We start from the raw sequence: 60,948 nt of genomic DNA on the forward strand, positions 1-60,948 counted from the left end.
TCCATCTTCTGCATCCTGGGCCTCGTGGGGAACAGCATGGTCATTGTCACCTACGCCTTCTACAAGAGGATCAACTGCATGACTGACATCTACCTGATCAACGTGGCCATCGCCGACCTGCTGTTTGTGCTGGCGCTACCATTCATTGTCTACAACGAGCTGTGGTCGTGGCCGATGGGGCAGGTGGCCTGCAAGCTGCTGCGCGGCTCCTACAGCGTGAACCTGTACAGCGGCATGCTGCTGTTCGCCTGCATCAGCACCGACCGCTACATCGCCATCGCCCAGGCTCGGCGCAGGCGCTGGCTGTCATACAGGTCCATCATCTGCGCCATCATCTGGATCTTCACTATACTCGTGTCCATCCCCACCTTCTACTTCTATCAGTGGTACGAGCCGTCACACATGAATCACATCGTATTCGACGATGATAACCAAACTGGTTTCCAGAAGACTCCTGCGTACGTCTGTGAGCTCAAGTTTGAAGGCCCAGCCATGGCGGTGAGGGTGGACGTCCCCATCACTCAGATCAGCGTGGGTTTCTTCCTGCCACTCTTCATCACGATCTTCTGCTTCAGTGGCATCATCATCACCCTGCTTAAGACCAAGAATCTCCAGCACCACAGAGAGGTGTGGGAGATGCTGGTGGTTGTGGCCGTGTTCATCATCTGCCACCTGCCCTACAACATAGTGCTGCTGTACAACACGGTCACCGTGTTTCAGGAGTACTCGTGTGATGAGGCGGACATGCTGGAGATGGCCCTGACAGCGTCGCAGACCATTGCTTACTTGCACTGCTGCCTGAACCCGATGCTGTACGCCTTGGTGGGGCTGAACTTCAGGAACCAGTTCAGGAGGATCTTCAGGGACCTTTGGTGTCTCGGAAAGGCCCCACGCCGCTTCTCCAGAGTCACCTCCGACTTCTACATGTCCTCCACTCTGCGCTCGATGGATGGGTCCAGCAACAGTGGCGCTTCTTTCACTATGTGAAGACATCCGTGGGTTGATCTCTGAAGATCCAGGTCTCTAACACCGAACGCGATTCACGTCTGTCGCACCGACGAGATTCCTCAAGATAAAGAGATCTAACGCCGAGCTGCACCTCTTATTCTGATTCATTATTTTGATCGTGAAATATCCAAACTCCTGCATTTTCTTTCTTTTGTCATTATTTTGTGAGTGATGACTGTCAGTGTTTTGTCACCTGAAACGGCGGCTGAACGTGCAGAACCGCGAAAACACGTCTGATTTGAACTCGTCTGATCTCTCCTTCATGGCGGCCTCCTCGTGTACCTTCGACCTTTTTCAGCACTGCTGCTGTTTTAAGGGACGCCCTGGCGCCGTGCGCAGCTCTGCTGACGGTGTGACTCTGGGCGGTGAATCACTGTGTTTCATGCATGTTTTAGCTGACCTGGAGGTCAGAGTGCGTCTCTTCACCAATGTTCACATTCTTATAATAAAAATGCACTAAAATGTTGGTCAAACAAGAAAAATATTCAATACTCAATTACCCAGTTTATTTTTCCAAGGACAGTTTTTGCTGCTCTTAACTGATTCAAGCAGTCGTTTTGTTTTTGCACAGCCCAGCAGAAGTCTGTGCAAAAATATATGCAGAAAAGAGTCTCACATGTGTGTGACAGTAACGCACTCGAAATACTTTGGTATTGTTGCCTCTGTGTGTGTGTGTGTGTGTGTGTGTGTGTGTGTGGGGCAAGGTGTTTCTGCGCAGTGTACCAGGGGCACGGAGAAAAGTTGTCGTACCATAGGCACGAGCAGTGTGTGTGTGTGTGTGTGTGTGTGTGTGTGTGTGTGTGTGTGTATTAAACAAATAAATAAATTCCCCACTCGCCCCTGTGGGCGGTTTATCCTTCAAGCTCGGGTCCTCTACCAGAGGCCTGGGAGCTTGAGGGTCCTGCAGTATCTCAGCTGTTCCCAGGACTGCGCTCTTCTGGACAGAGATCTCCGATGTTGTTCCGGGGATCTGCTGGAGCCACTCGCCTAGCTTGGGAGTCACCGCACCTAGTGCTCCGATTACCACGGGGACCACCGTTACCTTCACCCTCCACGTCTTCTCCAGCTCTTGGTATTTCTCGAGCTTTCCTTTCAGTCCAGCTTTGTCCAGCCACTGGTAGGATTTCTGGATATCAGCCTCCTCTATCTGCCGGTGGTACATACCGTGCAGGGGCCTGTCCTTCCATGATGGTTCCTCGTCTCCCTCCTCTTTCTTGGGTTTCTGCTGCCTGAGGTATTCACTGAGCACTCGGTCGGTTGGGGCCATCTTTGTGATGTATTCGTGGATGTTTGTTGTCTCATCCTGGACTGTGGTGCTGACACTCACCAGTCCCCGGCCCCCTTCCTTCCGCTTAGCGTACAGCCTCATGTAAGCTTACATATATGTATATACAGGGAGTGCAGAATTATTAGGCAAGTTGTATTTTTGAGGAATAATGTTATTATTGAACAACAACCATGTTCTCAATGAACCCAAAAAACTCATTAATATCAAAGCTGAATGTTTTTGGAAGTAGTTTTTAGTTTGTTTTTAGTTTGAGCTATTTTAGGGGGATATCTGTGTGTGCAGGTGACTATTACTGTGCATAATTATTAGGCAACTTAACAAAAAACAAATATATACCCATTTCAATTATTTATTTTTACCAGTGAAACCAATATAACATCTCCACATTCACAAATATACATTTCTGACATTCAAAAACAAAACAAAAACAAATCAGCGACCAATATAGCCACCTTTCTTTGCAAGGACACTCAAAAGCCTGCCATCCATGGATTCTGTCAGTGTTTTGATCTGTTCCATCAACATTGCGTGCAGCAGCAACCACAGCCTCCCAGACACTGTTCAGAGAGGTGTACTGTTTTCCCTCCTTGTAAATCTCACATTTGATGATGGACCACAGGTTCTCAATGGGGTTCAGATCAGGTGAACAAGGAGGCCATGTCATTAGTTTTTCTTCTTTTATACCCTTTCTTGCAGCCACGCTGTGGAGTACTTGGACGTGTGTGATGGAGCATTGTCCTGCATGAAAATCATGTTTTTCTTGAAGGATGCAGACTTCTTCCTGTACCACTGCTTGAAGAAGGTGTCTTCCAGGAACTGGCAGTAGGACTGGGAGTTGAGCTTGACTCCATCCTCAACCCGAAAAGGCCCCACAAGCTCATCTTTGATGATACCAGCCCAAACCAGTACTCCACCTCCACCTTGCTGGCGTCTGAGTCGGACTGGAGCTCTCTGCCCTTTACCAATCCAGCCACGGGCCCATCCATCTGGCCCATCAAGACTCACTCTCATTTCACCAGTCCATAAAACCTTAGAAAAACCAGTCTTGAGATATTTCTTGGCCCAGTCTTGACGTTTCAGCTTGTGTGTCTTGTTCAGTGGTGGTCGTCTTTCAGCCTTTCTTACCTTGGCCATGTCTCTGAGTATTGCACACCTTGTGCTTTTGGGCACTCCAGTGATGTTGCAGCTCTGAAATATGGCCAAACTGGTGGCAAGTGGCATCTTGGCAGCTGCACGCTTGACTTTTCTCAGTTCATGGGCAGTTATTTTGCGCCTTGGTTTTTCCACACGCTTCTTGCGACCCTGTTGACTATTTTGAATGAAACGCTTGATTGTTCGATGATCACGCTTCAGAAGCTTTGCAATTTTGAGACTGCTGCATCCCTCTGCAAGATATCTCACTATTTTTGACTTTTCTGAGCCTGTCAAGTCCTTCTTTTGACCCATTTTGCCAAAGGAAAGGAAGTTGCCTAATAATTATGCACACCTGATATAGGGTGTTGATGTCATTAGACCACACCCCTTCTCATTACAGAGATGCACATCACCTAATATGCTTAATTGGTAGTAGGCTTTCGAGCCTATACAGCTTGGAGTAAGACAACATGCATGAAGAGGATGATGTGGACAAAATACTCATTTGCCTAATAATTCTGCACTCCCTGTATATACACACATATACATACATGTCTACCAGTCTGTGGTGCAGAGGGGGGGTTGGCAGCATCAGTGCCAAAGATGTCAGCATGTAACAGGATCAGCAAACTGGTTCATGAGACTGGAACCATCACTGGCCAGAATCTGGAGGTATTTGAGTGATGAGGGACATTAGAGTCACTGATCCCATCATGGACCGCCCATCTTACTCACTCCACTCCACAGTACCGAGGCAGCAGAGCTCCTTCTCCCTCAGACTGATTCAAACCGTGTGTACATGGACACATACAAACCAAACCAGGCCATAAAGAATGCTTGAGTCCCTTGAGACCTTCTCCATCAAACTGCGGTCCTTATTGCGACAGGTGCTGCTGTTTCTCAGAGGCGATTTGAACTATTTGCTAGATTTATGCTTTCCCAGTCTTTTCCCATCCGGGGTCATATTACCCAGGGTCGGGTTGCGGGGGCAACAACCTAAGCAGAGACCTCCCTCTCCTAGCCACCTCCTCTAGCTTTTCCGGGGGAACACTGAGGTGTTCCCAGGCCAGCCGAGAGACATAGACTCTGGAGCGTGTCCCGGGTCCCCTCCCGGTGGGACATGCCACCTCAGCTGGCTCCGTCTGATGCAGAGATGTAGCGCTCTACGCCCCATCTCCCCGTTATCAGTTCAATCAAAAAATCCTCACAGATGTTGAGCTGCATACAGATACAGACAGAAGAACTCGATCATGTGTTTCTCAGTGAGTTTGATGTTTTCAGGCCAAACTAGTTTCTCTGCTGGAAAACAAACTGATGTTGAACAGCCCCACTGAAGCTCTGCTGTGTTAGTGGGAATGCAGCAGCTCAGCGAAGCTGCTCTCACAGACACAGCAGCAGAATCATCTTAGACATCAGTTTACAGCACAAACAGGCTCTTACTCTTTGCCTGAGGGTCCAGGATCAGTACTGAAGCCTGGAGGAGGATTTTTGGACCGATCGCTCTTCATAGACAGACGGCTGGATCCTGGAGACTCTGCTGTGTCCTCGTCTTCCTCCAAACCGCTCATGTTCAGTCAGTCTGACAGAGAAACCAACAACACTGACTGTGAGTGCAGAACAAGAATCAGACAAACAAGTCTGTACAAGACTCGCGCCCAAGACTGGGAGACAAAGAAGTGTGAAGGTCAGAGGATAATGAATCCAGAGACAGTCCAGCATTGAGCTGATCCTTCCATATTTCCCCTCCAGCTCACAGAGGGACAGCTGACTCAGAGACTTTGACCACAGAAGAAAAAGAAAATGGGACTAACGCTGTGTTTCTACTTCCTGCTCTGTCGACTGTGGAAATACTTTCAGTTCATGACTCTGGCAGAGGAATCCACGTGGTCACATGACAGGATGTGCACATTGATAACGTACTTCAGAGAGGTGGGCCTAAGTTTGTGTCTGGGCATATCTTTGTAATCAAATACAGACAGTGCTGTTCATGCAATGTTATTCATGTGAGACCAACGTTGAGTTTGTGCTGCAGGAGGACATGGATGCACAGTGAAGTGAAGGAACCTGCACACGAGCGCCCCATTCTGTCATCAACAACATTTTTCCCATACACTGTCATTTGGATCAATAGTTCGTCCCATAGAAACTTTCACAGGGTGACAGATAATCATCTCACCTGATGGCAACAAGTTAAGATCTGACCCGATCCCTCAGAACACTCCCTCATCGTATGATGTGTCCACTGAGCTCAGCTGATAAATGTCTTCATCGATAGTTCTGCATTTGGACTTTAGATACCGAGCACAGACACCAGGGGGCGTCCAATCAAAACGCTCGAGCCCTGCAAAGCCTGAGCCATGAAATAACTGCCAGGAAATTAAATGAAATCTTAAAAATGTCATTTGTAAATAAAGAAGTATTAGTTTTAATGTGAGAATGTCCCTCCCACTTTGCTTCATGTCTGTGTTCAGTTACCTGTCCCCAGGTGAGGGGCGCACCCTACTATCAGCAACAGGGGGCGGAGTCCACTACAAGCCTCCCTGCAGGTGTTAATGATGTAGTTCCAGGTAAACATGTGGTAAAACACAGGATGTGTGTAACACAGACCTAAGGGTGCTATCTTTATCTTTAAATTGCTTACTGATGGAGTTTTCTAATAGCTTTGATGAAGCCGGGGGTCCCTGAGCCCAAATAATGATTTAATAATCATCAACCCCAATCTGTTTGACACTGAAAGGTTTTATTAGTTTATGATTTTATGAAACCTCCATCCTCTGAACAGGCTCTCATGTGTAAAAACTGATATAATTTCATCTTCTTGTTTTCAGTAGTCACTGTGTGAACAGCATTTCCCATAAGCCCACAGACATCCAGGGTTACAGCTGTCAGTGTAATGTGAAGAGAGGAAGCGAGGATAGTTTTCTTTAAACAAGTGGAGAGGAGCCAATCAGAGGGACAGAAACCACGGCGACGGAGACAAATATAAAAGTACTCACATTTAAAAACAAATAGATTAAAGATTTAATACAAAGAGGGAAGCATGGTGGTGGCGGTTTGTCACTGCTGCCTCACAGCAGTGAGGTCCTGGGTTTGAGTCCAGCCGGAGCTTTTCTGTGTGGGTTCTCTGTGACTTCCTCCCACAGTCCAAAGATATGGATTTTGGGAGGCAGCTTCTCTCCTCCTGCTACCCCCCAAAAACCCATCTCCATAGAGACTGTGTCAGCTTCCAAAAAGACAAAAAACAAACTAAAAACCAGCAACAAACAACAACAATCACAAAGAAAGAACAATACAGTATCCACATCTGAACCAAAGAGTAAAACAGTGAAATGTGGATTATTAAATATTAGGTCTCTCTCCTCCAAGTCTCTGTTAGTACATGACTTAATAATTGATCAACAAATCGATTTACTCTGCCTTACAGAAACCTGGTTGCAGCAGGATGATTATGTTAGTTTAAATGAATCAACACCCCCGAGTCATTCTAACTACCAGAAATCTCGAAGCACAGGCCGAGGGGGAGGTGTGGCAGCAATTTTTCACACCAGCCTATTAATCAACCAAAGACTCAGACAGACTTAATTCATTTGAAAGCCTGATGCTTCGCCTCGTCCACCCCAGCTGTGAAACTCAGAAACCAGTCTTACTTGTTATCATCTATGGTCCACCTGGGCCTTACACAGAGTTTCTGTCTGATTTCTCAGACTTTTTATCTAATTTAGTTCTGAGCTCAGATAAAATAATTATTGTGGGTGATTTTAACATCCATGTAGATGCTAAAAATGACAGCCTCAACATGGCATTTAATCTGTTATTAGACTCAATTGGTTTCTCTCAAACTCTAAAAGAACCCACCCACCACACTCTAGATCTTGTTTTAACATATGGCATAGAAACTGAACATTTAACAGTGTTTCCTGAAAACCCTCTGCTGTCTGATCATTTCCTGATAACATTTACTTTTACAATAATTGATTACACAGCGGTGGAGAGTAGACTTTATCACAGTAGATGTCTTTCTGAAAGCGCTGTAACTAAGTTTAAGAATATAATCCACCCACTGTTATCATCTCCAATGCCCTGTACCAACACAGAGCAGAGCAGCTATCTGAACGCTGCTCCAACAGAGGTCGATCATCTTGTTAATAATTTTACCTCCTCACTATGTACGACTCTGGATACTGTAGCTCCAGTGAAAACTAAGGTCTCTAATCAGAAGTACCTGACTCCGTGGTATAATTCTCAAACACGTAGCCTAAAGCAGATGACTCGTAATCTGGAGAGGAAATGGCGTGTCACAAATTTAGAGGATCATCATTTAGCCTGGAGAAATAGTTTGCTGCTTTATAAGAAAGCCCTCCGCAAAGCCAGAACATCTTACTATTCGTCAATGATTGAAGAAAATAAGAACAACCCCAGGTTTCTCTTCAGCTCTGTAGCCAGGCTGACAAAAAGTCAGAGCTCTTTTGAGCCAACCATCCCTTTAACGTTAACTAGTAATGACTTCATGAACTTCTTCACAAATAAAATTTTTATCATTAGAGAAAGAATTACCAATAATCATCCCACAGATGTAATATTATCTACAGCTACTCTTAGTACCATTGATGTTAAGTTAGACTCTTTGTTGTGGATAGGCGTAGCTTTGGGTCACGTGGTGTCAGTAATAGTGATTGCTATATCACGTGTTCACGGCCCGAGGGAAATTTTGTGAATGAGTGGGTGATGGGGGAAGTAGACTTTTGCTGACCGCTCAAGCTTGGAATGTTTTGATCACTGTTGAGTGGATCACAGGCTGCATCTGTTGTTGGAAAAACTGAAAAGGATAAAAGAATAATTTCTCTCACTGAGAAAGCTCTTGCAAACAAAATTGAAACCATCCAAACAGATCGGAAAAGGCATGTAAACAAAATGAAAAGTGTTATTATATCTCTTAAAGAGCTAATGAAAGATGATAAAAATCATTCACAAGTCAAAAAACAGTTTGATGAGTTAACACACCTGTTTAAGGATGCCAGTGCATTGCATGAATCTTTACTTTCTCTAATCTCATTTGATGAGAAAGATAAACAAAATACATGGTTCTCAAGCATCTCTAAATACAATAAAGGGTTTATGGAGGATGTTAACATATGGCTTTCTGAAACTGATAAACGTTCGGGGAGGCCATCATCTGACAAAGCACAGTCACAGGAAACTTCCCTGGGAGGAGAAGTGGAGGTGCGAGAGCACACTGGAAAAGAACCTCAATCATCTCTTAATCCTCAGAATGATGTTAATGATGACATGTTGCCATCCGACAGTGTGTCAAATCAAGGCAGTAGGTCAAGCTCAAGAGTATCATCTACTTCATCTGCACGTCTCAGGGCAGAAGCTGAAATGGCCGCCTTGCTCGCACGTCAACATATGCTGAAAGAAAAACACTGTCTTGAAGAACAAGAGGAACAATTGAGGAGAAAGAAAGAACAACTTCAGCTTGAAGCAGATATAGCTGCAACTGTTGCAAAGGTGAACGTGCTGAGAACTGGATCCACTATGCGGAGCGTCGCTTCACGGAAATCTAATGGAATGGAATCATATTTTAAAACAAAGGGAAACAGCCTTGAAATTCTTAATGCGGATGCAGAGACTTTTGTTCCTCAGACGCTTACAAAAGGAAATGCAATCACTGGGAATGCAGAGCTTCAAGTAAAAACAGTGCAACAGAATATCAAAAGGGAAAGGCCTGCACCAGCTCTTATGGGGCCTTCTGATGCTTTTGGATCAATTCCACCTTTGCCTAAGCCACAAGCTGCTCTTCCAGTAGCCAATGAAAATCTGTTGTCCATTATGGAAAAACAAAATGAATTAACTTGTATGTTGGTCCATCAGCAAAGTCTTTCTTCACTGCCCAAAAGGGAGATTCAAACCTTTGATGGTGACCCTTTACATTTTCAGGCCTTTATGCGCTCGTTTGAACAGGTCATAGAAGCAAAGACTGGCGATGCTGGTGACTGCCTGCATTATCTTGCACAGTACACCAAGGGGCAGCCCAATGAACTTGTTAAAAGCTGCCAACATATGTCTGGAAGTGCTGGATATGTAAAGGCAAAGACTCTGCTGTATGAGCACTTTGGGAATGGACATGTGATTGCATCTGCCTATTTGAACAAAGTTCACTCATGGCCACTGATTAGATCAGAAGATGGAAAAGCTCATCAGGCATATTGTTTGTTCTTACGTGGATGCTGCAATGCAATGGAAGAGATTGATGATCTCTCTGAATTAAATACACCTGCCAATATGCTTGCTGTGATTAGAAGACTGCCATATAAGTTAAAAGACAAATGGCGAACAGTAGCATGTGACATTCAGGAGAGGCAACATCGCAGAGCCGCATTCATTGACATTGTTTCCTTCCTTGAGCGTCAAGTTAAAATTGCAACAGATCCCATCTTTGGAAATCTATGTGACGTTCCAGCAACACATCTAGCAGCCAAGGGCAGCAATGGAGGGAAACGTTCTCCACATCTAAGAGCTAAAGGAAGTAGCTTCGCCACAACAGTCTCTGATGTCGAGAGACAGAATCAGACAGGGACTCAAGATCGTCACAGCACTGTGAAGGCTTGTTTTTTCTGCAAAGGCGGACACACACTGGAGTCATGTACTCTGCTTGATAAGAAACCTCATAATGAGAAGATTTCTTTTCTTAAAAAGAACCGCATTTGTTTTGGCTGTTTGTGTACTGGGCACATAAGCAAAGAATGCAGAAAACGCCTTTCATGTAAAATCTGTGGCCTCCGACATGCAAGTATACTCCATATCCACCACAAAGAGAAGAATGAAGTCAAACCTAATAATGAGGCAGATAACATTCCTGTTACGATCCAGACTAGTGGTCTTACTGGGGCCGGTGAACAGGACTGTAAGCTTGCCATTGTGCCAGTTAAAGTAAAATCAAAGAGAGGTCAAAGAATAGTGGAAACGTATGCCTTTCTGGACCAAGGGAGTTCAGCATCCTTTTGTACAGTGGGTCTTATGGACAAGCTGAATATTGCTGGGAGGAGGACAAAGATTCTCCTGCGCACCATGGGACAGGAGAAAGTGGTGGACAGTTTCATTGTACCTGAACTTGAAGTTGCTGGATTGGACAGTGACATGTACTGTGATATGCCTAACCTCTTCACTCAGCATAAAATGCCTGTAGATATTGGTAACATCCCAAATCAACATGACCTGGATGACTGGCCACATTTGAAGCACGTTCATTTGCCAGAAATTAAGGCCAATGTTGAGCTTTTGATTGGCATGAATATGCCCAGAGCTCTAGAACCTTTGGAGGTCATCCGGAGTGTAGGTGATGGACCCTTTGCCATTAGGACTGTGCTCGGCTGGACTGTGAATGGGCCACTTAATCAAGAATGCTGTGGAAGGCCAGGATGTTTGGCAACAGTTACTGCCAACAGAGTTTCTGCTGTCACACTGGACAAGCTATGGAAACAGCAGTTCAAGATGGACTTTCTCTTAAACTCTGTCTTTTGGACGGACGGCACCGCAGTGTTGAAATATATAAACAATGAGACTTCCAGGTTCCGTGCTTTTGTGGCGAACAGAGTGTCAGAAATCCTCAAGGCTTCTAGTGCCTCCCAATGGAGGTATGTGAACACCACACATAACCCTGCGGACCTTGCCTCCAGAGGTATGAAGGCAGAGACCTTTTTACGTGACACTGAATGGATATCTGGTCCTGCATTTCTTACACAGCCAGAGAACAATTGGCCTGTGAACCCAGAAAACTTGCAGGAACTTACACATGAAGATCCTGAAGTTAAGGTGTCTGCTGCCATCGAGGTCTTACAAGCACACGATGATGATCATCCTCTGACCCTTTTAATCCATCGTGCCTCATCCTGGACTCGTCTCGTCAGGGTGATGGGTTGGATTTTGAGGTTCAAGACATTGCTACTGCATCGCAAGAAGATACATTTCCAGTCTGCATCTGATACAATTCAGTCTGAAGATGCTCAACATAAGGTTGATTTCCGGCATGGCTTTCTTTCATTGGGAGAGATTGAGGATGCTGAGATGCAAATAATCAAGTTCTGTCAGAGGAAAAGATATGCCGAAGAAATTTCTCGTCTCCAAAGGGGAGAGTCTGTGAAACGAAGCAGCTACATATACTGTATAAGTTGAATCCTGTTTTGGAGGATGATGTGCTGCGGGTTGGCGGACGTCTCAGTAGGTCTGTCATGTCAGAAGATTCCAAGCATCCTGTCATAATCGCTAAAGAGCTTCACATTTCTAATCTCATTCTACAGCATATTCATAAAGAGGTGGGTCATGGTGGAAGGAACCACATACTCTCAAAGCTGCATCAAAAATACTGGATTCCTGGTGCTGGTACTTTGATTCGAAGCATCATGTCGAGGTGTGTGACCTGCAGAAGGTTTCATGGAGCTGCAGGCCAGCAGCAGATGGCTGAGTTGCCTGAAAGTAGAGTGACCCCTGAGAAACCCCCATTTAGCTTTGTTGGAGTGGACTATTTTGGTCCATTTGAAGTGAAGCGTGGGAGAAGTCTTGTGAAGCGGTATGGTGTTATTTTTACTTGTTTGGCAATTAGAGCAGTACATAATGAGGTTGCCTCATCCCTTGACACTGACTCTTTCATTAACGCCTTACGACGTTTCATCGCAAGACGAGGTCAGGTACAAGAACTGTGCTCAGACAACGGGATTAACTTTGTGGGCGCAGAGCGCGAGCTGAGACGAGCTATGGAACAGTGGAATCAGGAAAAGATCTCTGATGCTGTGTCTTTGAAGGGAGTGAAATGGATCTTTAATCCTCCAACTGGATCACATCATGGCGGAGCATGGGAGCGGTTGATTCGTTCTGTCAGAAAGGTCCTTAATTCCACTCTCCAAACACAGCATTTGGACGAGGAAGGGCTCCAAACTGCTCTTTGTGAAGTGGAGTCAATCCTCAACAGTAGAACCATTACGCTGGAATCCACCGATCCAAATGATTTGGAAGCCTTAACACCAAACTATCTCCTTCTTCTCAAGTCCAACCCGTCTTTACCACCTGGCCTGTTCCGGAGGGACGATCTCTACGCACGTAAACGATGGAGGCAAGTTCAATACATATCTGACCTGTTTTGGAAAAGATAACTAAAGAGTACTTGCCACAACTTCGGCAGCGCCAGAAATGGGGAAGGATTAAACGCAACGTTGTTCCTGGAGATGTGGTCCTTATAGTGGATGATTCTGCACCTCGTGGTTCCTGGATCATTGGGAGAGTCACCGGAGCTGCACCAGATGAAAAGGGGCTTGTGCGTCAGGTCTGGATTAAGACCCCAACCAGCCATGTGTGCAGACCCGTCACAAAGATATGCCTTCTTCAGGAGGCCTCTGACCCATGACTATGACATTTTTGACACAGCGTGACATAACTAACTTTGAATTGACTTTAATGTTATGAGATGTACATCACAGACTGACTATATTTAGGCTAAGTGCTGGTAACCTCTGGCCTATGACTGACTGACCATGTGCAGACAGAAGAAAAGAAGAGAAGACGTGAGAAAATAACTTTGGTGGACTTTTGAGTATGTTATGTTGTCTCACTGGGTGTCTGTGATATGATGAAGTGTGTGTTGTGAGTTATGGTGTTGGATGTGTAATTATTACTGTAAAAATGTAATAATTAGGGGCCGGAATGTTGTGGATAGGCGTAGCTTTGGGTCACGTGGTGTCAGTAATAGTGATTGCTATATCACCTGTTCACGCCCGAGGGAAATTTTGTGAATGAGTGGGTGATGGGGGAAGTCGACTTTTGCTGACCGCTCAAGCTTGGAATGTTTTGATCACTGTTTTTCTACGGATTTTAAGGATTTGATAACAAATAAAGGAGTTTTAACTTGGAACTTTGACTAACGTTTTAAACAGCGGGCGCGTCAACATTATTCCCCTATTCAGCTGCTCGGCGACTCAAAGGCTTGACAGTCGCCAATGCTCTTTTTCTCCAATTGATCTTTCTGAGTTTACTTCAATAATTACTTCCTCCAAACCATCAACGTGTCTTTTAGACCCCATTCCTACAAAACTGCTCAAAGTCCTGCCATTAATTAATTCTTCGATCTTAAATATGATCAACCTATCTCTAATGATCGGCTATGTACCACAGGCCTTCAAGCTGGCTGTAGTTAAACCTTTACTCAAAAAGCATCTCTAGACCCAGCAGTCTTAGCTAATTATAGGCCAATCTCCAACCTTCCTTTATATCAAACATCCTTGAAAGAGTAGTTGTCAAACAGCTAACAGATCATCTGCAGAGGTTTATTTGAAGAGTTTCAGTCAGGTTTCAGAGCTCATCACAGCACAGAAACAGCTTTAGTGAAGGTTACAAATGATCTTCTTATGGCCTCTGACAGTGGACTCATCTCTGTGCTTGTCCTGCTAGACCTCAGTGCAGCGTTCGATACTGTCGACCATAATATCCTATTAGAGCGATTAGAACATGCTGTAGGTATTACAGGTACTGCACTGCAGTGGTTTGTATCATATCTATCAAATAGACTCCAGTTTGTGCATGTAAATGGAGAGTCCTCTTCACACACTGAGGTTAATTATGGAGTTCCACAGGGTTCAGTGCTAGGACCAATTCTGTTTACATTATATATGCTTCCCTTAGGCAGCATCATTAGAAGACATAGCATACATTTACACTGCTATGCAGATGACACCCAGCTCTATCTGTCCATGAAGCCAGATAACACACACCAATTAGTTAAACTGCAGGAATGTCTTAAAGACATAAAGACCTGGATGGCCGCTAACTTTCTGCTTCTTAATTCAGATCAAACTGAGGTTATTGTATACTTGGCCCTGAAAATCTTAGAAATATGGTATCTAACCAGATTCTTACCCTGGATGGCATTACCTTGGCCTCCAGTAACGCTGTGAGGAACCTTGGAGTCATGTTTGACCAGGACATGTCCTTCGACACACAGACGGAGTGAGTCCCCTCGTCCTCAAGACCTGTGCCCCCCAGCTGTGTGGAGTCTTTCATAAACTGTTTATGCTGAGTCTGAGTCTGCAGAGGGTCCCGGTGATGTGGAAGACATCATGCCTCGTCCCTGTACCAAAGACGCCACGTCCCAGTGGCCCCCAGGATTACAGGCCCGTGGCACTGACCTCCCACATCATGAAGACCCTGGAAAGGCTCATCCTGGACCAGCTGCGACCCATAGTAAGACCACATCTGGATCCCCTTCAGTTCGCTTATCAGCCTCGTCTCGGAACTGAGGACGCCATCATCTACCTGCTCAATCGTGTCTACACCCATCTGGACCAGCCGGCGAGCACTGTGAGGGTCATGTTTTTTGACTTTTCCAGTGCTTTCAACACCATCAGGCCGACCCTCCTGGGTGATAAGTTAGCAGCGATGCAGGTGGATGCTTCTCTGGTGTCCTGGATTGTTGATTACCTGACAGGAAGACCACAATATGTACGTCTCCCACAGTGTGTGTCTGACAAGGTGATTAGCAACACAGGGGCACCACAGGGGACTGTCCTCTCCCCCTTCCTCTTCACCCTCTACACCACAGACTTCAGCCACTGCACAGAGACCTCCATCTTCAGAAGTTTTCTGATGACTCTGCGGTGGTTGGATGCATCAGCAGGGATGATGAGACAGAGTACCGGGCTGTGGTCGACTCCTTTGTCACGTGGTGTGAGCAGAATCATCTGCAGCTCAACGTGGCAAAGACCAAGGAACTGATCGTGGACTTCAGGAAGACCAGGAAACACTTGACCCCTGTTTCAATCCAGGGGGTCAGTGTGGACATTGTGGAGGACTATAAATACCTTGGAGTACACATTGACAATAAACTGGACTGGGCTAAAAACACCACAGCACTTTACAGGAAGGGCCAGAGTCGTCTCTATTTTTTGAGGCGACTGAGGTCCTTCAACATCTGCCAGAAAATGCTGAGGATTTTCTATGAGTCTGTGGTGGCCAGTGCGATCCTCTATGCTGTTGCATGCTGGGGGAGCAGGCTGAGGGTCGCAGATGCCAACAGACTTAATAAACTGATCCGTAAGGCCAGCAATGTTGTGGGGATGGAGCTGGACTCCCTCAAGGTGGTGTCGGAGAGGCGGATGCTGTCCAAGATAAAGACAATGTTGGATAACACCTCCCACCCACTCCATGACATGTTGGTCAGTCACAGGAGCTCGTTCAGTGAGAGACTGAGATTACTGAAAAGCACCACTGAACGACACAGGAAATCATTCCTGCCTGTGGCCATCTCCCTGTACAACGCATCCACTTAACACACTGTTTGCTGCTACAACTACACATGTTTCTTTTCCAAATATTTATTTATGAGTGACTTATGTATGTATGTATGTATATATATATATGTATATATTGTACTATTCTTAGTTAGTGTATTGTCTGTCTTGTCTTAATGTTGGTTTAAAATGGAGCACTGTAACAAAAAATAATTTCCCCCAGGGATCAATAAAGTATTCTGATTCTGATTCTGATTAAACAAATATGTAAGACCTCTTTCTTCCATTTGTGCAACATCTCTAAAGTTAGAAATATCCTGTCTCAGAGTGACGCTGAAAAACTAGCTCATGCATTTATTACTTCCAGGAACGCTTCACGAATTTGCGTGTCATCCTTGCGCAGGGGCCATGCTAATCTTCTCTGTATCGTTCCAATTTTAGTATATGTGCTACCGAAGTAACACACATTACTTCCAGGCTGGACGACTGTAATTCATTATTATCAGGAAGTCCTAAAAACTCCCTGAAAAGCCTTCAGCTAATCCAAAATGCTGCAGCAAGAGTCCGGACAGGGACTACAAAGAGAGAGCAGATTTCTCCTGTTTTGGCTTCCTGTTAAATCCAGAATTCAAAATCCTGCTCCTCACATACAAGGTCTTAAATAATCAGGCCCCATCTTATCTTAATGACCTTGTAGTACCATATCACCCTATTAGAGCACTTCGCTCTCGCACTGCAGGCCTACTTGTTGTTCCTAGAGTATTTAAAAGTAGAATGGGAGGCAGAGCCTTCAGTTTTCAGGCCCCTCTTCTGTGGAACCAGCTTCAGTTTGGATTCAGGAGACAGACACTATCTCTACTTTCAAGATTAGGCTTCAAACTTTCCTTTTTGCTAAAGCATATAGTTAGGGCTGGACCAGGTGACCCTGAATCCTCCCTTAGTCATGCTGCAATAGACGTAGGCTGCCGGGGGATTCCCATGATGCATTGAGTTTTTCCTTTCCAGTCACCTTTCTCACTCACTATGTGTTAACAGACCTCTCTGCATTGAATCATATCTGTTATTAATCTCTGTCTCTCTTCCACAGCATGTCTTTATCCTGTCTTCCTTCTCTCACCCCAACCGGTCGCAGCAGATGGCCCCGCCCCTCCCTGAGCCTGGTTCTGCTGGAGGTTTCTTCCTGTTAAAAGGGAGTTTTTCCTTCCCACTGTCGCCAAAGTGCTGCTCATAGGGGGTCATATGATTGTTGGGTTTTTCTCTGTACCTATGAAGCGCCTTGAGGCGACTTTTGTTGTGATTTGGCGCTATATGAATAAAATTGAATTGAATTGAATTGAATTGAATTGAATATAGATGGGTTAGCTTAACTGATGATGACTGCTGTGGAAAAATAAAGTGTCAGCTCTTCGGTTCCCATTCTGTGGGTAGTGTCTCTGTTCCACAGCAGGGACCTTAGTTCCCAAAGACATGCAGACTGTCATCTTTCCTCGTGTCAGAGACGCCTTTAAGGAAGGAGATCCGTAGACATTATTGTGTATATGAATGTGTGCAGACGTTTGTCTAAAGCTTACAGTCAGTGGGGTGTTTGTTGTGAAGTCTGGAGCCTCCAAGTGGAAGAAAAGACACATCACAGTCTGTGTGAGGGTGGCCTTTATTATCAGGAGAGAAACTTTGAATCATGTTTACTGGTTCATCATTCGACGGGATCCCAGGTGGCAGTTATCAGAGAGTAAGTTGTAGTTGGGTCCTCCAGCACTCACGAAGTCTGAAACTGTCTTTGAACCCTGGAATTCTCTAGAACTGACAGGCTGCAGACAAAAACGAGACAGAAGGTCAGAAAGAATCAAAAGTAAATGTTTGGATTAAAACTCTCACTGAAAGTTTCACGTCAACACAAATTCCAAGAAGAATCAGCGTGCAGGAAATAAAGTGTCTGTTTGTAATCGGGAGTCTGCAGGATCTCGTTTTGGTTTGTTTTTGCCAAACATCTCCTTTTCACTTTGGTCTGGTTCCAATGGTTTCTGTTGGCCACCAGTATACACACCAGCAACGAGCTGAAGGTATTTACTTTTTTTGTCTGTTTTTCCTGACTGTTTGTGGACTTGTTGAACACAATAGAGCCACGTTTCAGAGTTTATGATTAGACTGTAATTAAATGGACATGCTGGTTGTATGTTTGAAGTTTACCCTCCAGGCCGAGCTCATGTGTCGAGCATCAGTCACGACCGTCTGAGAGGATAATCCGAATCCGCCTCCTTTATGGATCAGCCACTGAGAGCCATCATCTAGCGTCACCCTACAAAAGAACGAGAGGTTTGAAGATGCTGCTCTTTGATTTTCACGTTGACGGCTGTCAGAACAATGTTTGTTATTCCAGCACATGTGACGTGTCGACCTCAGTTGGTCTAACACATCTGCTTGCTTTCTGCACAATGAAATCACAACAGCACAGTGATCAGAACGATGCATTTAAGGGTTTCAGCTGTTTGTACAAACTGGAATATGCATTAAAAAAGCTCCACTGTTGTCTTAATGGAACAGTATGATGTTTGTGCCGCCATCCAAAGAAAACATCTGGAGCTTTATTGAATACAAAAATACGACAAACACAAACAAGCACAGGAAACTGTGACTCTGCAGTAACAGTCTCCTCAGTTCCCACACTTACAGTGCCAAACGGCACAGAGGGAACATTTTTGTTTGTTATGTTTCAGAATTAAAGTCAAAATAACTAAAGATCTTCAAAAGCATTGAGATTATTGGTTTCAACTTCTGTTTGTTTGTGGAAATGTTTCTGTGTTCAGTGTGGACCGACCGAACCCCGGAGTGGCTGAGTGGTCCCAGTATAACTGACGTCCCCTCCAGCGGCCTCTTCATCCTCTCAGCCGTCGTCACCGGCGAGTTGTAGAGACGGGTCAGGTCCTGACCGGACCGGTCGTAGTTGTAGTTGCTGTACCCGGCTGACAGAAGGAAACAGGAGGTTTATTGAAACTATGCTCTACAAACATCACGCAGCACCACTGCGAGCGGCTTTAAGCCACACGGCGCTTAAACAAATGAAATACTCACGGCCGGACGAGGCGTCCACAGTCAGAGCCAGCAGGGTCAGCGCAGAGAGCAGCGCTTTGAGGGAAGCCATCGCGGGTTTGTCTCAGTCACAGACGTGCAGCTGAAGTTTTATAGTCCTGACAGCGTGATGGTCTCCCCTCTGCGCTCGTGTTTGTCTCTTGGCAGACGAGCTGGGATTTCCACACTGCTGATGGCAAACAGCAGTTTTCATCATCAGCAGGTCATCGCAGCACTCTGCAGAGAATCAGTTTTCTGTGAGCTGCAGTTCCTCCTTGATGGGCCTCAGACATCCAAAGGGCATGAGCGATTACTGGGCTAATCATTTATTTATGTTCCTGTTTTATTCATTGATTTACTGTCTGAAGTCCACCTCAGCTGCAGGTTATAAACACCATGAACATTTTTCCTTTTGTGAGGAGCTCCTGAATCTTCCTCAGTCATAAGGAGCCCAGGCCTTCACTGCCAGAGGAACTCGGGCTGTTCCCACAGAGTCATCCCCTCCGTGTCCATGTCAGCCCGACAGTTAGAGCAGCTTTGAAGTCTGAAAGGACTCGGGCTGGATCAATGAGCTGCGAGCTTTTGGGGTGTGAACGAGATGTCTGTGAAGGTTCTCAGTCATCCAGGTCATCGTAGTCAAAGGAGCTTGCAAAGAAAAGCGTCTGGACTTCTTTAAGTTACTTGAAGACGTTTCACCTCTCATCCGAGAAGCTTCTTCAGTTCTAAGGTCAAATGGTGGAGAGTCCCAGATATAAACCTAGTGGGAGTTTCCCCCCACAGAGGGACAAAAGGACCCCCTGATGATCCTCTAATCGCCTGAGCCAAGGTGTGAAACTGGGTGTGGGTCCCAATCAGCCAGAGTTTCGGGTGTGTTCATTGTGAAACCTGGCCCCACCTTATCATGTGAATTCCTGAGGTCAGATGGCCCAGGATGTGAGTGGGCGTTAAGGCGTCTGGGAAGGATCTCAAAACTGGATTATAGATGGCAGAGAGTTGGTGTCATAAACCCCGCCTCTGTTCAAAGATGGTCGCTCACAGTGGACATAGATGGCTTCTTTCACTCCTCTTTCAAACCATCTGTCCTCTCTGTCCAAAATGTGAACATTGGCATCCTCGAAAGAGTGACCTTTGACCTTTAGATGCAGATGGACAGCTGAGTCTTGTCCTGTGGAGGTGGCTCTTCTATGTTGTGCCATGCGCTTGTGAAGTGGCTGTTTGGTCTCTCCAATGTAGAGGTCTGGGCATTCCTCGCTGCACTGTACAGCAAACACCACATTGTTCAGTCTGTGTTTTGGCGTTTTGTCTTTCGGGTGAACCAGTTTGTGTCTGAGCGTGTTGCTGGGTCTGAAATGCACCGGGATGTCTCCAAGCACGACACAGCACACAACACAGAAGAGCCACCTCCACAGGACAAGACTCAGCAGTCCATCTGCATCTAAAGGTCAAAGGTCACTCTTTCGAGGATGCCAACGTTCACATTTTGGACAGAGAGGACAGATGGTTTGAAAGAGGAGTGAAAGAAGCATCTATGTCCACTGTGAGCGACCATCTTTGAACAGAGGCGGGGTTTACGACACCAACTCTCTGCCATCTATAATCCAGTTTTGAGATCCTTCCCAGACGCCTTAACGCCCACTCACATCCTGGACCATCTGACCTCAGGAATTCACATGATAAGGTGGGGCCAGGTTTCACAATGAACTCACCCGAAACTCTGGCTGATTGGGACCCACACCCAGTTTCACACCTTGGCTCAGGCGATTAGAGGATCATCAGGGGTCCTTTTGTCCCTCTGTGGGGGGAAACTCCCACTAGGTTTATATCTGGGACTCTCCACCATTTGACCTTAGAACTGAAGAAGCTTCTCGGATGAGAGGTGAAACGTCTTCAAGTAACTTAAAGAAGTCCAGACGCTTTTCTTTGCAAGCTCCTTTGACTACGATGTGAACGAGAGTTTGTAAGTGAATTTCGATGCACTCGTTTGGGTAAAACTGCTTCTACAGTCACCTGCAGTGTAGCTAAACTCTCCTCACCAGCTTAGCTGCAGCCGTCCCGTCCAAAGCTCAACGTTCATGCTGGATGGCGTAACTTCAAAATTTCCTGAGCTGCCAAAAAGCAAACAAACAACCTCCACAAAGCTTCTGTCCCAAATAATTATCCCTAATTTTCTGCTCACAGGTTTAAACAGGAGTCAGTAGGTTATAAGAGCTTCAGAGTAAAGCAGTGTGTATGGGGCTGATGTGCACGCTGCACAAAGATCAGAAACAATGCAAACCCAGCTCACAGGGAAAGGAATCGTTTTTCTACGAACGATTGTTGCAGGGAACCCACTGTCCTGTCTGGCAGTGTGGAAATCAGAATTGTTGTCTGAAGGCCAAACAAAATGCTCAACACGTACATTTTCCCAAGTGGACCATGATGGCATTTACTATAATGGATAATAGATTTAATCTGTTGATATTCAAAGATCTGTTCTTGTTAACCCCATGATGTCCAACTAATCTGTGCAACGGCATAAAGTCTGTTCCTTTGAATATATGTTCCAAGGATTTAATTCCTTTAAAACTCCATTCTGGAAGTTGTTCATATTATTGTTCCTTAGTGTGTCAGGACTGTTCCAGATGTTTGTATGTTTGCATGTGATCAATGAAGACCCAGTGATTTTTAGAAACTCCCAGCATACTGTCAGAGAGGAGCTGATGTTGATGCTTTTAAAGCAAACATGTCATTTTATGTTTCAATGAGTAGTACGTCCGAAATGCCTGTTCTGTCTCTAGACAGGGATCATCTACGGGGGCATCTTTTAACATTCCTCAGATGTATCGTAGCCTGTTGGCTAAGAAGTCTCCCGTTGAAATAAGTTGACATAACATAAAACTTAAAACTGAACACTGCGGTTTTCGTCCTAGTCGTGGAACATTTGGAGAAGGCGTTCGACTGTGTCCCTCGGAGTATCCTGTGGGAGGTGCTTCAGGAGTATGTGGTGTCTGGCCTGTAGCTTCGGGAACATTTGATCCTTATGCAGCCGTTGCAGGAGCTTGGTCTGCATAGTTGGCAGTGTGTCAGACTCATTTCTGGTGGGTGTTGGACTCCACCAGGGCTGCCCTTTGTCACAGATTCTGTTAAGAATTTTTATGGAGAGAATTTCTAGGTGTAGCCAAGTGGTGGAAGGTTTCCACTTGGGTGGTCTCAGGATCTCAGATGCCAGCTTCAGTTTGGATTCAGGAGACAGACACTATCTCTACTTTCAAGATTAGGCTTCAAACTTTCCTTTTTGCTAAAGCATATAGTTAGGGCTGGACCAGGTGACCCTGAATCCTCCCTTAGTTATGCTGCAATAGACGTAGGCTGCCGGGGGATTCCCATGATGCATTGAGTTTTTCCTTTCCAGTCACCTTTCTCACTCACTATGTGTTAACAGACCTCTCTGCATTGAATCATATCTGTTATTAATCTCTGTCTCTCTTCCACAGCATGTCTTTATCCTGTCTTCCTTCTCTCTCCCCAACCAATCACAGCAGATGGCCCCGCCCCTCCCTGAGCCTGGTTCTGCTGGAGGTTTCTTCCTGTTAAAAGGGAGTTTTTCCTTCCCACTGTCGCCAAAGTGCTTGCTCATAGGGGGTCATATGATTGTTGGGTTTTTCTCTGTATCTATGAAGCGCCTTGAGGCGACTTTTGTTGTGATTTGGCGCTATATAAATAAAATTGAATTGAATTTTTTGGAGATGATGTGGTTCTGTTTGTGGTTCTGTTCAGGTGATGACCTTCGGCTTGCACTGGAGTGGTTCACAGCCAAGTGTGAAGGGGTGGGAATGAGAATCAGCACCTCTAAATCTGTGGCCATGGTCCTCAGCTCGAAAAGGGTGGAGTGCTCTTGGTAGTGACCGAAAGAACAAGATCACGGATACAAGATGTGGAAATGAGCTTCCTCCAAAGGGTGGCTGGCCTCTTCCTTAGAGATAGGGGGAGGAGTTCAGCCATTCGGGAGGGGCTCAGAGTAGAGCCGCTGCTCCTCTACATCGAAAGGAGCCAGTTGAGGTGGTTCGGGCATCTGATGAGGATGGGGCAGCAGGCCCAGGACACGCTGGAGAGATTATATCTCTCTTCTGGCCTGGGAACATCTTGGTGTTCCCCCGGAAAGGCTGGAGAGGGAGGTCTGGGCTTCTCTGCTTAGGCTGCTGTCCCTGTGACCTGGCCTGAATGAGCCCAAGAAAATGGATGGAACTTAAAAGGAGTAAGTATAATAGTCACTTTTTCAGTTTAGCAAAACTCGATATTTATTGTTTACTTTTGTAATCTTTTTAAATTAAGCAAAAGTCAAACATAAACTTCTGATGGTCGGTGATGTTTCTTTAAATAAGACGACTGTCAAGTTTGGCACAGAACCGTGTTCTGTTGTTCATCAACACTTACCTGAAAACACGTGGAGGTAAGAAACACGGTGCTGTTACAGATGTGCTACCATCTTTTCCTGCACCGGTCCAGATACAGATTCAGTGTTCATCAATGGATCCACCCCGTTCCACTCCCTCTGCCCTGCCTCCACCTCTCTGGTGGTGGGTGCATCCTACAGAGGTGGTGTGAATCTGCTGGGACCTGCTCCTGTTAGCAGCGATGTGATCACGCTGTGATTGTCCCTGTTAAACACCAGATCGCTGGCAAACAAAACTTTTATCTTAAATGACTTTTCATGTTGTCAGAACTCGAATTTATATTCCTGACAGAAACTCGGCTTCGACCTGGTGAGTCTTCTTGTTTCTCAGAACTCCTTCCTCCCGATTGGTCACTTCTCATCTCTCTGGTAAAGGTGGAGGTCTAGCTTCAATATTTAAAAATGAATTTCACTGTTGGGAACTTTCACCTGTTTTCTACCCCAGCTGTGACTGAACTCCCTCAGAGCTGCACTGTGGTGGATCATCCATTGAAATGCTTTAAGGATATTAATCTTGATTTTGCTGACTTGCTGGGGAGTCTTATAATAACAATAATAACAATAAACTTTATTTATAAAGCACACTTAAAAACCAAGGGTATGCCAAGGTGCTTAACAAGTAAGATAGAGAATAGGAGGAGGATAATAGAAATAGGACCAAGACCTATTTTTCAAATTGTCAATACTTTCAAGATGAACTGTGGACTGATTCTCTGACTCTGATTATAAGATGAAACTCTTATAATCAGAGACGGAGCCGATAATACGTGTTTGCGTGGGTTCCCTCTGGGTACTCCGGCTTCCTCCCACCGTCCAAAGACATGCAGCTTGTGGGGATAGGTTAATTGGATAATCCAAATTGCCACTAGGTGTGAATGTGAGTGTGAATGGTTGTCTGTCCTTGTGTGTTAGCCCTGCGACAGACTGGCGACCTGTCCAGGGTGTACCCTGCCTCTCGCCCTATGACAGCTGGGATAGGCTCCAGCGCCCCCCGCGACCCTGAAAAGGATAAGCGGAAGCGAATGGATGGATGGATGGATGGATGTAATGAGTAATATTCTAAATTGAATACGGTACTTTATGGGCAGCCAATGTAGGCTAGCTAGAACAGGAGTAATAGGGCAAATGGTAAATGGCCTGTATTTATATAGCGCTTTACTAGTCCCTAAGGACCCCAAAGCGCTTTAGATATCCAGTCATCCACCCATTCACGCACACATTCACACACTGGTGATGGCAAAGTTTCCTGGTACCAGTCAAGAGGCGGGCTGCTGCATTTTGGACTGTTTGCAGTCTAAGAAGAAGAGAAGAGGGAAGACCGTAGTACAAAGAGTTACAATGATCCAGGATATGACCATGTTTTAATTGTTGGTGATTTAAAAGGCCTTCCTCGCCCTTATTGACACTCAGTGGGTGAGCGAGCCAACTCATGGAAAAGGTCACACACTCGATCTGGTGCTGTCAAACGGCCTGAATGTTTGAAATCAAAGACTGTGGGATCATTTCCCTATGATGTTTAATATGATGTTGTGTAATCAGTGTTGGGGAGTAACGGAATACATGTACCGCCGTTACGTATTTAAAATACAAAATATGAGTAACTGTATTCCGTTACAGTTACCGTTTAAAAAGGTGGTATTCAGAATACAGTTACTTTGTTGAAATAAATGGATTACACTGCGGTACTTTCCTGTTTCATATTGTCGCGGGTCAGGACTGTTTGGGTTTGTTTGACAGCTACGTTCTGTTGTTCCAGGCGGCAGCGTTACGGTTGCCATGGTTACAGGGCGACGCTCTCTCTCTCTGCGACTGTGTGTTTCCTGGGTGAGAGAGCGCCTTTTCGTTGTTGTTGTTGTTGTGCTAAGCTAACAGGCAGAATGCTACAAGCATAGCTCTAAAGAATGTAGCATCATGGGCAGTGTAGTCCGTGCTGCAGGGAGAATGGACTGCCATACACGTTATGTGTCTGTGAGCGCGAGGAGGGAGAAAAAGGGGAGTGGAAAGGTACGAGTTGTCATCGAGGAAAAACGGGAGCTGGAAGCATGTAAATATAATAATAACCACTGCAGCCAAGAAGAGTGCCTGACGAGCCCAGTTGTAAGTAAGCTATTAAGACTCGACTGTACACCGTGTTCGTGTTTTCCTCCGAAAACAATAAGTTCTGTTGGAGCAGTCTTTCAACGCCTCTCTCTGTCTCAAAGTTGACCCACACAACAAAGTAAAGCTATTTTTCGGCTACGAGCCGACAGGCACCCCGCCGTATTAGTCAGAGGTCCCTTTACTACAGTTCGGAGTCGCGGACCTTCAGTAATAGTAATAAATCACACAGCAATAGTACATTCACGTTGTTGTAAAAAGCATGATAATATATTAAGTAATCCAAAGTATTCAGAATACGTTACTGTCATTGAGTAACGTAACGGAATACGTTACAGAATACATTTTGGGGCATGTATTCTGTATTCTGTAATGGAATACATTTTAAAAGTAACCTTCCCAACACTGTGTGTAATCCGGAGTTGAACAGCGAGTCAGTTAAATGCATTGACCGCTGTTCACTTTTCCTTTCATTATCTCTGCTCTTTACGATGCCAGCCTACCCATTAAAGAGCTAATCTGTAACCCTAACGTACTCTAGGATGAGGGACTCTGCTGCTCCACTCAGGACTAAACGCAGTAAATCATCAACCTTGGCTGAAATAACCCACCTACACTCTCAGTCGTCACACAGAGAGAAAGTAGAAGAAGGACAAACTCCAGGTGTCTTCGGGCATCCTACACGACTACTTATCAAAATATCAGGTCACTTTTAAAGCTGCAAAATCTGCTTTTCTGTCCAACGTCCTTTCTACCAACACTCACAAGCCCCGAGTTCTCTTTAATATTGGTAATTAACCCTGGTGCCACTGTTCCTACAGAGGCACCTAGATCCACCTTCTAAGTGCTCTACTGTTTTTCAGCAGTTTGAGTCTGGGACTTTCATTGTCTTACAGGAAGTAATCAATGAATTGATATGGGCTCAAATTGTGATCATAAATATTTTGTACTTGTAAATCAGGATTTGTGTGTGTAAAAAGAATTTGTGTGGACTTAGCCAAAAAAATCTGTGTGAAACTCTGCACTCAAGTTTCAAGTTACAAGTACGAATTTTGACCCTATTTTTCTTCCTTTCATCTGATTGGCCAATGTCATGTCAATCACAAATTTAACTATCCAATCAGAGAACAGGTGGATTTGGCTATTGGAGGGGTGTTTCATGGAGCTTCAGGTCTTTGAAGGGAATAAATGCCCTTTTACATGCCAGCCCAGCGTTTTCTTTCATCACCACGAAGGAAAACAGTCTGTGGTCGTCCGAGTTTGGTGATTTTTGTGTCACAGGTCTGCGTGTTTAATACAGGGACTTCCACAGCCTTTTCAACAGCGCTGCGAACCTCAGGGGGGCAGTGTTGTGGAAATGACAGTCTTCACTAGTGGGGATACTTACAAAGCTTTCTTCATTATGAATTAGCATACATGTTTTTATTGAACATTTGAAGAACCAGCAAAAAAACCAGAAACTCTTGTAGAGGACATAAAGTTAGAGATAGAAACGACAAGGAGCAGGTGCATCTAGTGCAGGTAGAGCTGCTGCAAAAACCCACAGAGCCCAGCAGCCAGCGCAACAAATTCTGGATCCTTTGCTTTTAGTTAGCAGTTAGCATTAGCAGCACATGCTGCGTCCGATGTGAAAGGACTTTTATGCTGCGCACTGTGACTCACAGCAATGGTAAATGGCCTGTATTTATATAGCGCTTTACTAGTCCCTAAGGACCCCAAACTTCGTACTTGTAACTTGAAACTTGAGTGCAGAGTTTCACACGTATTTTTTTGGCTAAGTCCACACACAAATGTTTTTTACACATACAAATCCTGATTTACAAGTACAAAATATTTATGACCACAATTTGAGCCCATAAATTAAGACCTTCCAATTCCCCTCACGATGTCCTCCCTTCCCACCTTTTCAAGGAAGCTCTTCATGTTACTGGGGCTAGTATTTTACTTTTAATTAATGCTTCCTTGTCATTAGGTTGTGTACCAGCTGCTTTCAAACATGCTGTTGTGCAAACCAAAAAAAAACAAAAATCTGGATCCAAATGTTCTTTCTAATTACAGGCCAATTTTGGAAACTCCTAAATTTTGGAAGAGGTTGTTTTCAGGCACTTTGTGACATTTCTGAAGAGTTCCAGTCTGGTTTTAAATCTCGTCACAGTGCTGAGACGGCACCTTTACGAGTTTGTATTGACCTTCTTTTTACTGTTGGCTCAGGTTGTTCTGCTGTTTTAGTCCTTTCAGGTTTGGCTGAGCCTTTGACACAGTTGATGATGACATTCATTTATTGTGACTTGAACACGTTGTTGGTCTTGAGTCACAGTTTTATGATGGTTTAAATCATACCTGTCAGAGCAGTCTTTTTCTGTTGCTATTAGAGAATACTCCTCCTAGTGTGGTGTACCACCTCCTGCTTGTCATCATTCCCAGACTGCAAGGAATTTCAGAGTGTTTTTAAATCGCTCTTAGAAATTAGATAAGAAAGTGTCCACAGGTGAGAAGATCTGTTTTTATCAGCTACCTGAAATTGCCAAGACGAAGCCTCATCTTTCTCTTAAAGGTTTAGAAAAACATATTCATGCCTTCATCACCTCTGCAGCTCTCTTTATTTGAGCGTTGAACACTTAGTCCGAAATGCAGCTGCTTGTCTTTTAACAGCTGTTAGAAGTCATGATCACATCACTCCAGTTTCATATGAAGTGGCTGCATTATTAGCTTATTACCTGGTAGCTAACGGTGCCACGAGAGAAAATGAGCGACATCAAGAAAAGAAGCAAAATCTGGAACCGTTTCAATTTCATTAACAGCAGGCAGAGTGTAGAGTCTGCAAGAAAAGGATATCATAGAGAGCCACAAACAACCTGCGCAGGCACCTGAGAGCTGTCCACCCATCAGTGCAAGGGGAAGATAAAACACAGTCAGTTGAGTGTGATATCAATGAAGGTGCCAGTGTGTCAACTGCTGCTGCTGCATCTGGAGCATCTTGCAGTACACACCACAACCACCTAAACCAACCCAGAGCTCTATGAGACCCAGCAAGACAGAACTCAGCTGATAAAGACCTGCAAACATGACTGCACTTTATTTCCAACTATTTTCAGTTGCGGATGTTAAAGGATTCAGAAAAAATATTCATTTTGTGGATAATTTTATATTGTTGTTGATAATAAATTAACTAAAGCAACAAAACAACCTGAAGAGCCGGTTGTGAGCTGAAAGAGCCGGCTCCCTAAACCCCCCAGAATTCCCATCACTAGTGCCGGTGTTTCCAGATGAGTCTTCAATCCCGCCCACTCACATTTCAAAATTATCAACTGCAGACGAGTGGGCGGAGCTTCATATCTGACAGGAAATTACCTCACTTCTTTATTAGAAGAAAAGAAAATTTGAAAACATTTTAAATGTAAATAAAACACTCACATTTTTTAAATGCCCAACAAATTCATTATTTTTAAATGAAATTGTTTTTTTAAATGTTTAAAATGTTTATGTAATGTTTGAAAGAGGAAATAAAAACAACAACAAAGCAATGAAACAAAAACGTCGAGGCCATTTTACTTTTATTCCTTTGTCTCCTCAGAATCAGTCCAGCTGTTATGTCAGACTAATGTCTTTATGTTTGGGGTCAAACTGACCTGAAACCTTCCAAACATGACTGCCATATCATTTAAATAAATCAGTAAATTAACTTAATTTTTTAAGTAGCAGGTACTTAATATGCAAAATAGTTGAACTTGTTTAAAAATAATAAGTTAAATTAAACTTAAATTGAACAAAATGCAAAATGAACTAAATGTTTTTTAAAAATCAAGTTTACATTACTTAATTTATTTAAGTACTTTGGGCGTTTGGGTTCACAGTGCGGTGGTCGTGGCACTCCCAGATGGCAGCAGCCTCCCCAACACACCACAAACACCAAGGTTAAAATATTTGCAGGTGATTTGAATGTTCTGGCTGATTTGTGTAAGCGCAGCATAAAGTCTCATATTTCTTTCCCAAGGAGGTCAAAGTTGCAGCTTCCTGCCATCAGGTGTACAATGAGTTATTGTGCTGATCGACAAAGACTTCCTGGCTGCCGAACAGGCTGGAGCTGCTGGAGCTGACGCCACCGATCGCGGGCAGGTAGGAATGATGGAGGATGGGCAGCTGGACCGACAGGCGGCGCCGCATGCTGACAGAAATCACAGACAGGAAGAGAAGCAGTAAAACTTCTTCCACTTCAAATATTCACGCGCCTCTAATGTGTCATTTTTCTGTTAAATACATTTATTAAGGACACTGATTGGCTTAAGTTTATATTTATGCAAGAAAACTGCACTGAAATTTGGAAAATGTCATTATTCACAGAAATATGTTCATCTTCAGATGAGGACTGGGCGCTGTGGGAATGCGACTAAGTAACCCCAGCAGAAGGGGTTACATGAAGGGGATCTCTGGAATATTTGATACCCGACATGCAAACTGACGGTGAAACATCTGGTAACTCGGTGTACAGACATCGGCAAGATGTAAACGCTGTCACAAGTAGAGGTCGATAAGGTACAACACAAATTCTACAGCAAGGGGGAGCCAGTGTTCACAGAGATGCTTGATGAACAGTCACAAGGAGTAGCATCGAGAAGGAAACTAGAGGCCAGGATCAAGGTAGAACGGAGCAATTTCGTCAGCTATCAGAGCTGCAGAAAGGTGTGATGAAGAAAAGGACACCTAAGAAGTACAGCAAGCAGTCCATACCTGAGGCCTTGGAAACTGCCAAGCAAAGACTCACAGCTTTGGCTAAAGCGGTGCGCCAGAGAGATGGAAAGCAGGAGAATAAACCAGCTGTTCTCCACAGACCCGTCCAAGGTGTACTCTCAGTGGCAAGGGACCAATATGAGAACAACACCACCGAGGCTGGAGACGGAGCAATACTGGAAGAGTATATGGGTGAAGGACGCAGAACATAACAAGAAGGCCTTAGTGGATCTAAGAGCAGAGCATGGCAACCTCCCTGAACAGGGACCAGTAACCATCACAGTGGCAGACATACCAAAAAGGGTCTCCAGTATGATGAGTTGGACATGACAGACACCTATACTGGCGAAAGAAGCTGACTGCACTCCATTAGCATCAATTAGCACAAACGAACTGCTTGCTAATCAATGAGAGACGCCTGGAATGGCTAACTGAAGGCGGGACACTCCTGATGCCAAAGGAGCCCAGAAGGAACTGGCCCATCCAACTACCGGCCAATAACCTGACTCAGGACCATGTGGAAGAACCTGCGAGGCATCATAGTGGATGAACAGACACATGGCTCAATACGTGGATGGAGAAACACCAGCTACTAGCAGACCGAGCAGTCACCCAAGACTGCAAGACCAGACTGACCAACCTGTGCACTGCCTTGGTTTGACTTCAAGAAGGCCTATGACTCAATGCCCCTCACTGCCTAATGCCAACACCTGTACAAGATCAACAGGACCCTGAGAGCCTTCATCAGGAACTCAATGGGGATGTGGCGTACAACACTAGAGGCCAACTCCAAGCCCATAGCACAAGTTACCATCAAGTGCGGGATCTACCAAGGAGATGCTCTGTCCCCACTGCTGTTCTGCATAGGCCTGAACCCCCTCAGTGAGATCATTAACAAGACTGGCTACGGATACCGACTATGGAACGGAGCAGTTGTCAGCCACCTCCTGTACATGGATGACATCAAGCTGTATGCCAAGAGTGAACGAGACATCGATTCACTGATCCACACTACCAGGCTATACAGCAATGACATTGGAATGTCGTTCGGACTGGAGAAGTGTAGTCGGATGGTAACAAAGAGAGGGAAGATACTCTAAACTTCCAGAAGTGCAATCCCATAGACATAGAGGACAGCTACAAGTACCTGGGCATCCCACAGGTAGATGGGAACCATGAAGAGGCCGCTAGGAAAGCTGCAACTACCAAGTTCCTGCAGAGGGTCAGGCAGGTCCTGAAATAGACGCCACTAACATCAAAACAAGGAAGCTCCTCACCATGCGTGGAGGGTTTCACCCTAAAGCCAGCACCCTGAGGCTGTACGCTAAGTGAAAAGAAGGACATGGAGGCAGTAAGCGTCACTACCACAGGATGAGACAACTAGCATACACAAGTAAATCAGGAAGATGGCCCCAACCGACCGCGTGCTCAGTGAGCCAAGATCCTGTGGGACTTCCAGATAATGTCAATGTAATTACACATGAGCAAGAAAATGTTTGCTATGTTTCCCTCAGGTTTTTTGTGTGTTGGACTCACTGTTCGGGTGAGTTGATGTCTTTCAGGGTCGAAGCTTCGCTCTCGCTGTTTCTGTTTTTCGCACAGATCTGAGCTTCATGAGTCACTGATCCGATTTCGGCTGCTTCACGGGAAAAATGCTTTTATGTACTTATCAGGAATCACACACTGACAGAGTACATATGTTTAACTCTCAGAGCGAGTGATGATTACCGTGTTTGTCTCTCATCAGACGCTGAAACGTCCCCGATGTCTCAGAAAGCTCCATTCTGATGATTTCTATTTCCACATCCAGCTGCAAACAAACAAACCACACACGTAAAAATGCACATCTGGGAATAAAACATTAAAATCCAACCAATATTTAATGAAGCGCAGACAGCGACAGAGACAGACTGTCTCAGTGAAGCTCCATTTAAGTAGTTAAACACGCTTAAGCCTATAATTTGCTATAGCTCCGCCTCTCTACTCCACCACAGTGAGTTTTAAATAACAGATCAAAGTCCAGATGTTCAACTTTAATTTAAGGAATTAAAAAAAAAACTTTGCATGAACTGTTTAGTAATTAGAGACATTTTCTTACACCGATCTCTGTTTTCAGAGGCAGTGCAGGTTCTTCCTGCAGCACCTTCAGCTGGTTTGTGTGTCTCTGCCTTCATTTTTGTATTTAATAACTCTACTGCACTAAGAACATCTGGATGACTTGCATATGGAAGAAAACCCCATTTCATGCCGTGAGAAACTCTTGGGTTGCTTTGTGCAGTTTGATTTGCTCGTTATCCACGTGCACTGTGAAGCTCTGTGTGAATGTGAGCAGAGAGTTCAGCCCACTGCTTCGGTCACATCAGCAGTAATCAGCAGTGAGCTGGCTCCAGGCAGCCATGCATGCCCGTATCATCACGCTGCCTCCGCCATCGTGAGTGTAACCAGCCTTTTGCAGCTTGCTGTGAACTTCATGAAGCTGTTTCCTGCTTGTAGACTCGGACAATGACACGCCACCTCTTTCAAAGTGTTCTTGGCTTGGTTACATTTTGTGATGTTTGTGTATGAAAGCGATAAAATACTATTTCAACACTTTGAATAAACATCAGTGATTTTATCTGCTTCATTTCCCCTGACATAACAGGATCAAAGTGAAGCTGCTCATTGGTCCAGTAAAGTTTAACTCTCAGCGTGAGTGACTGTGTATAAACAGTTTAAGCAATATTTGAAACCCCTTGAATTCAAAGTGGAAGCCTGCACTTCACTCACGTCTTCATTATTAGATTTAAAATCCACGTGTGGTAGAAGTTTTTGATAGTTTTGATTGTGTACAGATGCAAAACGACAAAAACTGTCTTTGTCCAACTAATTATGGATCTAAGTGGAGAAAAAGCTCGCCAAATCTTCAAACTACATCAAATTTAATTTGAAGGAAGGAAAAACAGGCGTCGGTTATAAAACTGTTCCTTCTGTGTTGTGCTTCTATTCTCTCGCTGCAGCTGACTGTTCACAAAGGCAGGTGTAACGCTTCACCTGTGCACTTTCACTCCTGAGCTGCTGATTCAACCTGCTCAGCTGATCTTCATCTTCCTGTGCAGCATCACCCTGCAGCCCGGACGCCCGCTGCAGGCCGCCGCCGCTCCAGCACACAAACACAATCTGCAAGTAGACAAAGGTCAGTCATCATCGTTCATGTGTGATGAAGGAGGAGCCACGAAAACAGCGGTGTCTGCATCTGTCTGCGACCTAACAGCTGACTGCCCTTCAGCCTGTCATGGCCTCCTGTTGGGTAACATTTGCTCATTGCCATAGAAAACAAGCAAGAGTCCAACACGCAGCATCGGTCCTGCCAGATGTGCAGCATCTGTTGGTGTGACCTAAACTGCGGACATCTCTCGATCGTGAGTCTTTTACCCTCAGCGGGTTTGCGTTTGACTCAAAGTCTAAATGAAAGAATGAAAATACGAGGCGTGACGCTGACCTTCGGTCCAAACCACCCGCTCAGGATGAAGAGGTTGCAGCAGAGGATGAGGATGCTGCTCACACAGAACTGAACTGGAGGATTGTGGGACATCAGCAGCGATCCCGACACTCCTGACACGCTGAACGCCGTCAGGGCAAACGTGCTCAGCGCCAGGTGTTTGCCGCTGCCCGCCGGCTCGTTGACCTCTGCGGTCCAGATGTTCAGGGCCAGGAAACATCCGAGAAGCTGAAGACAAAACATCAGGTTTTATCAAAGCGCAGAAATCCAGTGACCCTCATGATGAGCTGCTGATGCTCTGATCCTGCAGCTCTGTCTTGGATGGACTCTGTTAAACTTGGATCACAGCTGCCATAAAAATCTGGTTTCAATCAGCTGATGATTAACAGTTTTAAAACTGGAAAAGTTACAACATTACTGATATTAGAGCATCTTTGTTATTTTTGTTCTGAAACTTATCACAAAACAAACTCAAACTGAGAAATCTGTGAGATCACAATCACTGATTGGTTTTCTAATTGATTATCAATAAATCAAACCTCTAATTTGTCACACATGTCTCAAAACCAATTACATGGATGCTAATTTATAAAATTCACATTTTAAATATCAGCATAAAAATATTTATTTGCTTTTTTTAAATATATACTACTTGCCCAGGACGAAGTCTATTTTTATGGCATGTGATGAACAGTATGGCCGCATGGGGGTGCTAATGAGGCTACAAACTGTTTTCTTCTTGCTCATTTTTCAGTGAACTGTGCATGTGTTTTAACGTCCAGGAATAGAAATGTTGATGTTAGGAAACTTATGTTCTTATATTTAAAAAAAAAACAATTTGTTTTTTTTTTATTATAAATCTTATTTATTGTGATGCTAAAGAGGCTCTGCAAAGATAAAGAAGAAAATAAATAGAGGTAGGACGGCTCAAAAAAGGACTTCTTCCATCTGCAACAATTTATATTTGGTGCTAAGGCTCTGTTCATTGTACATGAGAAGCAGAGGTGGTAAAAAAGAGCAGGAGAGTGGTCCATACAGGGTGTGCCTGTATTATTATTATTATTAATAATAATAATAGTAGTTCTTAAAGATTGCAACTTGGCCTAAACTGCAGCGTAACATCAGATATTTGATAAGGACTTTGAGTCTGACCAGCAGAGGTGCTTTGTATCCATAGACCACAGTGAGCCACAGCTCCATGTTAACACTGCTGCAGCGTTCAGAGTACGGCCGGATGATGACGTCCTCCTCAGCAGCGTCGCCCTGAAAGACCAGAACAGTTGGTTTGCGTCAGTCCACACAAACAAATGATCTTCAGTTTACATCTGCAGCAGGGGCCAGGGTCCACTCAGCAGCAGTAAGGGTGGATATGGATGGATGGACAGATTTCTCAAAGCAGTAAAACAGTAAATATATTTTTATTTCTAATTTTCACTAAATCACTGACTGATAAACAATAGTGGTGATGAAAGCTCAGATGCATTTCCCATCAGCCCCTTTGCTGTGATTTACAGTAAATATTTGCATTTAAAGACCTCTGTGTTGTGCTGAAGCACCACCCATCTGAGGGGGTCCAGGATTTGCCAGGAGGTTAAAACAAGCGTGTCCACCAGGAATAACCAGAATAGGACGCAGCCTGCTGACGGCGCTCGACTCTGCTGTGGGACGTACAGAGAAACAATCAGAAACAAGACTTCAGGGATTTCATAGTTTTATAGTCTGAGGCTCACAGGAGTTCAGAAACTACGAGCAGACTGTAGCAGCTGATTTACCTTCTGATTGATGCTGGACACCGAGTAGACCCTCCACGTTTTAGTGAAGAGCGCAGCGAAGCCCACAGTGTGCCCCACGGCGAGAGTCCACAGACGGACCTGCAGGACCCAGAATATCATTTATCATCTCTCACAGTTAGTGAAACCTCCAGCAATCATAAACTGCAGTTCATCTAACATCCAGCAGAGGCAGGAGTGAGGCCAGGTACGCCCCCACCCTCCCACAGTTTAAGGTGTGAATGTGAGGTGAATGGTTGTGTGTCTCTGTGTGCGACAGACTGGCGACCAGTTCAGGGTGTGCCTGCTGGGATGGATGGATAGACAGATATTAAGGAGGAATTTTCATAATTGATTATGATTATTAAATATTTCAAGGAGCCCCGTTCACACATCACAACATACTTTAATCCTTTTTGCATCACCCTGAGCTAAAAACTGCTCTGCGTGTCTTTGTGATTGAGTTAAACTCTCTGGTAAAAACTCCAAACCACGAATACTCGATTTTTCCAGCCTCATGCTGTTTCTGGGACAGAGCTGTGTGTTTTCAGTTCGCGGTCGCCGTGTAAGACTCAGGTCAGGCGGAACTCACAGAACAAAGAACCCCAAACATCCAGTCCGACAGCGAGGCTTCGTCCAGGCCGGAGAACAGCACCGAGGAGGAGGAGAGCAGGACGCCCAGCAGGAGCAGCTCGTCCTGGGATGCACCGCCCGAGCCGAGCCGCCTGCGGGCAGAGGGCGCTCAGTTTCTCACTGTTTGCTGTAACGTGTCGGTGAACTTACAGACGTCGTACCGGCGTTTGTGGTTGACGATGACGAAGAAAAGGACGATCAGAGCGATGATGACGGTCACACCGGCAGCCGATGATATGACGATGTACAGGCGGAGGCTGATGTGACGGTGCTGCAGAAGGACAGCAGGCTGGTCTGTAGCTGGTCCTGGACCTGCAGCATCAGCACATCTGATCAGTGTTTATCTTTGGTTCATCGTCACCGAGCAGCAGGTCGGCTTTAACGGTGCAATTCACCGCAGCTTTACAGCAAAAACAAACGGTTTACAGCTCATTTTAACTCTTCATCTCTTCCAGTTTTGATGCCTTTCAAAATAAAATGTAAGTTTAGTTTCTGACCTTTGAACCTGAGCAGGTGGTGCATCAGGCGGAGTTGTTGGGTGCTGGTATTGAACTCCCCCACCAGGACACCACTGCTGACTGAGCACACACACACATCATGGATTCATCACTGACTGACGGTGATATAGCACGAAATCATTGTTTACATCAAATTAACTTTGGGATCTTTGGCACCTTGAAACTGGAGCAGCTCGATCGACGCCATTCTCTCCCCGTTCCGAAAGAAAACCGGACCCTGAAAGCACAAACATGTTCACGGTGAGGCGCACACCGGGAAAAAGGAGAGCTGGTCTTCAAGCCTTTCAGCTGGACGTCTACGCTCTGTTTTGAAAGGCCTGATGACCACGTGTGGTCAGTGACGCTCGTTACTGTGTGTCTGCTCACTGTGACTCCTTCGAACCGCGTGCTCCTCACGGCCTCCAGCAACATCCTCGCCACCTCCTCCTCGCTGACCGTCACGTTCCTCCGAGGGCTGTATTTCTCTTTCTGTTTCGCCGCCTGCGTCGCCTGGCTCAGAGCTTTGGCAACGACCCAAACGGCATCATAGGCGAAGGAGTGCAGCGAGCTGACCTCTGACCCCTCCTGGATCAGCTGCCTGAGATAGGAGTCCTGGTAGTCCTGAGGAGTCTGCAGGACAAGGCCACCATTAAAGGACCTGCTTTATTCTAAGGATGATCAAAAGTCCAAAAGTTGTCCTTTGATTAAAGCTCAGTTTGGTTCTTCTCTGTGAAGAGTGCTATATCTAAATAAAAGTTATTATATTTGCATTATTATTACTAGTATTTCAGGCTAACTCTCCATCTGTCCTGCACAGATTCGGGGGGCTGCGAGGAACCTGAAGCCGTAACCTGCAGTTCCACTAATGACCACTTGAGGCCGACTTTGAGTGAGTCAGTGCCCATAAATTTGACTCCCATGTTTTTGGCTTCATTTGTAGATGAAACCCTCACAGTCTGTAGGTTCAGTTTGCTGAAAAGCTCCTCCCTCGTATCCCAGTGTAATCATTTCTCGCTCCAACAGCCAAAAAGCATCAGTGGGGCCATCTTTTGTACCCAGTGTGAGGGAGAGCAGTGGCCTAAAGCCGCTGCCTGTGGCTCTACAAGCCTGACTGTTGCATGTTTGTTTCAAACTGTTTCTGACCCGTCCAGAGACTCCCGGCGTGTTGGCGTTGCCGAGCTCTCGGACCTGCAGTCGGATGGACCCGTCTGCCGCCACCAGGAGGTTGTTGGCCGTACAGCCAGAAAACTTCCACCCCAGCCTCCACCCAGCTGCTCCTCCGCCAGCTACGAGCCACTGGTACCGAGCTCCAAACAGGTTCAGTCTGTACGCCTGAGGAAACAAGACAACAGGCTCGTATTATCCACCAGGTCAGGTCCGTGTCCATCACAGGCTTCTACGCTAAAATCTGGAAAAGCCAGAAATGTTATTACAGAAACCCTGGAAGATTAAAAGGCCCTTAAAGTGTGTCCACATACTTTTGGCTCTGTAGAGTACTTACACAGCAGAACACCTCAGACACAGACTCATCTTCCAGCTGTGCGATGATGATGCGAACGTCCTCATCCTTCAAAATAAGAGCGAGTAATAATCCTTGAGTTTGGGATGAGGCTCAGCTGCTTTGACGGCACTAAGAGACTGAAGTGAGCAAAAGTAAAGGGACGCCTGTACCTTCAGTTTCTTCAGGCGGCCGCAGACGTCTCCAGAGAGGCTTTCTGCGACGGCGACGTGAACGCCGGCTCTCAGCAGCTGTCTGATCAGATCCTTCTTCATCTGCACAAATAAAAGTAGTCGGACGTCTCACAGCTGCTTCGTCATGAGGCTGTTATTCCCTAACATTCACAGACCCGTCCCTCTCCTTCATTGTACTGTGAGTACTTCATAAGTGAAAAAACTGCAAGTTCACTTTAAGCCTTAAAGGTTTCCTCAGAGTTCAGATTCCTTCAACTTAAATCGGCCGGTTAGTTTGACCCACATTGAAAATAAGAAACAACATAAAAGGCAGAAGAGACGAAGTACTCACACGTGAATCTGAAAACAAAGAATTTCTTTCTTTAAAAACACGACTAAGATTGTTTTATTATCCACCCCTCCTACTCTGCTGCAGTGGCAGAGCTCATCGTGCTCTCCTGGCTCCTGCTTTTAGATTTTAGTGCAGCTACGATTCAGAGAAATGAAATAAATATAAGAGGCACTGATGATGTTGGTTAAGTCCACGATATCAGAGTTTCATGAAAATCTTCATTATTTCAGAGTCACCATTGTAGACTGTATATAAAAGATGGACATGGCTATTGTGACGTCGGCCCCTGGTTACAACAGCCTGTCTCTGAAGGTTCAGCTGTTTTCATCATTGAGATCTTAGATTTTCTAGGTGGAGGTGAGAGGCCGTGTCCTCCGGCCTCTCACCTCCACCTCGCGCGCTCTCACGGTAAAGGATTGGTAACCAGAATGCAACGCCGCATTAATTCCAGCCCTCCTGACTCTTAGGAGAACCAGCAGGTCATCAGAAAGATGTTCAGTGAGGTCAGAGATCAGGTGCACAGTAGTTTCATGTTCTCACGGTAAACGCGCCCCCTGCTGGGCATTAGAAAGAGTGCATGCTTAAGGCTGAAGCTACGCCCCACGTTCACCTCGGAGAGTCTGGGTCCTTCCTGCGTGACCACGCCGACTCTGGTCCACTTGTAGCGCTGCAGCAGCTTCACGGCGGCCTGGTTCAGCGCTCGGTCTGACGGCACCGTGCTGAAAAGGTTTCTGTACAACTTCCTGTTGGACAGGCCGGGAGCCGAGGCCGCAAAAGACACCTGGGAAAGCAGAAGTTACCTGTCATATACACGGCTGCATTACGTCACCACTGTGAGGCTGAGGTCAGCACCTGCACCAGGCCGAGCGCCGGAAGAGCGCGAGCGATGAGCGCCGTTACAGGTGGACACACCCCTCCAAACAGCAGCAGGTACTTCGGCCCCGCCCACATGGCATCAAACAGGGCTTTGAGCGCTTTAGCAGGGTCGCACTGGAAGACAGGTGAGAATAGATGTGACACGGGGTCGAGTTCATACATGTTTCAGCTGCGAGAACATGGAGCAGCCTCAGAGGTTCAACGGAAACATCATTCAGCTTTGCAGCACCACCTGTGCCAGGTGTAGGCTTCCAACAATGGACCTGGATATGACCTGAAATATTTTTAGAAGTCCAAAAAGGTTGATTCTGTTCATGTGGACGTCTTCAAACACTTCATCATCACCCAAGTTCCTCAGTCTCAGCTGACCGCAGGTTCTACTGAGTGTCCGCGTCAGCGTGATGGCTGTGAGGTCACTTCCTTTATCATTAATAAGCACATTTTCATGGCCACTGGTCAAAGGTCACGAGCAGCGCTCGCAGATAGCTGGCGAACGGCTCCAGTAACATCACTGAAAACGTCCAGATGAACAGAATTACTTTTGGGACGTCCTCACCTGGATGACGCATCAAGAAACTCTTTGGATAACTTTTCCTTTTCCGTTCAGATCTTTTAGTTGTTTGTTCATTACATGCATGTGGTCGCTTTAGAGTCCACATCTGAAAAACGTGCATGTTTGATAGTTTCAAAGATACGAGGCTGAGAGTAAAATCTGCTGCTACGGATCTATTTTTGGTGTATTTATTTATTGATTTCTGTTTTGCTTTGCAGTGTGAAATTCTGCAGTGAAAGAAAAAGAGAATAATAACAGACGTATTTGTTCCAACACGGGAAAAAAGATCAGTTAGAAAATTGCCCATATTTAATAGCCTTTGCAGATAAATAAACACGGGCACAGCTTCGGAGTGAAGCTAACGCTTAACCTCCTTTATCTTTAACTTTCTTTATATGACCAGCAGATGGCGACTCATCTAATTACATAGACGTTTATGAGCTCTGAGCTCAGTAACACTTTCCTGGTCTAAAACACGCTTTTTTAAATTATTGTCCCATTAGAGTTTAAAAAGGACCAGAGAGCAGGAGCTGGAGCCTGGTGAGCACGTGCTGTTGCTCAATCATCTCGTCTGGTTTCAAGAAGCTAAAGCAGTTTTTAGAACAGAGTTGTGCCCCCATAGAGGCAGCGAATCAACGGGTCTGAGACCCACCTGTGAGTCCAGCCGCTGGAGCTGGATCTCGTAGTTCCCCAGCGGTGGCGGTTGTTTCTTTAGGTCCTGCAGAGCCAGTCTTACAGCCGGAGCCACGTCTGCCGTCAGATTCTCTCCGCCCAACCTGGAGCTTCCCGGCATCAGCCACAGCATGGGCAGAGGGTGCCGACCCTGAGCCGGCTCCAGCCCCATCGTCAGCCAGAAGACCAGGAGCAACCCCAACCCCTCCTGTACCCGTCCAAACCGGCCCATTCCCCACTCCGGCCGCAGACGGCTGCAGGAAAACGGAGTAATCCTCTTGTGCTGTGAGCAGCTGAGAGGCTGAGGAGGCCGACCGAAGAGATAAAAGGATCAAGAGCAACACAAGATGCCACCGGGATCACCAGCAGACTGCTCTCTCACACGCACACACACACACGCACACACACACACACACACGCACACACGCACACACACACGCACACACACACACACGCACACACACGCACACACACACACACACGCACACACACACACACGCACACACACGCACGCACGCACACACACACACACACACGCACACACAATCACACACACACACACGCACACACACACACACACGCACACACACACACACGCACACACACGCACGCACGCACACACACACACACGCACACACACACACGCACACACACACACGCAGAAACACACACACACAGCTTCAAGCCTGCATGCTGAACTCAGGGAGGCAGATTCAAAGGCTTGTATGGAGAACAGCAGAGTTCAACAAGCTCAGTTTCTCTTTGAATCCACTTCCTGTTTGGTTCTGTGGTCCCGGGTCAGTGTCACTTCCTGTCCCCGCCCTCTTTAGTTTCACTTTTGTTCAGTTACCTGGTCAGCATACACACCTGCCCGGCAGCTGCATGTCGGCACTCCTTATGTGCCATCATGTGACCCGGTTTCGTCACCATGCCGACCGCCTCCACCTGCTCGGCTCCTGCTTTGGATTAAAGATTTGGATTTTGTAAATCTGTAAAGGAGACGACAGCTGGCCAACCTCCTGAGATGACCTCCAGGCTTTGGTCCTCCATTCAATTCCAGTACCTTTATTTATAAAACACCAAATCCCAGCAACAGTTACCAGGGCCGGTGTCCTGCAGGTTTGAGATCTGACCCTGGGTCAACACACCTGCATGACACGATTAGTTCATTACCAGACCTCTGAAGAACTTCAAGACATGCTGAGGAGGTCGTTTAGCCGTTTAAACCAGCTGACACATCTAAAACCTGCAGGACGCTGGCCCTCGAGTTCCCCACCAAGTAAGGAAACCAGAGGGCTGCAGCTCCTCGGGGGAGGACGGATCAGTAAGTCTAGTGCAGAGTCCACAACCCATGCTGTGTTTTTGTCACTTCCTGCAGATGCAGCACTTATTGAAAACCCTAAAATCACCTGTTTTGTAAGGTTTCGATCACTGAACAAAGTATGTGTGTGCGACCTGGGCTGCCTGTGGGATCAAACATCCAAAGCACTGACTGAACTCAGTTTTCTCTGGAAATCCAAGTAATGAAGTCCAATAAAAAAGCTCCCTGTGAGAGCCAGTTTGATGTGAGCACTGACATTTTGTGGGTTCAGCACTTACACACACTGTGTGTGTTTGTGTGAGTGTGTGTGAGAGTGTGTGTGTGTGTGTGTGAGAGTGTGTGAGTGTGTGTGAGAGTGTGTGTGTGTGTGAGAGTGTGTGTGTGTGTGTGAGAGTGTGTGTGTGTGTGTGAGTGTGTGTGAGTGTGAGTGAGAGAGAGAGAGAGGTGGCAGGAAACTGTTGTTAAAGACGCAGCGATCAGGCGGCTCGTCTCCAGCTGGTCAGCCTCACGTGTCTGAACGCTCTCGTCTGACACACTAATGTGGAAGCTCCACGCTGAGAGCAAAGAGAGCTCAAACACAACAAACCTAAGCAGACACTTGATTTTTGAAGAAAGGCTAAGTAGCTATTTTGATCAAAATTGCAAATCAGTTTGTAAAAAGGGTCACCAGCACCTTTATTGCCTTAGGAAACTTGTTCATTTCCACATTGACCAAAAAATTTTAACTTTGTTTTATCGTTCTTTTATTGAGTCTGTTTTATCCTTTTGTTTGGTGGCATGGTTCGGTCAGACCTCTGTCACAGAGAAAAACTCTCTAAATCAGATAGTGAGATGGTCCAGTCGTCTGATAGGTGAGCCACAGTCTTGTTTAGCCTCCCTGTACTCTAAGCAGGTACAGAGGATGGCTTTATCAATCCTTAATAATGGTTCCCATCCTCTAAAGGGTGAATTTCAGCTTCTTCCCTCAGGACGGAGGTTTCTATTTCCGAGATGCAGGACAAAGCGTTATAAAAATAGCTTTGTCCCCGTTGCTGTCACTGAATTAAATAAGAACTGTTTTTGATTCGAAATATTAAAATTACTATATATGTGCCACAGTGAGTTTTATATATTTACTAGGTATGTGTGTTTTTAAAGGGATGCCAAATGCTGTCATTTTTCTGTAAAGCAAATTTACCTTGCCTTTAGGTATAAATAAAGTTACCTTACCTTACTAAAGCTATCCAGAGCTCAGCAGCCTCGGTACGAGCAAAGGATCAAAACTGTTAGGGAGGGTGGCCGTCAAAGGAGGCGTCAGGTCAAGGCGAGCTGCGTGCAGAGAAGCTGCATCGCCCACGTTTAGCAAAGCGGCATCATTATGAAATGTGGCCCCAGCTCTGCACAGCAGGGCCTCCTCTCCATCTCTTATATCACGTTATTCGGCTGGTTGCTAATTAAAAGCTAATCGAGCACAAATAAATTCAGCCGTGATCCCAGAAACTGAAATTAAAGGGAGAAAATAAACCTGGTTTTACCACTTTAATAACCCACAAACAAACTTTTTCTTCTTGTAAATAAAATCATTTATTTTACAAACAGCAAAGTTCAGTGTGAGAAACACTCGCCTCCTGCTTTCTTATCAGCTCACACACAAATTAAACTCGGGGACTCTGAAACTTAAAGCTGATTTAACTCTGCGGGACCTCCGTGTGAGGTCATCTTCTCAGACGTGTGCAGTTTCCGGCTCTTCTTAGATTCAAACGGACACAAACTCCCCGTTCGTGGTCGCAGCCGTGATGAGAGCTGCGTCTCCAGCTACGACTTTTCAGGAGGACAAAGTTTCCGAGCTCCAAGCAGCTGCTTCAGAAATCTGAATCAACTCTGTCCTTTGGCCGCCTCTCTCGACCGACCGCTCTGACGGCCGGATCCTTTCCCTCTGCCGCCACCGCCCCCTCCTCGCTTTCTCCTGTGTCCAGGTCTCTGCCCGCTGAACCCTCCGCCCTCCTCCCTGTTGGCCGCCTGCGTCCACAGGGCGTCGTAGCGGCCCGGCGCCTGGTACCCCGGCTGGTTGGAGTCCAGCGGCTCTCTGGAGAGGAGGATCCAGATGACAGGCAGGTTCCTGCTGACCGTGAGGCTGTCGAGGCCAGCGGCGGGCTCCAGCGGCTCCCACACCTCCTCCACGGTGCCGTACAGGAGCTTGGTGAGCTGGTGCAGCCCTTTCACACGCCGCTTCACGATCTCCGCGCACGTGATGGCTTTGGAGACGCCCTTCCCGCTCGCGGTGAAGACAACATGTCTGCAGAGCGGCCGGCCCGGGGCCTCCTGCGGTGCTTCTACGCCGCCTTCCTCGGGTTGAGGTCGTACTTCCTCGTCAGCCGCTCGGGTTTTGGCCTCCATGCGGCTCAGAGCGTAGCGCAGCAGGTTGCGGATCTTGCTGCCATCTTTGACGTGGATCTCCGGCGTGTCGGCGGCGAGGCCAGGGAACGGACAGACACACGGCTGCTCCACGGTGCGAGCTTTGCTGTAATTCTCCATCTGCAGAAACACAGACGACAGACAGGCGTTACACCGACCGCGGTGCTGCAGTCACTGTGATGGAGGCCGGCCCCGAAGCCAAGCGTGGGCCCGAGTGCAGAGCGATCTCTGTGCTCGCCGTCTAAACTTAAAGCACTTTAGCTGAGGATGGTTTGTGTCACACATCCAAACCTTTATTTTAGGAGCGATTGCAGTCCAGCACATCCTCCCAGAGAAGTCACATTACCCTCCTTCCTGCTTCAAATCAACTGTGTTTATACAGCAACCATTAAAGAAATAACTGCCCTCTGTAAGTGACAGCTCTGAACAGTGACAAAGGTCTGACAGAGCTGCTGCTGCTGTGAGCCGAGCAGACACTTTCTACCTTCCTGTCCGTGTTTCAGAACCTACTCAACACCAAGCAGCTGCTCCACCCAAGTGTCCTGCTCCTGCATCATGAGGTGGAGGCTTCCTCAGCTGCAGGGTCACTGCTGCTCAGACTGAATCATAGAGCTGGTGCTAAGTGAGGACGCGTGGCAAACATTAACTTGGCGAATGGTTTCACTGATAGGTTAGTCGGCAGATTAGTACTTTTAAAGCGCAAAATAGAAAAATATAACAACGATGTGACATCATTAGAAACAACCTGAGAAAGAGCTGCAGGGGTGAGAAACACGCCTGTGGGGTCTGCACGGAGCTCAGTCAGGGGACAGCACGGACGCGGACTCAGTGCAGCCACATTTTCACCCGGTCCAGTAAAACCAGCAGGGCTCCAGTGTAGATAAGGGAGAGTTTATTGAGCAAACGACAGGAGAAGTTCAGCCATGAACCAGTTTGTTTCTGTGAGAGCGAAGCTTCAAACCTGTCAGAGGTTTTAACGGAGACTGGCGCGATAACTTCAAGCTGCTTTTGCGCCCTGAGGCTGGAGCCGAGGACACTAAACTTCCCTCGGTGTGGCCGCTCAACTTTCCCGACACGCACCGCGGCTGCTCCGCTAGCTTAGCACTGCGGCGCTAGCTACAATGCTCCGAGCTAACCGGGGAAGCTAACGGAGACAAACCGCCTTCATTCACAGTCAACGTTACACGCTTATAGCTTACCGTAGTCTTCTCTCACACTACCGCATGTTTACTTCAGCTGCACCGCTTAACTCTACCGTAACACGATACGAACCGTCGTAAACTGCTGTGACGCCCTGTAGTTCAACTGTTCACCTGGACGTTTTCAGTGGGACAAACGTTTCGTCATCACCAGGTGACTTGTTCAGTCTCAGCTGACTGCAGGTTTCCAACCTCATAAACAGGACATCTGCATAATGACTGTGAGCTCAGTTCCTTGATCAATAATATGCAAATTATTATGACAATTGATCATCAACCACTGATCAAAGACCATTTAGCAAATATCCTGTTAAAAAACGCAACAAATTAAAAAACCGCAACAATATGATATGTTTAATATGCTGCTGAGAATATAGCCCAGAAGAAGCGTATAGTATAGCTTTTATTTTGGAAAGAGACATTTCTCTGTAATAAACTCTCTTTTCCAAAGACGAGGGATTCCTCCATCAGATAGATTTATTATTTTTTAAATTAGTTTGTTGTTTCAGCAACATTACATATACAAACTGTACTTCTGAGTTAAAATATATATTTATAATTTTAATCAATGACAAATTAAAAAGGCATGAACATTATTTGTATCGAAAAAATATCGAACCGTGAATTTTGTGTATCGTTGCAGCCCTAGTAGTTATATCTATAATTATAAATGTGCTATACACGAGAGCCCTGCGACAGGCTGCCGCCTCTCACCCTGTTCACACAGAATTTCTGCAGAATTTCCTCAGAAAACAAATGTTCTCCTTCCAACATGAATTCTTCCAGCTCTCTCTGTGTCACACACACACACACACACACACACACACACACACACACACACACACACACACACACACCTTTCATTGTAAGAAGTGATTCATGTTTAACTCTACAGTTTCCTTTTGCTCATTAAATCTCTGTTAGTTGCTTCGGAGCTAACGTCCAGAGCAACTAAGCTTCAACTGCTTTTTACACAATTCGTTTCTAGACTGTTTGTTTGCTCTGCAGTGTTACACATTAACATAGACGAGGGTTCGGGAACATTACAGTTAGCAGCCCTTCCTCCATGAGCTCCATCAGAACCATGAGGGAAAATATGACTGAGTGGGACTGCAGAAGCTTTGTGAAGCCTTGGAGCAGCTTTTGTTTTTGACAGCAGCCTCGCTGTGATGGTCCCAGTGTGGAATTCATCTGGATTCATTCTGCTTGTGTTCAGGCAGAATTTCTGCAGAATTTCCTCTGAAAACAAATATTCTCCTTCCAACATGAACACATGCCATCCAGCCCTCTTTCTCTCACACACAGTGTTTTCCAGTGTGAGCAGGATCAGAGCAGACATGTGTTTTTAGTCTTCAGCATTCAGCCAAATAGCTGGTTAGAGTGCAAAGTTTGGGTGCAGGATTTTCAGGACTGCCTTAACCTGCAGTCTGTCTAATGGCCAGCAGGTGAAGACAGGTGATGTTAGGGCTGTTCGATATAACCATGTATATCGGATGACGATATAAAAACATCGTTTCATTTTACACTATCGTTTGTTTCGTGGTGTCGCAAAATAAACTGTTTACAGCAATATTTTTTCATGTTCTGATGTCACTGCAGTGGCTATATTCATTTCTTAAAGTTCTCTCTTTCTCTTATATTTAATATAACCACACTACGGACAAGCGCCTGTTTTTATGCGTTGTCGTTTGCAACAACGACGGTAACACCATCGCGTGTCTGCTTGTTTATGTTCCACATAAACCTTTCACAATAAAGCTCAAGATCCTGTTGAGACTTTTCAAAATAAACTGAATCACGTGAAAGAGCAGAGACGGATGAGAAGTAAAAAAGAGCCGCCAGGTGCCAACAAATAGACCTTAGACTCAAACATTAGAACGGGCTTTTCCCCGCAGCACGCCGTGTACAAACCGGATTCCAAAAAAGTTGGGACACTAAACAAATTGTGAAAAAAACTGAATGCAATGATGTGGAGATGGCAAATGTCAATATTTTATTCAGAATAGAACATAAATCACGGAACAAAAGTTTAAACTGAGAAAAGTTAACATTTTAAGGGAACAATATGGTGATTCAAAATGTCATGGTGTCAACAAATCCCAAAAAAGTTGGGACAGGGCCATTTTCACCACTGTGTGGCATCTCCCCTTCTTCTTACAACACTCCACAGACGTCTGGGGACCGAGGAGACCAGTTTCTCAAGTTTGTCTAATACAGGCCTCTAACTGTTCAATCGTCTTGGGCCTTCTTTGTCGCACCTTCCTCTTTATGATGCACCAAATGTTCTCTATAGGTGAAAGATCTGGACTGCAGACTGGCCATTTCAGGATCCTTCTCCTACGCAGCCATGAATGAACCTGAATGTATTTTTCTGCATTGATGGTGCCTTTCCAGACATGCAAGCTGCCCATGCCACACGCACTCATGCAAACCCATACCATCAGAGACGCAGGCTTCTGAACTGAGCGTTGATAACAACTTGGGTTGTTCTTGTCCTCTTTGGTCTGGATGACATGGCGTCCCACATTTCCAAAAAGAACTTCGAATCGTGACTCGTCTGACCACAGAACAGTCTTCCATTTTGCCACACTCCAGTTTAAATGATCCCTGGCCCAGTGAAAACGCCTGAGCTTGTGGATCTTGCTTAGAAATGGCTTCTTCTTTGCACTGTAGAGTTTCAGCTGGCAACGGCGGATGGCACGGTGGATTGTGTACACTGACGATGGTTTCTGGAAGTATTCCTGAGCCCATTCTGTGATTTCCTTTACAGTAGCATTCCTGTTTGTGGTGCAGTGTCGTTTAAGGGCCCGGAGATCGCGGGCATCCAGTATGGGTTTACGCCCTTGACCCTTACGCACAGAGATTGTTCCAGATTCTCTGACTCTTCGGATGATGTTATGCACAGTTGATGATGATAACTGCAAAGTCTTTTCTGATATTGCTCCACTATCTTTCTGTGCAACATTGTGGGAATGCTCTACCCATCCTGGCTTCTGAGAGACACTGCCACTCTGAGAAGCTCTTTTTATACCCAATCATGTTGCCAATTAACCTAATTAGTAGGGATGGGTACCGGTGTCCGGTGCCATGATGGCACCGGTTCTGTCATAAACGGTAGTAACCAGACCGAAAAGCAGCGCACATTTCGGTGCTTTATTTTTCTTCCTGAGATACACTTTAGATTCTAGCCAATCATTTTACATTTCAGAGGATAGTAGGCGGGGCCAGGTACGTACGTTCTTTTAGAGCAGAGCTACAGATTAAAAATGCCCAAGGCGAAGCGGTCAAAAGTCTGGCTGTACTTCACAGCAAAATAAGCAAACTCAGCAGCAACAAGTGCTTTAAGCTGATACTGTGATACTGTCAAAGGAGGTAACACCAAGAATCCGATGAAACACCTGGCAACGTATAGCGTTTTTTTAAAAGCCGAGAAATGCGCCGTATTTGATAGCTTGCTGCGAGACCTCACACCGAGCACATCTACTGCGGGTGTGGTGCCTGTTATCAACCCGGAGTTAGCAACATCCCCCAAAAACCCGAAGAGGAGAGTCCTGGCCCCTAGCCCTGCCAGTGTAGCAGAAATGATGAGGATGATGATGCAGCAGCAGCCGTTCTTCTCTGCGTGAGTAGCTTAATGTTGTTCGTGTGTAATTTACGTTGAGTAGGCTAACCACGTTATTACATTAATGCATGTAAGGTGAACTAGCAAACATCATCGTAGCTACATGCGGCTGTCTTCTTGTTTGTGTTAGGATGCCTGGGTCGTTGACCCAGGGTTTTTGAGTTTATTATTATTTATAATTTCTAGTCTTTGGTTTCTTTGAGTTCTGTCTTGTGGTTTATGTCTCTGTCTTCTCTAGTTGCTCTGTCTCCCCTGTCAGCTGTATCCCCTTGTCTAGTTCACGTCTCTGTGTATCCTTAGTTGTTATATCCCCGTGTCCAGTCAGTGTCTGTGTCTGCCTTGGTCCCACATCTCTGTTCCCTCTGTAGTGCCTGCATGTGAGTCTGTGTCTTTGTTCAGTCTGTGTTTTGTGTTTCCTGTTTTACTTTGAAGGTCTCTGTCTTATCTCAGTATGTTCAGATGACGCTTCCTTGTCTCGTCGGTTCTGATTTGCCCCAGCTGTGTTTCCCTCCCGTTACCCATTCCCTGATTGCTCCCTCTGTGTATTTAAGCCCTGTGTTTCTTTGTGTCTGTGTCGTGATCTACCGTTTATTTTGCTGTGTGTTTTGTCAGTCTGCCGGTGTTAGTTTATTTTTGATGTTTTCCAGTTATGTTATGTTTGAGTTCAGCATTAAAGCTGTTTCGGTTTAAGTTTGTCTCTGGAGTCTGCACCTTGGGTCCTATTCCTGTCTGCACACAGCCGTCACTTAACAGTTTGATGGCAGATGCTCCCTTCACCCTGGCCAAAAAGGCTAAAATGACCAAAGAAAAAGCTGAAAACAGCTAAACATGAGAGGTTTTTGGACAAGGTTTGTGTTTTTTCCATTGTTTAAGCACTGCTTCCAACCAAGAGTGATGCCATATATGCCCTATAGCTGCAGAAAAGGCTAACATTGTTATCTTTTTACAAAAGTTTGTGTTCTCCATTCTTTAAGCACCGGTTTGAGCACCGGCACCGTTTCAAAAGTACCGGTTTGGCACCGGTATCGGATAAAACCTAAACAATACCCATCCCTACTAATTAGTGTTAATTGGTCTTCCAGCTCTTCGTTATGCTCAACTTTATTTTTTCCAGCCTCTTATTGCTACTTGTCCCAACTTTTTGGGATTTGTTGACACCGTGAAATTTTGAATCAACATATTTTTCCTTTCAAATGTTTCTCGGATTGAACTTTTGATCTGTCATCTACGTTCTCTTCTGAATAAAATATTGACATTTGCCATCTCCACATCATTGCATTCAGTTTTTATTCACGATTTGTTTGGTGTCCCAACTTTTTTGGAATCCGGTTTGCAATAAATACTCACAAAGAAAACGGCGCCGTTACAACTTATGTCCAAAAATGTATCGTTTCATGCATCGGTTAAAACACTCGACTCCAGCTACACGACGCGCAGCTGGAAACACTTCACACAAGTCGAGCTGCCCGAGATTCACAGAATTTACAGAAAATGTTACATTTTTGTGATTTATATGGTTATCAGACGATAGATGTCTTATATCGGGGTATGAGATTTTGGTCATATCGCACAGCCCTAGGTGATGTAACGATAGCGTTTTAATAATGAACACAAGGACCGAGCACAGACTCAGACCACGAGAACCTAACATTCACAGAGAGGAGCAGGTGGGCGGGTCGAGTCTGGATTCAGTTGCGTCGCTTGAAAACTAGACGAGAAATAGAAGCTAAAGCGAGTCCGAAGCCACCACGTCCCGTAGCTGTAACGATGAGGTGAAGGTTGAGAGGAAACGTCGGGGACACGGAGGATGAGTGACAGATGTGCTGCTGCAGCTGGAAGACACGCCTACTGGGATCAACATCTGCACACAGGGGAGGGGAGAGTGGGAGAAACAGGCAAAGATAAGGGAAAGGAGGAGCTCTGGATTCATGGGAATGTGACACAGAAGCCTTTTTGCTATTTTTCTTCACATTTCTTTTATTCTCTTAATGATAAGATTGTCTTTGTGAGGTTTTCAACAAAAGTCATCGTGAACTGAAAGCATCTGACATCACGGCCGCCGTAAAGTTTTTTTTAAACATCTGTTTTTGTTTGTATTTGTGCTGTGTGTTAGCTTGCAGACGGGTTGCATACTGTTCTCTACATTTCAGACACGATATTGTACTTTGCACAAAAGGCACAACGCTAATTGGTCACTCCGTGAATTCTGTCAGATACAGATTTTAATGTTAGACAAAGATGAAACACAAAGTGTAGTTTTAAGGGGAAAAGTAATCCAAAGCTACCTGTTCCTGTGTGGAACAGTAACGCCCTGTTTCAATAATGAATTCATGTGATTGACAGAGTTCATGTTCACTGCCACACTCAGGACAAAGACCTCAGACAGCAGCACATCACAGCACCATCTGCAGCCTGACAGGGTCACAGAGACGTTTCTAAAGCTGTGAGACTCCAGTGAACCACGGTGGAGTCGTTACCCACACATGCAGAAAACCACTTCAATTCAATTCAACAAATCTTTATTGATCCTGAAGGTTGACCCCGAAGGAAATTGTTTAACCGACTTTTGCCAGCGCCATCTTACCCTTCTGACCATACATACATTACCAGGGGTGTCAAACTCAAATACACAGTGGGCCAAATTTCAAAACTGGAACAAAGTCGCGGGCTAACGTTAATATTTATTGAATGAATCTTTTCTTATGGACTCAAACACGTTTTGCTGAAAAACTGAATATGGAACAAGCAAAGCTTAATACTGAACAATATATATATTAGCTGTATAATACCAGTAGGCCAGCTCTGATAGTAATTTGGTATGGCTTCACGGGCCAAATGTAATCAGGCTGCGGGCCAAATTTGGCCCGCGGGCCAGAGTTTGACACCTATGCATTAGACAAACATCACATGGGGAAGACAGGTCAGGGAGGTATAACAATGGAAAATGCACAACATGAGGAAAGACAAGGAGAAAAAAAGAACTCCTCCCAGACTGAGCTCCAACAGGGAGATCAGTTTGAGAACAGGAAAAAACACCTCAGCACATGAAGCACATGAACCTGGAACAATCCTGGAACCTTCACCGGAGCGAGCTGCCCACAAAAACGACAACTCGTCCAGGAGGTCGCGGTGGCGGTAGTGTGACGGTCTGGGCTGCTCTGCAGGAATTCTGCTCTCTACCAGAAAACCCTGAAGGAGGATGTCCACCCATCAGGAGACAATAATGATCTTTCCTGGACTTCAATCAGACTGAGATGCTTTGGCATGTTTTGTCTGTTGAACTGACAGAAAACAGGGTACCAGCACTTTCTAAATCAAAATCAAATCAAATCAAATCACTTTTATTGTCACATCACATGTGCAGGCACACTGGCACAGCACATGCGAGTGAAATTCTTGTGTGCGAGCCCCACAAGCAACAGAGATGTGCAAACACAACAACACAAACGAGCAAAATACAAGAATGGCCAACCTGAAACTAATAAATATGTAGCAACCCTTGGCATCAAGAACGACAGAAGAGTCTCTAACGGGTGCAGCCATTTATTTCCTCACCACACACGGCTCATTCTCTGGACGTTGAGCACCGTGAAAACTATAAAATAAGAAAAAATTGATACCCGTACAGTACCCTTTGAACTATAACAATGAGCTTAAGTTAATTCAGGCAAGTTCAAACAAGTAATTCTGAGATATACAGTCACAGATTAAATAAAACAAAAGGGGTTACTTCAAACAGCATCAAGGGATTACACAGTTCAGTTAAATAAAATATAACAACAGATCATCTCTCATCACATACCTCAGTCCGCTTGCCAAGGGTGCAAAACTCCGGTAAACACTTAAACACTTCGGCCCGTTTCTCATGGGGTGCTGCTAGCTTGCATGACACACATGTCTAGCTAAAAAATAGCACATGGATGTAAGTAACGTAAATAAAGAATAAAAGGGTTTTCAGATAGCTCACAATACAAACGCAGCAACATACCTTACATTAGAAACACACTTATCATACTTATCAAAGTATTATCGTAACTTACATGGACTTTGTACAACTTATTCCTGCCGCGACAGACTGCTCTATACGCGTTACGGGGCATGCCTCTGATCACATCTGTCCTTAGTGCGACTGCGCATACAGTTCCGACAACCCCCGCAAGGATGACTTATGGTACAGATCAGCGGTTCATTACACTCCCACCAATCATGCTATGATTTACAAACTAGCTAATCATACATGATTTGAACAACAACAAAATGAGACCACTTCAACCAATATACAGGTGTACAAACATCATAGAGCAGGTGCCACCTGGATTGTTACATTGTTTATGTCAGTATGTCAGTTCCTCTCAGATAATAACATGGTTGTTATTATTCTCTTTCAACAAGAACCACCAGTTTTTGAATAGGCCGCTCGATGATGGGGGGCTTGAAAGCACGGTCCTGTTTCTTGGTCTGACTTTGGACTCCTACTTGAACTTTGACCCGACGGACTAAACCATCATCGCCTTCGATAGTTTCAACGATACGCCCCAGTTGCCACTGACACCTTGGTAACATATCTTCCTTGATGATAACAATGTCATTCACTTTTAGATTACGGCGGGTTTTGTGCCACTTCTGTCTTGTGGAGACATTCATGAGGTATTCTCTTTTCCACCTACCCCAGAACTGCTCAGTTAAGTATTGTACTCTACGCCACCTCTTCGCTGCATACAAGTCTTCTCTCACAAATTTCCCAGGTGGTGGTAGAGCAACTTTGGACTTCATCAGTATAAGATGGTTCGGAGTAAGAGGTTCAGGTGCCTTTGGGTCACAGATACTGCCCACAGTCAAGGGGCGGCTATTTACAATAGCCATGGCCTCATAAAACAAAGTTCTAAGAGAGGCATCGTCTAGTCTTCCTGCACACTGAGCAGTAGTGGCATTTAGCACATTACGAATGGTCCTAATTTGGCGTTCCCAGATGCCACCAGCATGACTTGCAGAAGGAGCATTGAAAACAAACTCACACTGTTTGTCTGCCAGGAAAGCCTCCAGTGCCTGCATGTCACATTGTTTGAGAGCCTCTCTGAACTCATTTCTGGCTCCTACAAAGTTTGTGCCTTGGTCACAGCGGAGTTGGCAAACAGCTCCTCTGAGGCTGATGAAGCATCTAAGGGCATTGATGAATGCATCTGTTGATAGGTCTTCTAGCATCTCGATATGAACAGCACGTGAAGACAGGCATGTAAAGATAAGCCCATACCTTTTGTACTCCTTACGGCCCCGCTTGATGGAAAATGGACCAAAGCAATCCATACCAGAGTACGAGAAAGGAGCGGAGGCTTCAGTCCTTTCTTTTGGGAGCTCTGCCATGCGTTGCTCCTCGGTGGGGCGCCGAAGTTTTCGACATTGCACACATTTATGTATTAACTTGGCAACTGCTTTGCTTCCCCCAAGCACCCAAAACCCATTTGCTCTGAGTTCTGCTAGGGTTTGACTGCGACCCTGATGACAGATGGTGGCATGGTAATGAGACAGTATTAGTCTTGTAATGTGACTTTCCTTTGGAAGGATAACCGGGTGTTTTAGTTCTCGACTGAGCGTTGCCTTTGTCAGTCTTCCACCTACACGAAGAAGTCCTTCATCTAAGATGGGATCAAGACAACTTAGGGGGCTAGAGCATGGAAGAGAGTTGCCCTTCTGAAGTGTCTTTATGTCTTGCAAAAAGGCTTGTCGCTGAACCAGACTGATTACTAGTTCACAAGCTTTTCTCCTTTCCTCTACCGTCACAATGCTACTGACACGATCTGACTTCATGCCTAGTCTCTTAATTCTTGCAACTACTCTGATGAGCGTTGTCCAGCTGGAAAAGCGGCTTAGACGGTTCAGAATGTCATTTTGCTCATTGGCATGGGTGGCAAAGGTTTTCACCGATTTAACTTCAGGGTCACAGACTAGCAAATCTGGTGAAAAATGTAGTGTTGGGTGTATCTCAGGTTTCCATAGAAATTTAGGACCCGATAACCAGTTCGTTGACAGAATGTCCCCTGCACATAGACCTCTCGAAGCGTGGTCAGCTGGGTTTTCTGCCGTATCCACATAGTGCCACTGAGCAGGGTTTGTGGTTTCTCGGATTAGCTGAACACGATTTGCGACAAACACATGGAATCGCCGTGCCTCATTGCTGATGTAGGCCAATACAACTTGGGAATCAGTCCAAAAGAATTCCTCGTCAATCTGCATGCCGAGCTCTGTTTTTAACATGACGCTTAGCCTTGCGGAGATTACTGCAGCCGAAAGCTCCAGCCTTGGGATGCTCATGAGCTTTGTTGGTGCGACTCTTGCTTTGGCTAACACAAGGCTACAGTGTACTTCATCCTTTCCATTCTTGTATCTGAGGTAGGAACATGCACCATAACCTATGTTACTGGCATCTGAAAAGTGATGCAGTTCCACCCTCACTATGTTGCCAAAGTCTGGAGGATGGTAGCATCTGGGTATCGCTATTTCCTTTAGCCTGTGTAGATCCCTTTTCCATTGCTCCCACCGTGCATGTAGGCTATCGGGAAGCTGATCATCCCAACCTACGCCCATGCGACACAGCTCCTGGAGAATACATTTACCACTCAGGATAAAGGGAGCTACAAGACCCAGAGGGTCGTAGAGGGAGGAGACAGCGGACAGGATACCACGACGAGTTGAGGGTTGGTCCCTTTTGTCAATGTTGAAGCTGAAGGTGTCACTTTCTATTGACCACTGAATGCCAAGTACGTGACCCTCCGCTGTTGAATCCAGGCTAAGGTTGAGAGGTCCGGTGGTTACTGCCCTTTCTGAAGGCGCAACACCACATAGCGCCTCCACCTTGTTCGAGTTAAATTTGTGCAAGTGTAAACCTCCAGTCTTACACAGCTGCTGTGCATTGATAATCAGGTCTGTAGCTTCTGTGACTGATGGGACGCTAGTCAGTCCATCATCAACGTAAAAGTTCTTTTCAATGAAAGCAGCAGCCGAAGGATAATCGGCTTCGCATTGCTGTGCAAGATATTTAAGGCCGAAATTGGCACACCCTGGAGAGGAACCAGCACCGAAAAGGTGCACCGCCATTCTATACTCTTGGGGTTCTGTTTCCAGCTGACCGCCCTTCCACCATAGGAACCTCAGGTAGTTCCGCATGTTGGGTGGAACATAGAACTGATGGAACATTTTTTCAATGTCGCAGGTGATGGCTACTGCTTCCCTCCTAAAGCGGCAGAGAACTCCTACTAGAGAGTTTATCAGATCAGGGCCAGTCAATAAGGTGTCATTCAGAGAGATGCCCAGAAACTTGGCTGAACAGTCGAAGACCACCCTAAGTTTATCTGGTTTCCTAGGATGGTACACCTCATGATGTGGGATGTACCAAATTGTCTCTCCCTCATGTGCTGGGGGGGCTGGTTCTGCAACACCTTTGCTGATGGTTTCCTCCATGAATGCTGTGTAATGGTCATGGTACTGCCTGTTGGACCTTAACTTCCTCTTGAGGTGTTGCAAACGAGCTTCAGCCAGTCGCTTGTTGTTTGGCAGCATAGGTGGAGAGCTGCCCTTGAAAGGAAGTGGCATCTCATAGTGTCCATCCTTCCTTTTTGTGATTGTGCTGCTGAGGAGTTTTACAAAATGAACATCATCTTGAGAAACATATTTATCTTGATAGTTTCTTTCGCTGAAATCCATTTCTAGGACCTTCAACACATCATTGACCGGAGGCAATGGCATTTCCTTTACTGCCACTCTGTGTACAAAGCTTTGATGTTCCTTTCTATCAAGATATGGATTTGCTGATCCTATGATGCTCCAGCCAAGCACGGTTCTTTGAGCAAATGGATGGTTTTCTGACCCTACAATGACTTCTAGAGGGGCCAGTGCTGATGGGCAATCATAGCCAATCAGCAATCCCACTTCACAGTCTTGAAGTGGCTGCAGCTTGTTTGCCAGTTGCCTCAGATGTGGCCACTGAAGTGCGGTGTCCTTTGTAGGAATGTGAGACTTATCGACTGGGATGAAATCCCTTGTATATGCCTGGCGTAGCTGAACATGCGACTCACTATGGAGCCCACGAACTTGCAATCCACAAGCCACTTTGCTAGCTATGACTGTGTCTACTGCTGTCATTGTACTGAGCCTTAATTGCACTGGCTGAGTCTTCACATTTAGTGCAGAGACCAGATCTCCCAAGATGAAAGTTGAATCGCTCTGTGTGTCGAGCAGAGCATATGTGAGAATCTCACTGTGGGGGTCTTCTGCCAATGACACAAAAACTGGAACAATGCTAGACGTAGCTGAGGAGTATCTTGTCAATGTGTGTGACATGACATTGCGGACTTCCTTTGTCTCATTTCCTGCAGATGGTGAATCACTGTTTAACATTTCACTGGCTCCCTCAATTCTCTCTATGTGCAAGCAAGTTGGATGATTTCGACCACATATAGTGCATGTGTGCCTTCTTTTGCATTCTTTACTAGTGTGACCCTTTCTTAAACAGCCAAAGCAAAGACGGTTTTCACGAATGAAAGCTCTCTTTTCATCAGGAAGCCTTGTGGCAAAGGTTGGGCACTTGGCGACACCGTGTGTTTCATCGTTGCAGACGAAGCATGGTGGTCTTGGCTTTGAAATTAAGGTCCCTGGTTTACCTGCAGAGTGCTTAGCTTGAGCATTGGTGCTGAGTGCCTTGGTTCTCTTAGGAAGCCTTTCATCTGTAACTTTAGTGGTTAATAAGAAGGGAGAAGCAATGGGGTTGCAGGCTATTCTAGCTTCCCTTTGTAGAAATCTGGTGAAATGAGCAAATGGTGGATACTCTTGACATCTGTCTAGTTCATCCACAACAACACGACCCCATCTGCGTACCAGCCATTCGGGCAGTTTTTTGAGAAGTTTATGATTTTCTTCACAATCATTTAGAATTGCCAGCCCTTTAACATGAGGGATGGCCTCGGCACAACTTTGAAGGAAATCTGAAAACTCTCTGAGGGCTACTGGGTCATTGGGAGCTATTTTTGGCCATTTCATCAGTTTATCCCTGAAAGCCTTTTGGACGACAAATGAACTTCCATACCTCTCCTGAAGAATCTCCCAGGCACCCTGATATGCATCTTCTGAGTTTCGATAGAAGAATCCTTCGACCGCCTTCCGTGCCTCACCAGCAAGATAACTTTTCAAGTACAACATTTTTTCGCCTGCGGGGAGGGGTTTGTGGCCAATCAATGCCATAAAGGATATCTTCCAGTCTATAAACTTTAAAGGGTTACCAGTGAACACTGTGGGTTCAGGTGCAGGCAGACGGTTGGAGACGAACAAGCTTGCAAGCTCCTGTGTTAAGCTGACCTCCTGTTGCCTTTGCAAAATCTCAGGTGGTGCACACTGAGGTCGAAATGATTCAGCCTGTGGATTCAATGGATTCTGAGATTCAATGATTTGGCTATCAAGTTGTGATTTGTCATCTGCTTCATACTTAAGGCTTTCCAATCCATCGTAGTTGTTGTAAGCTCTCACTCTGGCTGCTGCTACTTTTACCTCATTTTCTGCCTGTAGCTGTTGCAGTTTAGTTCTCTCTTCCTCTAGCTTTGCTGTCATTTCTGCAATCATTTGTGCTTCCTTGATTTTCCACTCATGCTCTAAGCTACTCAACTTGGCTTGCTGTTCATGTATTCGTTGCATTGCCTTCGCCTGTTCTAGTTTAGCTGCAAGGTCAGCTTCGGCATCCACACGTTTGCTAGAAGTCGTAGATGTGGCTCCAGAGTATGAATCTGAGCCCTTTGAATGCTCTGAAATAACTGTTTCTGTTTCAGTTTTCCCAAAAACAGATCCATACTCCTCCTTACTTAATATCATCCTTACACGCTCCTTCTCGAGCCTGTCATTAAAAGTCTTATCTATATCTTCTAGTCGTTTACTAATGAGATCACAAATTTCTGTTGTTAGGGCAACACACGCATCCATTTTCTTGACAACATCTGGAGTAGAAGTATGATTACGTCGGATAGGCTCATACAGTTCATGCATTAATGCTTCTTTAGCCTTAATGTCCGTTTGTGTTCTAACAAGGTCTTCGTTTGAGCAGAAACCTTTCAGCCTTGTTCTAACTCCTCTTGCTAACTCCTTCCAGGACTCATATGCCTTGCTAAATGACCTTTCATTTTTCTTGGCCTCCTGTTCATGCATCTCCTGCCCCTTTTCTGTTAGTCTTCACTCTCTGGAGCTGGAGCTGGCCTCTTGTGCCTCTGTAGATTTGTCTATTTCTTCAACAGGGGACAACATTATTATTAATTTTATTTTTGGCTTGTTGCACCTGCCCTTTTAAGTGTATATATCTTAACTCAAATGGGTTGAGTGGTGGTTTCAAACTTATTAACACTCAACTTAGATATTTACACCTTTAACCTCACAGACTGGCAACAAAACCAAAATAATACTGATGATGCCCTCAAATCAGACAATTTGCCACTTAAGTTTTTACAGAAGTACAACTGATAGCATAAAGCCCAGATTCAGTCTTAGACATTCTGATGCAAGAAATGTGGGATATTCAGCATCACAACTTTACATGCTACTGTGTTAAATACAGAAGAGGTCTTTCTTTCTTGCATTACTTTAGACTGCCATGTTGAAGATCATTTGCTCACACAGCTTACAAGATGAAGGTGTGCATGACATTGTATTTATAATGTCCTTATTTTGAGTCCTTTACTGATCCAGTAGTCTCTAGATGATGCGATACACTCCTTTACTCACAGTTCGACGAAAGAATAAGATGAGTGTAGATGGCTGCAAGGCAGCGATGAGTTTCACTGTAGCAACCCTTGGCATCAAGAACGACAGAAGAGTCTCTAACGGGTGCAGCCATTTATTTCCTCACCACACACGGCTCATTCTCTGGACGTTGAGCACCGTGAAAACTATAAAATAAGAAAAAATTGATACCCGTACAGTACCCTTTGAACTATAACAATGAGCTTAAGTTAATTCAGGCAAGTTCAAACAAGTAATTCTGAGATATACAGTCACAGATTAAATAAAACAAAAGGGGTTACTTCAAACAGCATCAAGGGATTACACAGTTCAGTTAAATAAAATATAACAACAGATCATCTCTCATCACATACCTCAGTCCGCTTGCCAAGGGTGCAAAACTCCGGTAAACACTTAAACACTTCGGCCCGTTTCTCATGGGGTGCTGCTAGCTTGCATGACACACATGTCTAGCTAAAAAATAGCACATGGATGTAAGTAACATAAATAAAGAATAAAAGGGTTTTCAGATAGCTCACAATACAAACGCAGCAACATACCTTACATTAGAAACACACTTATCATACTTATCAAAGTATTATCGTAACTTACATGGACTTTGTACAACTTATTCCTGCCGCGACAGACTGCTCTATACGCGTTACGGGGCATGCCTCTGATCACATCTGTCCTTAGTGCGACTGCGCATACAGTTCCGACAACCCCCGCAAGGATGACTTATGGTACAGATCAGCGGTTCATTACAAAATATATGTACAATATATAATAGTGTATGCATTTCTGGATGTGTATACTAAATATTTTCCTACGTGTGTGTGTGTGTGTGTGTGTGTGTGTGTGTATACACATTTTTACAAATTAAATAGTAAAAAAATAAAAAAATAAATAATAATAATAATAATAATAATAAAATATATAAAATATACAGAGTTGAATATGTGCAAAACAAGTGGCATTTATATACAGTGTGGAGTGCATAATGTTGAAGTTCCAGTAGTGAAGCTGAGGTGTCTATGACGTGTTCAGCAGTCTGATGGCCTGATGGAAGAAGCTGTCTCTCAGTCTGCTGGTACGGGACCGGATGCTGCAGAACCTCCTTCCTGATGGAAGTAGTCT

General features: G+C 45.4%; 4 protein-coding genes, 2 long non-coding RNA genes and 1 other non-coding gene across 12 annotated transcripts in view; 1 reads left to right on the forward strand and 6 right to left on the reverse strand.

Annotated features, from left to right (window-relative positions):
- LOC146699514 (C-C chemokine receptor type 6-like) overlaps positions 1–1,637 on the forward strand; it is a 5,754-nt gene extending 4,117 nt beyond the window's left edge. For all 3 annotated transcript variants that reach the window (XM_085472482.1, XM_085472481.1, XM_085472480.1), the window contains exon 2: positions 1–1,637. This exon is cut by the window's left edge and continues 161 nt beyond it. In XM_085472482.1, the coding sequence (XP_085328608.1) occupies positions 1–987 (987 nt within the window). In that variant the 3' untranslated portion in view covers positions 988–1,637.
- A 14,423-nt stretch (positions 1,638–16,060) lies between these two features.
- LOC146699515 (U6 spliceosomal RNA) lies at positions 16,061–16,166 on the reverse strand. The gene has a single exon (XR_014923070.1). It is a non-coding gene; the product is annotated as a U6 spliceosomal RNA (small nuclear RNA).
- Positions 16,167–17,335: 1,169 nt separating this feature from the next.
- LOC146699516 (uncharacterized) lies at positions 17,336–19,011 on the reverse strand. Its single transcript, XM_085472489.1, has 4 exons — positions 18,772–19,011; positions 18,518–18,662; positions 17,890–17,998; positions 17,336–17,510 (listed from the first exon to the last, which is right to left on the reverse strand). Exons 1-4 carry the CDS (start codon positions 18,839–18,841, stop codon positions 17,385–17,387), a joined length of 450 nt encoding a protein of 149 aa, XP_085328615.1. The 5' UTR covers positions 18,842–19,011; the 3' UTR covers positions 17,336–17,384.
- Positions 19,012–28,834: 9,823 nt separating this feature from the next.
- LOC146699517 (gamma-aminobutyric acid type B receptor subunit 2-like) lies at positions 28,835–40,758 on the reverse strand. Of its 3 annotated transcripts, none has more exons than XM_085472490.1 (19): positions 40,507–40,758; positions 39,278–39,415; positions 39,036–39,206; positions 38,074–38,175; positions 37,904–37,969; positions 37,546–37,734; positions 36,790–37,032; positions 36,580–36,640; positions 36,403–36,483; positions 36,067–36,217; positions 35,865–35,997; positions 35,276–35,374; positions 35,039–35,158; positions 34,656–34,766; positions 33,504–33,731; positions 33,056–33,181; positions 31,754–31,835; positions 31,562–31,664; positions 28,835–29,462 (listed from the first exon to the last, which is right to left on the reverse strand). In XM_085472490.1, exons 1-19 carry the CDS (start codon positions 40,756–40,758, stop codon positions 29,318–29,320), a joined length of 2,601 nt encoding a protein of 866 aa, XP_085328616.1. In that variant the 3' UTR covers positions 28,835–29,317. The 3 variants fall into 3 exon arrangements, with proteins under 3 accessions (XP_085328616.1, XP_085328617.1, XP_085328618.1); XM_085472491.1 differs by having other exon boundaries at positions 31,562–31,661; positions 35,039–35,161; XM_085472492.1 differs by having other exon boundaries at positions 35,039–35,161; positions 40,507–40,698.
- A 2,605-nt stretch (positions 40,759–43,363) lies between these two features.
- rpp25l (ribonuclease P/MRP 25 subunit-like) lies at positions 43,364–45,596 on the reverse strand. Of its 2 annotated transcripts, none has more exons than XM_085472494.1 (2): positions 45,441–45,596; positions 43,364–44,361 (listed from the first exon to the last, which is right to left on the reverse strand). In XM_085472494.1, exon 2 carries the CDS (start codon positions 44,359–44,361, stop codon positions 43,702–43,704), a length of 660 nt encoding a protein of 219 aa, XP_085328620.1. In that variant the 5' UTR covers positions 45,441–45,596; the 3' UTR covers positions 43,364–43,701. The 2 variants fall into 2 exon arrangements, with proteins under 2 accessions (XP_085328620.1, XP_085328621.1); XM_085472495.1 differs by lacking the exon at positions 45,441–45,596 and adding an exon at positions 44,987–45,434.
- Positions 45,597–52,589: 6,993 nt separating this feature from the next.
- LOC146699519 (uncharacterized) lies at positions 52,590–53,372 on the reverse strand. The gene is made up of 2 exons (XR_014922851.1): positions 53,103–53,372; positions 52,590–52,964 (listed from the first exon to the last, which is right to left on the reverse strand). It is a non-coding gene; the product is annotated as an uncharacterized LOC146699519 (long non-coding RNA).
- A 6,538-nt stretch (positions 53,373–59,910) lies between these two features.
- On the reverse strand, positions 59,911–60,570 carry LOC146699520 (uncharacterized). The gene is made up of 2 exons (XR_014922852.1): positions 60,424–60,570; positions 59,911–60,285 (listed from the first exon to the last, which is right to left on the reverse strand). It is a non-coding gene; the product is annotated as an uncharacterized LOC146699520 (long non-coding RNA).
- Positions 60,571–60,948: the final 378 nt, after the last annotated feature.

The sequence above is a fragment of the Copadichromis virginalis genome, linkage group LG11 (assembly GCF_057382275.1).
Source record: "Copadichromis virginalis isolate Kocher_CV1m ecotype Utaka linkage group LG11, C_Virginalis_male_GT1.1, whole genome shotgun sequence".
Classification (NCBI taxonomy): Eukaryota; Metazoa; Chordata; class Actinopteri; order Cichliformes; family Cichlidae; genus Copadichromis; species Copadichromis virginalis.

Excerpts from the sequence above, each read along its gene's own strand:
- LOC146699516 (XM_085472489.1), bottom strand. The coding sequence starts at position 18,841 with ATGGCTTCCCTCAAAGCGCTGCTCTCTGCGCTGACCCTGCTGGCTCTG. Across the intron at positions 17,999-18,517 it reads CTCAGCCACTCCGGGGTTCG|GGTGACGCTAGATGATGGCT; the intron begins GTCGGTCCACAC and ends GTTCTTTTGTAG. Across the intron at positions 17,511-17,889 it reads ACATGAGCTCGGCCTGGAGG|CCTGTCAGTTCTAGAGAATT; the intron begins GTAAACTTCAAA and ends TTTTGTCTGCAG.
- LOC146699517 (XM_085472490.1), bottom strand. The coding sequence starts at position 40,758 with ATGGGCCGGTTTGGACGGGTACAGGAGGGGTTGGGGTTGCTCCTGGTC. Across the intron at positions 36,218-36,402 it reads CCACCTGCTCAGGTTCAAAG|GTCCAGGACCAGCTACAGAC; the intron begins GTCAGAAACTAA and ends CTGATGCTGCAG. Across the intron at positions 33,732-34,655 it reads GATACAAAGCACCTCTGCTG|CTTCTCGGATGTTTCCTGGC; the intron begins GTCAGACTCAAA and ends TTTTGTCTTCAG.
- rpp25l (XM_085472494.1), bottom strand. The coding sequence starts at position 44,361 with ATGGAGAATTACAGCAAAGCTCGCACCGTGGAGCAGCCGTGTGTCTGT.